Genomic DNA, 70,348 nt, shown 5'->3' on the forward strand with positions numbered 1-70,348 from the left:
CTGAGTTCCCCTCCACAGCTGCGCAGCGACACTTTTGAAACTTTTGTAAAAAATGTAATTTGTAAACCCTTCGGTCTTGAACTGGAAAGTCTTGAAACTCACCAAACGTTGGCTTGGACACATACTGTTCTAGTGTGGACTGCCATATGCACACGTGAAAGACAAGTAGCAAAACAGCTACTGAAGCACAGACTGCAAAGGATATCGTAAATGATGTGTACAGGTTACTTAATTTATTTTCTAAAATCTCTTCCCTTTTCCTATATGTTTTGCTGAGAACAGTTCATTTCGGAGCGCACAGATCCTGAACATCAAAGTACCAAGCCTATGTACTCTTCAACATGCTTGAAATGACACATTGGTCTATGAAAGTACTTGGCCAACCCCCCTACAGAACTACGGAGGGCAACTACCAGACAAAAGACAGAGTCAAAAGCATACAGACAGAGACTTTGTCGGGCCCTCACATTTCTAACAGAATTCTGCTCATGTCTACAGTTCATTTCAATAGGCCGAGATGCTTCTACTCAAGGTGGGATGTGGGAAATGTATTTTATGTGGAGGGAGGATTCTTCTTCTTACGGTTAAAGGTGTTTTGTAGGGTGAGTGAGTCATTGTGATTGTACTGTTGTCTGTCTGCATGGCATTAGCACCCAGAAAGGTCAGTGGGATTGTTGTGCAGTCATATCGGTGGTACTGGTAAGCACAAGCCAGGCAGTGGGATTCACTTTCATTCCTCTTCTCTTCATTATTATCATCACCGTCATCTTTCCTCACCCTGAACTATGTAAGAATTGGAAGGTGCAGAAACGCACACATCACTTGGCGAGAAGACAGACAAACATTAGCTCACTGTTGACATTTTTTTGCTAGCCCCTTGCCAATTGCCATATAGACATCTGCTCCGTTAGCTGTTAGCATCAACCAGCGCTAGCCCTTCAGAGCTGCCACTGAATTGGCTGACATTGGCCAATGGGAGGGCACGTCGACAGCAGGGTCATCGAGGTAATGGGGAGTGAATTCTGCTCCCTTAGCAGTGCTGGTCAGCGCCAGTCAGCCCTCTAACGGGACTCAATGGAGTGAGACTTCCCAACTCCTCTCCTCTCCACTCCTCTCCTCCTTTCTCCATGGAGTGAGACTTCCCAACTACTCTAGTTTGCCAGAAAGTATCAGCCTCCTGTCCTGCTACTCGCAAACTCCAGGGTCATGTTCAGTAGGGGGGAAATTAATGTGTGAAACAAGCTACCGCATGGACGTTTTAAAACCTTTTGCTACAGTGGTCCTGGATGAACACAACCCAGACCTCCAGGCCCATCTAGATTAACTGTGCACAAACACACGCAGGGAGGTTGAATGCATTGCACACGACATCTCAATGATTTGTATAAACTACTAGGAAGACACCAAAAGAGGAACCTGGTAATAATGTTCTGTGTATATCAAACCTTTACCACACTCTCCCTTGAGGCCTACTGTCTAATATCCATGTGTCTGATTGGTTCCAATAAACCAGCATGAAAGACCAAAAAATGCACAGACAACGGTGGTTGATCAGAATCAAAACCCGTTTTATTATAGGAAACACAGAAAGAAACAAGCAACAGGTTTTAGAGTAGTTGGGACTGTGATTGTTTCCTCTATTGGCAGCTCGCTGTGTTCAGACCTTTCAGTATTCTAGGGTGAAACCGTCAAGACAACAACTTAACTAAATGGGCTCATGTAAGTTTTCTCTGTAAATGCTAGCTACCAGTTGATTACTGAGATGTTGATTGTGATATAATCTTTATCTTTATTTTTATCGTACAACAAGATTCACTGTTGGCTTTTCCAAAGCAGAGTCAAAATGAAGCTTCATTCTGGCCTGCCGAGTGGCGCTGCAAGAGTTGTTACTACAGACCCGGGTTCGTTCCCAGGCTGTGCCACATCTGGCTGTGCCCGGGAGTCTCATAGGACAGTGCACAATTGGCTCAGCATCGCCCGGTTTAGGGGAGGGTTTGGTTTAGGGGAGGGTTTGGCCGGGGGAGCTTTACTTGGCTCATCGTGCTCTGACGGTCCAGATGCCTGCAGGCTGACCCTGGTCACCAGTTGAATGGTGTTTCCTCCGACACATTGTTGCGGATGTTAAGGAGCGCGGTTAGGCGGGTCATGTTTCGGAGGACACAAGACTCCACCTTTGCCTCCCGAGCCTGTTGGGAAGATGCAGCGATGAGATGATATCAAAATTGTAGAGAAAAAATAATGAAAAATAAATTTGAAAAATAATGAATCACCTCACATTCAGTCGGTATAATTCAGCACTACAATTTATGACATTTAAAAGTGACAGAAAGACAGGCATTTGGATTGTCTTACAGTTGTGGGTAGAAATACACTGCATCTTGATGTACTGTATGACAGGTGTTTGCTGTGCACTCGGTCCTCATCTTCAAGCCCCCTCCCATGTCAGCTGTCTGACCACCACATGAACTTTGGATGTCACGTCCCAAATTCGTCTCCCTGAAACATCATTATGCACACACCAGTGTTGATGTATTTCCTGTTTCCAGTTTCCTGTCAGAGACTCATCATGTTTCCTGTTTGTGATCAGACACATCAGTAAGTTAGTAAAAACATTCAAAGAACCACAGAAACAGAGAACATTTCACATTTACTTTGTGTCTGCAGTCGACACGTCATTTTTACTTGTCTTTGTGCATCAGAACTTGGTTATACAACAATGGCTTTCACTGCTTAGTGTGGGAGTAAATCACTGCTTAGTGTGGGAGTAAATCACTGCTTAGTGTGGGAGTAAATCACTGCTTTGTGTGGGAGTAAATCACTGCTTTGTGTGGGAGTAAATCACTGCTTTGTGTGGGAGTAAATCACTGCTTTGTGTGGGAGTAAATCACTGCTTTGTGTGGGAGTAAATGACTGCTTTGTGTGGGAGTAAATCACTGCTTTGTGTGGGAGTAAATCACTGCTTTGTGTGGGAGTAAATCATTGCTTTGTGTGGGAGTAAATCACTGCTTTGTGTGGGAGTAAATCACTGCTTTGTGTGGGAGTAAATCACTGCTTTGTGTGGGAGTAAATCACTGCTTTGTGTGGGAGTAAATCACTGCTTTGTGTGGGAGTAAATGAAAATGTATTGTACACCATCCTTAGTGAAACAGCACCTTTTTCTACCAGCGCCCCCTCCCATATTCCCAACTGTACTCCCTTTCTCACTCCTTTTCTTTGCTGTACAAAGTGTTTGCAAAATTATTATTTGTATGATGTTAGTATGACAATGTTCTTTATTATGGAAAAAGGAAAGATTTATTTTTGTTACTGGTTTGTTTCATAATTCTTTTTTAAATTGGTATTGTAATATCTCTATGCAAGAACTGTTGAGTGAATCATTTGTATTTAAGAATGTAATATGTGTAATAAATAGTAGAATCACACTGGCCAGTGGTCTCTCTTTTCTTGGCCAGTCCCTGTAAATACATTGGGGATTAATTTTTTCATAGAAGAAAGGTTGCACCCTATTGGAGTCATGTCTAACCGGGACATCAGGAGGGATCAGCCAATCGAGAAGAAGAAAATGTACTGTCACAGACGTCATAATGGCACAGATACAACGATGAATCTTCTCTCTATGCTCACACCTTGGCGGCCATTTTGGTTCCTCTTCCTAATCACGTTCTCTCACCTGCTTACAGTGACAGGTTCATTATTTGACCAATCAACCATCAATATGGGAGTAGGCCTACATGCACTCTCATCAGTTAATTTCATTTCACATTCAATGTGGAAACATTGCAGTCCATTGTCTTGTTGAGGCAATGGAAATTAATTTTGTTCTACTTTCAACCCAAGACCCATGATGGATGAATTACAACGGTTAGTAACCAAGGTGATGACATACCTGCCATTTCTTCTCCTTTTGACTGTGACTAAATGATAAAAGGGTACTCAAATAACTAAATGGTTAATTAGGGTGCAATTAACATGCCAGTTAATGAGCCTGTGCAGTGTATTAATTCTGCTTATGTCTGGCAGGGAGCTACTCTATAAGGTTTTCTCATTTAATGTCCTTAATTGAAATGGGCACCCTCATCAAGCAGCCTCCATGTATCTGTCAGACTTAATGTGCCTCTGTGTGTAATTCAGACAATCACCACACACACCCCTCGTACCTACTGCCCATTGTACCTACATGAGATCAATCTATCGGACAGGTTATGAAATTAGAAATGAGAGTCATTTTTCACCCACCGTCCCTTATATCCCATGAGTAGTTTTTAATATTGAGGGAAACCCCGATCACGTCATAAGATTCCTAGTGATGAAATGTTAATGACAATGAGTGTGTTTATGTTAATGACAATGAGTGTGTTTATGTTAATGACAATGAGTGTGTTTATGTTAATGACAATGAGTGTGTTTATGTTAATGACAATGAGTGTGTTTATGTTAATGACAATGAGTGTGTTTATGTTAATGACAATGAGTGTGTTTATGTTAATGACAATGAGTGTGTTCATGTTAATGACAATGAGTGTGTTCATGTTAATGACAATGAGTGTGTTCATGTTAATGACAATGAGTGTGTTCATGTTAATGACAATGAGTGTGTTTATGTTAATGACAATGAGTGTGTTTATGTTAATGACAATGAGTGTGTTCATGTTAATGACAATGAGTGTGTTTATGTTAATGACAATGAGTGTGTTTATGTTAATGACAATGAGTGTGTTTATGTTAATGACAATGAGTGTGTTTATGTTAATGACAATGAGTGTGTTAATGACAATGAGTGTGTTTATGTTAATGACAATGAGTGTGTTTATGTTAATGACAATGAGTGTGTTTATGTTAATGACAATGAGTGTGTTAATGACAATGAGTGTGTTAATGACAATGAGTGTGTTAATGACAATGAGTGTGTTTATGTTAATGACAATGAGTGTGTTTATGTTAATGACAATGAGTGTGTTTATGTTAATGACAATGAGTGTGTTCATGTTTAAAAAGAGTGGAAAAGATGCGTACAGTCGCTGGTGAAAGTCTACACACCCCTTTCACATTCTGCTGCCTTAAAATTACATCGAAAGAGGGATTCAAATGTACATTTTTCCTACAGATCTGCACAACCTACTCCACATTTCCAATGTGAAATAAACTTATAGAAAATGTTCCTAAATTAATACACATTAAAATAACATTTATATTTATTTAACTAGGAAAGTCAGTTATTAATAACAAATTGTTATTTAAAATGACGGCCTACCCCGGGCAAACCCTCTGAATAACGTCCCTGGTCTGGTGTTGTGGGTTAAAGGTGGGCATTACCTGATGTACAGCTCTGACATCAGACTGACTGCTCGCTTCGGACAATGTTATGCTACAGCCATCTTCTTTACAAGAACACCAAAGCATTAGGGACACAATGTAATGTTGCTACACAATTTTAGGGTCACTTAGAAATGTCCTTGTTTTCCATGAAAACATATATGAAATGAGTTGCAAAATGAATAGGAGATATAGTCAAGATGTTGACAATGTTATAAATAATGATTTTTTTATTGAAATAATACTTGTGTTTAGCTTTTGTCAAAGAATCCTCCATTTGCAGCAATTACAGCCTTGCAGACCTTTGGCATTCTAGTTGTCAATTTTGTTGAGGAAATCTGAAGAGATTTCACCCCATGCTTCCTGAAGCAGCTCCCACAAGTTGGATTGGCTTGATGGGCACTTCTTACGTACCATATAATCAAGCTGCTCCCACAACAGCTCAATAGGGTTGAGATCTGGTGACTGTGCTGGCCACTCCATTATAGAAAGAATACCAGCTGACTGCTTCTTCCCTAAATAGTTATTGCATAGTTTGGAGCTGTGCTTTGGGTTATTGTCCAGTTGTAGGAAGAAATTGATTCTAATTAAGTGCCATCCACAGGGTATGGCATGGCGTTGCAAAATGGAATGATGCCTTCCTTCTTCAAGATCCCTTTTACCCTGTACAAATCTCCCACTTTTACCACCATCCCAGACCATCCCATTGCCTCCACCATGCTTGACAGATGGTTCACTCCTCCAGCATCTTTTCATTTTTTTCTGCATCTCACGAATGCTCTTCTGTGTGATCTGAACACCTCAAAGTTAGATTTGTCTGTCCATAACACTTTTTTCCAGTCTTTCTCTGTCCAGTGTCTGTGTTCTTTCGCCCATCTTCATTTTTTAAATTTTCTTGGCCAGTCTGAGATATGTCTTTTTCAATGCAACTCTGCCTAGAAGGCCAGCATCCCTGAGTTGCCTCTTCACTGTTGACTTTGAAACTGGTGTTTTGTGGGTACTATTTAATGAAGCTGCCAGTTGAGGACTTGTGAAGCGTCTGTTCCTCAAACTAGACACTCTAATGTACTTGTCCTCTTGCTCAGTTGTGCACCGGGGCCTCCCACTCCTCTTTCTATTCTGGTTAGAGCCAATTTGCGCTGTTCTGTGAAGGGAGTTGTACACAGTGTTGTACGAGATCTTCAGTTTCTTGGCAATTTCTCGTGTGAATAGCCTTAATTTCTCAGAACAAGAATAGACTGATGTTTCAGAAGAATGTTCTTTGTTTCTGGACATTTTGAGCCTGTATTCGAAACAACAAATGCTGATGCTCCAGATACTCAACTAGTCTAAAGAAGGACAGTTTTATTGCTTCTTTAATCAATCAGGACAACAGTTTTCAGCTGTGCTAACATAATTGCAAAAGTTTTTTTTAATGATCAATTAGCCTTTTAAAATTATAAACTTGGATTAACTAACACAACGTGCCATTGGAACACAGGAGTGATGGTTGCTGATAATGGGCCTCTGTACGCCTATGTAGATATTCCATAGAAAAATCTGCCGTTTCCAGCTACAATACTCATTTACAACATGAACAATGTCTACACTGTATCTCTGATCAATTTGATGTTGTTTTAATGGACACAAAAAATGTGCTTTTCTTTCAAAAACATGGACATTTCTATGTGACCCCAAACTTTTGAACGGTAGTGTACGTATAGATAATGCATTTCTGCCAATTAGGAATACCCAGCTTCGAATTCAATAAGCTGAAGATGGAATCCACCTCCATCCGCCTCGATGCATTAGCTTGTTTCTCCAAGCTGCCAGACACCATTAGAGAACTGCAGAAGGACTGCAGGGTAAACTGGGGGTGAAAAACCCTTCTTTGGGGCTTCTGTGTTTGTTATTGAGGATCTGACTGTTCTGTGAGGCAGGGAGGGAATATGTATGTTGGTGGGAAAATGACATCGATGCATTCTCAACTGGAACAAACTGTTTTATCTCACGGGTTGTCTTGTCCAGCCCGGGGCAATGTTTGTTACGTCTTGGGATATCTCACACATCTACAGGGCCTAGTGAAAGTCTACACACCCCTTGCACCTTGTCTTCACATTTTTGGGGATTTTATATTTTTCCTACAGATCTACACAACCTACTCCAGATTTGATTTAGAAATGATTTATTCATTTATTTAGCCCCTTTTCTCCCCAATTTCGGGATATACAATTGGTAGTTAGTCTTGTCCCATCGCTGCAACTCCTGCACGGACTTGGGAGAGGCAAAGGTCGAAAGCCATGCGTCCTCCGAAACACGACCCAGCCGAACCGCACTGCTTCTTGACACACTGATCGCTTAACCCGGAAGCCAGCCGCACCAGTCACAGGAAACACCGTATAGCTGGCAACCGAAGTCAGAGTGCATGTCCCCGGCCGCCATGAGGAGTCGCTAGAGCACGCTGGAACAAGGACATCCCAGCCGGACAAACCCTCCCCTAACCTGGACGCTGGGCCAATTGTGCAGTGCAGACGGCTACGACACAGCCCGGGATCGAACCCGGATCGGTAGTGACACCTCTACCGCTGCGTCACTCGGGAGGCCCCACTCTTGATTACGTATGTCTTCACAGCCCAGAGTTACTTCTTGTTGAAAGTCTTTTAGGCAGCCGTTACAGCTGGGAAATCATTCTGAATAAGATTCTACCAAACTCTTATGGCAACATACATCCATTGTTTTTGTCAAAATTGCTCAAGCTCATTACATTTAGTTGGGAGTCATTGATGGAAGCAATATTCACATTTTGCTGTATTTTGCTGTATTTACAAATGGCTGTGATTGGTGTATTTACAAATGGCTGTGATTGGGAGAGCTGTACATCAGATAATGCCCACCTTTAACCCACAACACCAGACCAGGGACGTTATTCAGATTGGTCAATAGGCTACATGATAAATATTTCCTAGTTTGATCCAAGTGAAGAGTCGATTGAAGAAGTGTTTAATTGATGAAGTGTTTTTCACATGGACCCAGGTGTGTGTTCTTCCTTTTCACTTGTCTCTCTGCCAGGCTGTATAAAATGTGACAGGGAAAAAAAGCTAGCTCGCTAGTGTTTACCTCTCCCAGTCGTTCCTTACCTGCGGGCATGTTGGCTCGTGTGTGACTCATCCTCTGTCTAGACCAGACTATTCAACACACCAACACCCCAGGACTGTATTGGAAATGTTGACATCGATTCAAAACAGGCTGCCTAATCACAGTTCTCAGCCACTGAGAACAGGCAGCTTAAACATCTACGTGACAAATGAAACTATTCTCTACACTCTGCACTACTTTGCGTGAAAAGGATGCCGTTTGGGGTGCAGATATAGAAGTCTGCAATGTGCATTGTGGGAAATTGTGAATGATCAGAATGAGTAGTGTGACCGTGCTAGAGACAAGCTACAGAAAGAGTCAAATAATACACTACAAATCTACAAAGACATCCCAGCAACAACTGCCCTGATACAAACCCTATTGGCTGTGCAACAGAACAATCATTGAGTGGTGCCAGGTGTCTGCAGGATGTTGGCAGCGCCAGCGGTTTAGGGGACATTATTGTCACATCTGGCAGTGTTGATCAGCCTACCAAGTGGGAGGTGGAGTTGAGATTTCCCCTCCCTGTAGCTCCTTCCAGGTTACAGCTTCATTATGTCCTGACACTGGTGTCTGGTGTTCATTATGTCCTGACACTGGTGTCTGGTGTTCATTATGCTCTGACACTGGTGTCTGGTGTTCATTATGCTCTGACACTGGTGTCTGGTGTTCATTATGCTCTGACACTGGTGTCTGGTGTTCATTATGCTCCTGACACTGGTGTCTGGTGTTCATTATGCTCTGACACTGGTGTCTGGTGTTCATTATGTCCTGACACTGGTGTCTGGTGTTCATTATGTCCTGACACTGGTGTCTGGTGTTCATTATGTCCTGACACTGGTGTCTGGTGTTCATTATGCTCTGACACTGGTGTCTGGTGTTCATTATGTCCTGACACTGGTGTCTGGTGTTCATTATGTCCTGACACTGGTGTCTGGTGTTCATTATGTCCTGACACTGGTGTCTGGTGTTCATTATGTCCTGACACTGGTGTCTGGTGTTCATTATGTCCTGACACTGGTGTCTGGTGTTCATTATGTCCTGACACTGGTGTCTGGTGTTCATTATGCTCTGACACTGGTGTCTGGTGTTCATTATGTCCTGACACTGGTGTCTGGTGTTCATTATGTCCTGACACTGGTGTCTGGTGTTCATTATGTCCTGACACTGGTGTCTGGTGTTCATTATGTCCTGACACTGGTGTCTGGTGTTCATTATGCTCTGACACTGGTGTCAAGATGATTCGCTGGTGAACAGTACCATTAGGCCTGTAGGGAACAATAAAGATAGCATTATTGAAAAGGATGATGTGCATGAGCTGTCTAATAAATGTATTGCATTAAAAACATGCAACAAACGTACAAGAATAAACTTCTTGGCATTTGCATTGTATTGAGTATCGGTAGTCTATTCAGTGGTTGCTTTGCTAGAAGGGTGGATTTTGCCTGTCTGTGACCCCCGCTTAGGAAGTCTGTGAGACGGTCATCCTCCTCACCTCACAGCTTTGGATTTCATCACCGACTCCAACGGATTATTTTGTGCCCCGCTCGGGGCAACGGGAGCTCTTAGACATATCCAGTTATTGGGAATATGTCTGCGTGGCCCTCGGTAATTAAAGCCTAATCATCCCAGTGAATTCTGAGCGTGATCCTCATCAACGTTTGATTAGTCTCCACCTGGCTCTCTGACGCCCCTCGCCAGCCCTCCTCATTCTGCTGCTTTAAACGTGCAATATGTCACTTTCTGGGCGATCTGACTAAATTCACATAGAAATGTGAGTTCTAGATCTATCATTCTCATTGACAGTAAGCCTAATAAGCTATGGGTCTGTTCTATCTGCACTATTTCTATGCTTCCCTTTCATAAATTTTGTTTTGACTTTTGATTTTGTACACCAGGTTTAAACAGCTGAAAATACAATATTATTGGTTATTGAAAAGATATTTCACAGCGGTTTATCAATCGAATGTATTTATAAAGCCCTTTTTACAACAGCCGATGTCACAAAGTGCTGTACAGAAGCCCAGCCTAAAACCCCAAACAGCAAGCAATGCAGATGTAGAAGCACGGTGCCTAGGAAAAACTCCCTAGAAAGGCAGTAACCTAGGAAAAAACCTAGAGAGGAACCAGGCTCTGAAGGGTAGCCAGTCCTCTTCTGGCTGTGCCGGGTAGAGATTATAACAGTACATGGCCAAGATGTTCAAACGTTCATAGATGACCAGCAGGGTCAAATAATAATCACAGTGGTTGTAGAGGGTGCAACAGGTCAGCACCTAAGGAGTAAATGTCAGTTGGCTTTTCATAGCCGATCATTCAGACTTAGTGACAGCAGGTGCGGTAGAGAAAGAGCGTCAGAAACAGCAGGTCTGGGACAGGTAGCACAACCGGTGAACAGGTCAGGGTTCCATAGCCGCAGGCAGAACAGTTGAAACTGGAGCAGCAGCACAACCAGGTGGACTGGGGACAGCAAGGAGTCATCAGGCCAGGTAGTCCTGAGGCATGGTCCTAGGGCTCAGGTCCTCGGGAGGGAAGGGAGAGAGAATTAGAGGGAGCATACTTAAATTCACACAGGACACCGGATAAGACAGGAGAAATACTCCAGATATAACAGACTGACCCAAGCCCCCTGACACAAACTATTGGAGCATAGATACTGGAGGCTGAGACAGGAGGGCTAGGGAGATACTGGACGTGCAGTAGGAGATGGTAGCCTCCTGCATGTGCAGTAGGAGATGGTAGCCAGCTGGATGTGCAATAGGAGCTGGTAGCCACCTGGCTCTGCAGTAGGAGATGTTAGCGACCTGGCTCTGCAGTAGGAGATGGTAGCGACCTGGCTCTGCAGTAGGAGATGGTAGCGACCTGGCTCTGCAGTAGGAGATGGTAGCCACCTGGCTCTGCAGTAGGAGATGGTAGCCACCTGGCTCTGCAGTAGGAGATGGTAGCCACCTGGATGTGCAGTAGGAGATGGTAGCCTGGATGTGCAGTAGGAGATGGTAGACAACTGGCTCTGCAGTAGGAGATGGTAGCGACCTGGCTCTGCAGTAGGAGATGGTAGCCACCTGGATGTGCAGTAGGAGATTGGTAGCCAGCTGGATGTGCAGTAGGAGATGTTAGCCAGCTGGATGTGCAGTAGGAGATGGTATCCTGGATGTGCAGTAGGAGTTGGTATCCTGGATGTGCAGTAGGAGATGGTAGCCACCTGGATGTGCAGTAGGGGATGTATCCTGGATGTGCAGTAGGAGATGTTATCCTGGATGTGCAGTAGAATATGGTGGCCACCTGGCTCTGCAGTAGGAGGTGGTAGTCAGATTGATGTGCAGTAGGAGGTGGTAGCCAGATGGATGTGCAGTAGGAAGTGGTAGCCAGATGAATGTGCAGTAGGAGATGGTAGCCAGATGGATGTGCAGTAGGAGGTGGTAGCCAGATGGGTGTGCAGTAGGAAGTGGTAGCCAGATGAATGTGCAGTAGGAGATGGTAGCCAGATGGATGTGGAGTAGGAAGTGGTAGCCAGATGGGTGTGCGGTAGGAAGTGGTAGCCAGATGGGTGTGCAGTAGGAGACGGTAGCCAGATGGATGTGCAGTAGGTAGTAGCCAGATGGATGTTCAGTAGGAGAGGGTAGCCAGATGGATGTGCAGTAGGTAGTAGCCAGATGGATGTTCAGTAGGAGAGCTGGTGGGTTGGTGGATGAAGACAAGGCAGTGCTGCTGCACTGTGGGGCCGCCTGGCCTTCATGCATTATGTAGGACCCTGTCACCATCTCACCACCTCTCCCTCTGTCTCTCTGCAGTAAATATAGATCAGCGACTGTCTTTTTCTCCCACCACCTCTGTGTTGACTCTTTCCAAGGTGTAGCAGTCTATGGTTATTAGGCCTACCTCAAGAGCTAGGTGATTATGGTCATTTCTCCTCTGCATTCTTGTAGCGTTATTAGGTAAAGCACACGTTTATGTGTGTGAGTGTGTTCCAAATGCAGCAGATGTGGAAAATTTGACAACAATTTATGGGTTTAAGATTTCAAGCATCATCCAAACAATGAAGTTAAGTTATTTTTTAAGGTAAACGTTTCATTTCCTGTAGGCTCCTCTTTTTACAAAGAGTGGACTTTGTGCAATAGGCAAAGTCTATAACAGCACAGATTAGAAGAGCAGACTGGCTTCATGCTGAAGGATACAGTATTGCTGAGTGTTGGAGTGAAGGCTAGAGGGAGTTCACACACGAACACAAACACGCCCTCCTGGAGGAGTTGCACAGTGGGGGGCTCGTCGGAGAAACACTCCAGTCTTCCACTCACTGCCAGCTCAAGGTCAGTCACTGTTTGCTGAATGCATGTGGGGGTGTATAGACTAAATGGTTTGATCGATTATTATTTTTTTTTAAAGCTAATAAAGATGATTGTCATAAATTGGTTTGAAGTGTAAGTTTCCCTTAGGATTTGCAACAGCTGCCAAAGCCGAGGGTTAATTTCCTTTAAAACACAGCTAATTTTGTGTCTGCAATAAAGGGATGTTTTTTTATGGCTTGTGTAAGATGGAGAGGAATACTAGACAGATAAAGCAAATGAAATGGGCATCTTGAGCATTATAAAACTAACAGAAACTCAATAACCCCAACACAGCATTTCCCACAATACAAGATCAGGGTTTTCTCTGTTGGAATACCAAAACATGCCTCCTTTCTCCCTCAACGTGATCACCAATCAGAGATTAAATAAGTGAAAGTACCTAGCCAATAATCACAATAACACTATATTGGGTATTGCTTTAGTGGAGACCTTAATCAAAACCTATCCCTGTCTTTCAAAAGGGAACATGGAAGTATGTATTTCAACAGGGCCCAGATTGTAGAAGCTTCCTATTGCTGATTTGCAGCTTGAGTGTGGCAGCAGATCTATACAGCATGCTCACAGACAGTGTTCTACTGCCCCCACCTGGGACTCCCTAAAAACACGCCCCTTCGATACAGCTACGACCGGAAGTGACTTCTCGTAGCAGGTTAGGATGAAAAGTCTTAACCTTAACCTAATTCTCCTAACCTGCTGCGTACGTTCTCTTAATCTGCAATAGCATCCTCATAGATATCATCCTAACCAACCTGCCCTCCAAATACACCTCTGCTGTCTTCAACCAGGATCTCAACGATCATTGCCACATTGCCTGCGTCCGTAACGGGTCTTCGGTCAAACGACCACTCCTCATCACTGTCAAACGCTCCATAAAACACTTCAGCGAGCAGGCCTTTCGAATTGACCTGGCCCGGGTATCCTGGAAAGATATTGACCTCATTCCGTCGGTAGAGGATGCCTGGTTATTCTATAAAAGTGCTTTCCTCACCATCTTAAATAAGCATGCCCCATTCAAAAAATGTAGAACCAGGAACAGATATTGACCTGACTGCCCTCGACCAGCACAAAAACATCCTGTGGCGTACAGCATTAGCATAAAATAGCCACCGTGATATGCAATTTTTCAGGGAAGTTAGGAACCAATATACACAGGCAGTTAGGAAAGGAAAGGCTAGCTTTTTCAAACAGAAATTTGCATCCTGTAGCAAAAACTCCAAAAAGTTCTGGGACACTAAAGTCCTTGGAGAATAAAAGCACCTCCTCCCAGCTGCCCACTGCACTGAGGCTAGAAAATTCACGATAATTGAGAATTTCAATAACAATTTTTCTACAGCTGGCCATGCTTTCCACCTGGCTACCCCTACCCCGGTCAACAGCCCTGCACCCCCCACAGCACCTTGCCCAAGCCTCCCCATTTATCCTTCACCAAAATCCAGATAGCCAATGTTCATCTGGAACCTACAAATTCAGCCGGGCTACACAATCTGGACCCTTTCTTTCTAGAATTATCTGCCAAAATTGTTGCAAGCCCTATTACTAGCCTGTTCAACCTCTCTTTCGTATCGTCTGAGATACCCAAAGAGAGATCCCCTCTTCAAAGGGGGAGACACTCTAGACCCAAATTGCTACAGACCTATATCTATCATACCCTGCCTTTCTAAGGTCCTCGAAAGCCAAGTTAACAAACAGTTCACCAACCATTTCGAATCCCACCGTACCTTCTCCACTATGCAATCTGGTTTCCGAGCTGGTCATGGGTGCACCTCAGGTCCTAAACGATATCAGAACTGCCATCGATAAGAGATGCTGGTGATTCTCTGATCCACCTATACGCAGATGACACCATTCTGTATACCTCTGGCCCTTCTTTGGACACTGTGTTAACTAACCTCCACACAAGCTTCAATGCCATACAACTCTCCTTCCGTGGCCTCCAACTGCTCTTAAATGCAAGTAAAACTAAATGCATGCTCTTCAACCGATCGCTGCCTACACCTGCCCGCCCGTCCAGCATCAATACTCTGGATGGTTCTGACTTAAAATATGTGGACAACTACAATTACCTAGGTGTCTAATTAGACTGTAAACTCTCCTTCCAGACTCACATTAAGCATCTCCATTCCAAAATTGAATCGGCTTCCTATTTTGTAACAAAGCATCCTTCACTCATGCTGCCAAACACCCTCGTAAAACTGACTATCCCGCCGATCCTTGACTTCTGCGAAGTCATTTACAAAATAGCCTCCAACACCATACTCAGCAAATTGGATGCAGTCTGTCACAGTGCCATCCGTTTTGTCACCAAAGCCCAATATACTACCCACCACTGCGACCTGTTGGCTGGCCCTCACTTCATATCTGGCTCCAGGTCATCTATAAGTCTTTACCTATCAAAGCCCCACCTTATCTCAGCTCACTGGTCACCATAGCCGCACGCGCTCCAGCAGGTATATTTCACTGGTCACCTCCAAAGCCAATTCCTTGTTTGGTTGCCTTTCCTTCCCGTTCTCTGCTGCCACTGACTGGAATGAACTGCAAAAATCACTGAAGCTGGAGACTCATATCTCCCTCACTACCTTTAAGCACCAGCTGTCAGAGCAACTCACAGATCACTGCACCAGTACATAGCCCATCTGTAAATAGCCCATCCAACTACCTCATCCCCATACTGTTATTTATCTTGCTCCTTTGCATCACAGTATTTCTACTTGCACATTCATCTTCTGCACATCTATCACCCCAGCTTTTAATTGCTATATTGTAATTATTTCGCCACTATGGCCTATTTATTGCCTTACCTCCATTATCCTACCTCATTTGCACACACTGCATATAGACTTTTTCAAATATACAGTATTATTGACTGTATATTTGTTTACTCCATGTGTAACTCTGTTGTTGTTTGTGTCGCACTGCTTTGCTTTATCTTGGCCAGGTCGCAGTTGTAAATGAGAACTTGTTCTCAACTGGCCGACCTGGTTAAATAAAGGTGAAATACAAAAATATAAAGAAATAAAAAGAAGTGGATGTCATAAGGTGAATGCACCAATTTGTAAGACGCTCTGGATAAGAGCGTCTGCTAAATGACTTAAATGTAATGTAAATGTAAATGTAAGTTTTTAGGGAAATCTCGCACCCATCTGGGCTAAGAAGCTGGTTCTCCTTCCTTTGGAATCATATGGCAAAGCACAGTCTTTGGTTTCATTTAAAAATTTCCAACACCCTCACAAAAATATATCCCTCACAATGATACTAAAATATATCTAGCCCATGAGAAAATTGGTTAGGGAACATTTGGAATATACCTCTTGATTTATCACTTGTGACAATTATGTACAAAATAGTCTATTTAAGATTCTAGAATCAGTTCTACTGGCAATACAATACTGTTTTTAGCATACTGCTCATGCTTCCTAATATATAACAAATATGTTCTAGTTTCTGTTTTATAATACGTCTTTGATTGACAGCTGTTCATGTTCTCGACTGACACATGTTGCACATGCGCACTTTTATTTAGGCCTACATTTCGTACACTTCCGCCAATGTTCGTCATTATCGGTACTCTTCGTGTGGATTTCGTGATTTTCCGTTCGAATTCGAGCCCTGTCGATAGAACTGATTTTCGTCGTCTCCCTCGTTCTCCGTGTTGTTGTTCATCTCGGTGACGCGACAGAGGTGTAGCCTGACGCGGTCTCTTACGTGTCGGTCTGAATAAAAGTGGAGCTCGGAGGACCCGGGAGTGACGAAGCGAGTCTGTGTCGGGTAAGCATCCGATGCGGAGAGGGGGATAGAAGAAAGCCCTGGTGTGTTGGAGAAATCGCTCCAAATCTAACAAAGAGATCATGGCGGCGGTGTTGCAGAGCCACACGATGTTGAGTCAGTCTACAAAGCTAGCCAGCCAGCTATGTGAGAATGGTACTGGAAAAATGGGAGTGAGGCTTGAGTCCTCGAGTAAAGATTGCAACCACAGTAATTAATAGCATCAGCATGTTGGCTAACAGACCTAGTTTGGCCATCTAGCTACATAGCCAGCTGGCAATCACAAAAAAAAACCATGTAGGTTCGAATGCCTAACTTGCTAAGCTAACTAGCGGTATAGAATGATAGCCCAGCCCAATAATATTTGGCTTAGCTACAGACATTTCCCTCCCAAAGAACTAGCTAACGTTAGCTTGCAAGACAGTCCGTCTGCAAACACAGCGTGGTTGTCTTGGATAAGCACACTACATTAGCAAACTTAGATAAAGACATCACTTGAAGTGTCATAGTTAGCCAACGTTAAATGAACCATATGCAAATGAATTGATTTGAGTTAAAACTATTGATTTTTACCTCATGCGACACATTTGTATATTTACGTTAGCAGCTAGAGCTAGTTAGCCATGTTGTCGATATTAGCTAGCTACCACATATTTAATATAACGAGCAACAATATGAACATGGATACATTTCGTACCATTTGGTTGAAAAAATGTGTTGTTTCTTATCTATTAGTATAGCTAGGCAAGTGTCAGCTAGCTACTGTTTTCTTTGTAGCTAACAATGCTATATACTTTGCTAGCTAACTACTTGGAAAAGGGCGGCAATAACAGGGTATCGTGTTAGGAAATGATGTACTGCATATTATACTGTAAATTGAAAATACACTTAACTAGTGTTGTCATGAAATCATTACGTTCATGCAATGTTGGAACTTATTAGATAAACATTGAACAACACATTTTTACCTTAGGAACGTTACTTATGGTTTGGGATAGTATCTCCCATACTTTCAGATAGTCACACGTAATACTACATGTCTGGTGTAGCCTACATTTACATTTAAGTCATTTAGCAGACGCTCTTATCCAGAGCGACTTCCAATCACTTAAACAAACCTGGTCTGGTATGAATAGACAGAGGCACAAAAGCCACGACCTGAAACATCACAGTCAGTGCATAACATCACTTAATCAGTGCTCTCTGTTCCTGGGGAGCTACCATCCTGTAGGGTTTCACACCAACCTTCTTCCTGGAGAGCTACCATCCTGTAGGTTTTTAGCTCCAACTGTAATCCAATGCACCTGATTCTAATAGTTAGCTGGTTGATAAGCTGAATCAGGTTAGTTACAACTGGGGTTGGAGCGAAACCCTACAGCACATATGTCAGAGTCAAGGCCCGCGGGCCACATCCGGCCCGCGAGAAGGTTTTTTACGGCCCCTGGGATGATCTTGATTTATTATTAGAACCGGCCCGCAGACCGCAGCAAGCCGGCAGCCCGCAGATCTTTTACACGCACCAATACTACATTTCCCACAATGCAACGGTGACGCACCGAGCAGTAGGCTGCTTCATTTCAATATTTATTGGCACAGCATTGTCAGCATCACAGTAAAATTCACTTTCAGATACCCATCAAAAATGGCAAAACGGAAGGTGGACACTGAGAACCGGGGGTTTCAAACAAGGTGGGAGTCGGAGTATTTGTTCACGGAGGTAGCTGGAAAACCTGTGTGTCTTCTGTGTGGAGAAAGTGTGGCGGTACTGAAAGAGTATAATCTGAGACGACATTATGAAACGAAACACGCGGACAAAAACAAGAATATGGACATGGAACAAAGGCTACAAAAGGCAGAGGAATTAAAACGAGGCCTCAAATCTCGACAGGCTCTGTTCAAAAAAGCCAAATCACAAGGCCAGGCTGCTGTCAAGGCCAGTTTTATTTTGGCAGAAGAGATCGCTAAATCAGCCCGGCCATTTACGGAGGGGGATTTCACCAAAAACTGCATGATTAAAGTTTGTGACGAAGTTTGCCCAGAGAAAAGGCAACTCTTTTTAAATGTGAGTCTGAGCAGAAACACCATTGCCGAGAGAGTAGACCAGTTGTCCATCAATCTAAAAGAGCAGCTTGTGAAAAAGGGAAAAGATTTCATTGCATATTCCTTGGCTGTGGATGAGAGCACCGACATTTCTGACATTGCCCAGTTGTCAATTTTCATCCGCGGAGTGGACTCCAGCCTAAGCGTGACAGAGGAGTTTTTGGCTTTACGTCCTATGCATGGCACAACTACGGGGCATGATTTGTATGAAGAGGTGTCAAGATGTGTAAATGAGATGGAGCTGCCTTGGGAAAAACTCGTGGGTTTGACAACCGACGGAGCACCTGCGATGTGTGGACACAGGAGCGGACTGGTGGAGAAAATACGGGAAAAGATGCAAGAGGAAAACGCGACAGGTGAGCTGACAGCTTATCATTGTATCATACACCAGGAAGCGTTGTGCGGTAAAGCCTTGAAAATGGAGCATGTAATGAGCATCATCACGCGCACAGTTAACTTTATCAGAGCCAAAGGTTTGAATCACCGCCAGTTCAAGGCATTTCTGGCGGAGTTAGAAACGGAGCATGGTGATTTGCCTTATCACACAGAGGTGCGATGGCTAAGCCAGGGAAAGGTGCTTCAAAGATGTTTCGAGCTTCGTGAGGAGATTTGTCTGTTCTTGGACAGCAAAGGGAAAGACACAACACAACTCCGAGACGAAATGTTTCTGTGTGAAATGGCTTTTCTGTGTGACATTACGAGTCATCTGAATGCAATGAACTTGCAGCTGCAGGGTCGGGATCGTGTCATCTCTGATATGTACAGTACAGTGAAGGCATTTAAAACCAAACTGACTCTGTGGGAGACGCAGATGCGGAAAGAAAATTTGAGCCACTTTCCCAGCTGCCAGACCATGAAAGAGAAGCTCTCTACCAGTGCGTTCCCGAGCGCACAGTTGGCTGATAAAATAGGTATGCTTGCCGCTGACTTTCGACGCCGATTTGCTGACTTTGAAGCACAAAAAAGCAGGTTGGAACTGCTCGGTAACCCATTTGCTGTTGACGTGGAAAGCTCACCACCAAACCTCCAAATGGAGTTGATTGACCTCCAATGCAATGATGCACTGAGGGCAAAATATGCGGCAGTGGGTGCTGCGGAGTTCGCCCGTTTCCTCCCCGACACAATGCCCCAGCTGCGCATCCAGGCTGCTCAAACGTTGTCTATGTTTGGCAGCACATACCTGTGTGAACAACTGTTTTCTTTGATGAACTTGAACAAAACATCACACAGAAGTCGACTTACTGCTGAACACCTCCACTCAATTCTGAGGATTTCCTCAGCTCAGAGCCGTACCCCGAACATTGATGAACTTGTGGAAAAGATGGGACACCACCAAGTATCACCCTCAACCTCAAACAAGTGAACATTACTGTGCAATCACATATTTAGAGTTTTTACTCAGTTCAAGTTTAAAAGTTAAAGTTTAATATTTGTTTTCACTGCATGTTACTTCTCCTTAAACAAAGTGTTGTTTTTGATTAATAGATTTTTGCACTTTATTTTATTGTATTTCAATCCAATTATATTTTAAAAATATTTCAGTTGAGTGGATGATAGAAAATTGCTATTATTGTTTTTTTCTTTGAAGTAAATTTAGCCCACTTTTGCTAAAATAGAAAATATAGGCTACTGATGGTGCCTTGAATACCGGTTTCTTTCATTTAATGTTCATGTTATGGGGATTTTTATATAAAGGAAATTTGTCTTTTGTGTCTGTTGAAACTTAAAGATTACTGACAGAGCCATAAGAAAATATTGCTTTATTTATCTGATCATATTGGAATATATTTGTTAGGTTTTCAGTAGGTTCAATTAGGTTCACTAGACTATATGCGTCATTTAAAAAATTTTCAATGAACATTCGAACAGTCCGGCCCTCGGCTTGTAGCTAAATTTTTTATTTGGCCCTCCGTCCATTTGACTTTGACACCCCTGCCCTACAGGATGGTATCTCCAGGAACAGGATTGGCGTGAACCTACACAACTTTAACTCTCCAGAAACAGGGTTGGAGAGCCCTGAATTAAATCCACCCCATACCAATATTTAACATTTTGTGTAAAAACGCACATTCACAGGCTCTCCAGAGTTCTCCACCCGCCATTCCAGCCAACTAAATGACCATGGAAGCGGGAGCCGATACACAGCAGGGTGGTGACACAGCTGTTTCTGAGTCTGAGGCCCAGCAGATCACACTGGCCCAGGTACAGTACCCTCATCAACGTTGCCAGACACTTGAATCAAATGAAACTTTATTGATCCTCTGGTGGAAATTCTTGACGAGGCCCTACTTTTGGTGTACATGTATGAGTCTGTATGGTTGTGTTTACACTGGCAGCCCAATTCTGATGTTTTCCCCACCAATTTGTCTTGACCAATCACATATCTTTTTAGAGCTGATATGATTGGTCAAAAGAAAGCTCAGAATTGGGCTGCCTGTGTAAATGCAGCCTATGCGTGTAGGGAGCCTCCATATGTGGGCTGCATTCAGCAGGGCACAACATTGTAGAATGTTCATAAATATGTTGTGTAGAAGAGCAGAACTGTTCACTGACATGAAGAATAATCAATCACTTCTATTCATGGTCTTTGATTGTAACCATTATGTGGATTTTGGGCTCCCGAGTGGCACAGCGGTCTAAGGCATTGCATCTCAGTGCTAGAGGCGTCGCTACAGACCCAGATTCGATTCCAGGCTGTATCACAACCGGACATGATTGGGAATACCTTAGGACGGCACACAATTGGCCCAGCGTCGTCCGGGTTTGACCGGTGTAGGCCGTCATTGTAAATAAGAATTTGTTCTTAATGACTTGCCTAGTTAAATAAAGGTTAAAATGATGGACCAGTTTCCCAGAAGCATCTTAAGGCTAAGTCCATCGTTAGAGCCATAGGATCCTGTTGTGCTAAAATGGACTTGGCCTTAAGATGCTTTTGGGAAACCGGGCCCTGGAACGAGCATGTATAGCCCACACTCATAAGCTGTTTCTAAATCTGCTGCAGGTGTCTATGGCAGCAGGGCAGGTCTCCTCCAGCGGCCCCACAGTCACCCTGGTGCAGCTACCCAACGGTCAGACGGTTCAGGTCCACGGGGTCATCCAGGCCGCCCAGCCCTCGGTCATCCAGTCGCCTCAAGTACAGACTGTTCAGGTGAGCCCCATTCCTCCCTCCATTACAGTAGTCTATTGTGATATACATAGTAAGGTACATGCAATAGGCCTTGGTAGTAGGCAGCAACAGGTCTATATTTGACCTGTACTGTTGGGAGCATTAAGAATTTCACTGTAACCTTCAATTACATGTGTGACCCTGTGCATGTGACTAATGAACTGATCTAATCTATAACAGAGAATCTCTCAGATAGCAGCTATTTGAGGGTTGGTGTGGGTCACATACAGTAATATAACAGAACAATGGAACATTATTGGATGTTGTGTAGGTGTTACTGCATTTCCAATAAACTGCAGTGTCAATGTGCTTTGATGAAATTTCACTTGTTATATCCCTGTAAAATGAATTACTGGGATATATATATATATATATTAGTGTCTGACTCTCTATTTTCATAGCTTATTTGCTGTTCGTCAGCAACTACACAAAATCATTTTCTCTGGGTGTGTGCCAGCTATGCTTTTTATTAGACTGTGTTATAAAACCCATTTTACCAAGACAAGTATGATTCTTCATGTTCTGAATGGTTCAGTTGGGTCTTTCTCTAACATATCATTAACATATCTAAAAGGTTGGATTTCATAACCTAATACATCTGATAATAAGCAGCAGTGCAGGTGTCCTGTAATGACTTTTGAGAATTTAACGTTTTGTGGTCAAAGTTATTTCCGTGGGTCGCAAAAAAAATTAAATTAGCATGAGACAAGCTGAAATAAATGTTAAAGGCTTTGGTTAAAAAAAATATATACAAAAAATGGGTTATATGCTTATTGCTCTGACATTTCAGAGCTACGCTTGTTTTTGTGAGGTATCTTGGGGAAATGACAGGAATTTTGAATGAATATGAAAAGTGGATATCCATCTTACCTCTGTTTCCTGTCCTTTGAAAGATCAGTTCAACAGGAAAGTGATTTTCCAGATTTTTTTGCCTCTTTTTTTCTCTCTGACCTCGATTGATTTAATCACCTAATTCTGACCATCCTACAAGGGTCAAATCTTTCCAATGGATTATATTATTTTACCCATTGGTCAAAGAAGTGTTTATGTTTGGACGCCCTATAAACTGCAACTCTTGTGTTTTGACCCTGTCAGATTTCAACAGTTGCAGAGGATTCCCAGGACTCCCAGGAGTCGGTGGACAGTGTGACAGACTCTCAGAAGAGGAGGGAGATTCTGTCCAGACGTCCTTCCTACAGGTACCGCTCCTCCACAGGGCCACTGTCTCAGCCTCAGGGTGGCAGGAAAAAAATCCCAATCTGGCAACATGACTGTCATGTTGACTCAGTGTTGCCAAATTGGGATTCTTTAAAAAAAAATGCAGATTGGGTGCCATTTTGGATCTGATTGGCCTGTGAATGAAATCTGATGACACATTGTTGACTGAGAGTCCGAGACATTGATTGGGATTGTGTTTGTTTATCCCTCGCAGGAAGATCCTGAACGACCTGTCGTCTGACGTGTCTGCGGTCCCGCCGATCGAGGAGGAGAAATCGGAGGACGACTCGACCCCCGCCATCACCACCGTTGCCATGCCCACATCATGCCCCATCTATCAGACGGCCAGTGGCCAGTACAGTACGTAACCCCTACCTATTCAATCCTCAGTTTTATCACTCGGGGGGGGGGGTGTCCTGTAGGTACAAATCTAGGATCAGCTTCCCCTCCACCAATCCCCTCTACATGGGAAAATGCTTAACTGACCCAAGATCAGCATCTAGGGGCAACTTCACCCACCCGTACTCCAGTTTCATCATGGCCATATGTGAAGAGTGGCTGCTTGTTCTGGTTTGGACAAGCTTAGTTGGCTTTCTTACTTTATATTTGATGAGTAGTGTATGGTCAATGACTATAGTGGAAATAGGGTCATGTTCAGTAGGGGGAAATGTTTGAATGAAACGGGAAGGTTCTACCTGAACATGTCCAATAATGACAATGTTAATTTTCCGTTTTTTCTATGGTTTGCCTTGCTGAACATGACCGAGCAGACCGTAGTAATGTTCCTAACCTGACGATCATCCATTAACTCCTCCCCCCTCTTCAGTTGCCATCACCCAGGGCGGCGCCATCCAACTGGCCAATAACGGTACAGATGGCATGCAGGGGATGCAGACCCTCACCATGACCAACGCGGCGGGCGCCCAGCAGGGCACCACCATCCTGCAATATGCCCAGACCTCCGATGGACAGCAAATCCTGGTGCCCAGCAACCAGGTGGTAATGCAAGGTGAGAACCTCTTGGACCATGGGAGGCCCCAGCCTCAATCAAGTTTTAGTTCTTACTGGGTGCCCGTCAGTGGTTCTAAACAGAACTGTTTTCCTGCATATGCAGTCACACAACAACACAAACAACTCCTATATGCCCACAACTTCTTGACGTAAACACCAACACGTAATGCTACGATCCCTTCTGTTTTCCAGCTGCCTCTGGAGAAGTGCAGACCTACCAGATCCGTACGGCCAACACCAGCAGCATGACTTCTGGGATGGTGATGGCCTCCTCTCCCGCCTTGTCTGGCCAGGAAGGCCCAGAGGTTGTCGTCACCCGTAAGAGGGAGGTCAGACTGATGAAGAACAGGTAGGTGGAGTAGAGGGTATAGATACTGTTAACTAGGGTTGTGTTGATCACTAAAGAAAGCTGAGGTAATGTTAAGTGAAAAGATGATGATCGTGATCAAATTTGCTGAGGCGGACATACTGTACTGACTGTGTGTGTGTGTGTGTGTGTGTGTGTGTGTGTGTGTGTGTGTGTGTGTGTGTGTGTGTGTGTGTGTGTGTGTGTGTGTGTGTGTGTGTGTGTGTGTGTGTGTGTGTGTGTGTGTGTGTGTGTGTGTGTCAGGGAGGCGGCCCGGGAGTGTCGCCGGAAGAAGAAGGAGTACGTCAAGTGTCTGGAGAACCGTGTGGCCGTTCTGGAGAACCAAAACAAAACCCTCATCGAGGAACTGAAGTCACTTAAAGACTTGTACTGCCACAAATCAGAGTAGTGTCCCCCCTCCCCCATGTAAAGAGACTCACCACAGAGCCATGCATCTGGCACCACCCTCCCCCATGTACAGAGACTCACCACAGAGCCATGCATCTGGCACCACCCTCCCCCATTTATCATTTTCTTTTTAAAAAGCTCTACCAGTCTAGAAGACCTACAGAAAGAGGAAAAATAACAAGAACACAATTTCTCCACTTTTCCACAAGTATCCCTTTAAAAGGATGACATGAGTACACCTAAAAAGGATGACCTCATGAGTACCCCTAAAAAGGATGACATGAGTACCCCTAAAAAGGATGGCCTCATGAGTACCCCTAAAAAGGATGATGAGTACTTTCCATCATGAGTACCCCTAAAAGGATGAGGTGGAGCACACTGTTTCTCCACCAATAGAATGGAGCCCCTAGTGGAATCTTACAGTGGTAGGTATTGTGTCTATCCACGACACCACTGCTGCTAACTAACCAGTAGTCCCCAGTCTCAAGATGTCAGATGGCAGGAAAACACCAGCCGTGGAGGACTAGGACCCCTCTGCCCACCATGAACTACCCTATACAACTTGAGTTGGGGCCGTCACCTAGCAACACACGTTGAAAATGATTTTGGAAAAATGGTCATCTTTTTGAGTGCTACACTATTCAGTTTTTAGGCTGATGATTGCTTTAACTCTTCTGTTACTTACTAACACTTTATGTGGACTGTAGATCCCAACCACTGTCAGATGAAATGTATTATCTTTGAGCTTGAGTTGGGTTATCATGTATTGAATTTTTCTGCTTGCCAACTTTTGTTATTCAGCATTGCTAAGTCGGGTGTTTTGGGGTAGGAGATGGATTGTGGGTGGATTGTCTGCAACAACTAACAGGCATTAAAAGGTAATCTCAGCGATATGACGTAGATGCAGAATGTAAACAGCATAGTGGGTCAGTTACCACAACTAAGAGTGTTGAAGCGAGAGGCTCAACTTCTCCGCTGTTTTGGTGCCGTGGCTACCACTACAACGTTAAGTGATACTGGGTGATGGCAACGTGTTGCATCTCGCTCATCTCAATATCTCCGGTGCTGCTCGGGGGGAAAGTCATTTCGCCGAGTACCTTTTTAAAGAGTTGTGCTAGTGTAAACTGAGCTACCACACAGCTGACAGGAGGAGTTGTGAAATATGACTGAAGGGTAGACTATGGGTGTTGTATAGTGTGCTTTTAGGCATTCATGTAATGTATACGATGTCTGAGGCAGTGTGTGTGTTTGAGTCTCCTTGTTTGTTTCTCCATGGCCTGAACAGGCATAATCATATTGGAGGATATCCTAACTTCCACTTAACTTAATCATGCATTGACATCAATGGGATTGTAGAGTGAAAGTTAGGATTAGCCCCACAATCTCACTTTTTCATCTGTTGTGCCTCAAACACTTCTGATAGAACAAGGGAAGAAGCATTTTCTATCATGTAGTTAGTTAAAAGGGATAGTTTGCTTGGATCTGCAGTGATGACGTAGACCTCGATTTTGGGATCCATCGCTGACATTTAGACTGACAACTCATCAACAAACGTGGGATTACACCAGGGGTGCGTTCAGCAGCTCACAACAATGTGGAACAGATCAAAATGTTCAGCTAGAACAGACATGCCTTTCTGACATGTAAAATAAGGATTCATGTCAACTATATTTCTATCGGCAATGTTCCATAACGTTTGCTTACTGAACCCGGTCTTCTGTTTGATTGGATAACGGAATGCCATATTGTATTATTTTGTTTTTACGTAGCCATCTGTCATAAATAACATATGCATCTTATTTTTAAAACACTTGCCATTTCTGTTCATATTTTGTAAACGTTGTATTTCTTAATGTCAGCATTCACTTGTATGAAAAAAGCAAAACAATTATATTACAGATTCTACTATTTGTTTTTGGCAGCTGTTAATAAATGTGTTTCTGGTATTATTTTTCAGATGTCTTAATTTGTTTTCAAATCAATTTTTATCAAAAAGGGATGAATGAAATTAAGACGATTACAATCACCCACAGTAGCTGGGTTGTAGCTCCATATTTTCTCCCTACTGGACACAACCCTGCATGAAACAAAACCATCCTCCATGAACAATCTCACTGACTGCCCATTCATGAGTAGTAAGCTCCCTGAACCATCAATGATTGACAGCACATTGATCCATCCACTGTGATTCACATCCCCCATCAGTCACTGGTTCCTACAGATCTCTCCTTGCTGGAAGCTTCACAGCCTTGTAGATGTGAATGTCTCTTTCCTTGTCATAGTGCACCTCGTGTACTGTGAAGCGCTGCTTCAGCATGCTCAGGAAGTTAGTGTCTCGCTCGTAGCGGATCTTGCAGGCCAGTAGCACTACACTAATCTCTGAGCTGAGGTGCTCCATCGTTTGCAGTAATGATGGAAATGTGTCTTCCAGGTAAACAATGTCTGCTCCCAGCACTATGTCAAAGCCTCCTTTGGGATAGCGCTCCAATCCCTGGCCCCAGGTCAGTTCTGAGACCTCCACTGCTCCTAGCTGATCCGGGGGAATGTTCTCTTTCACATTGGCTGCAAGGAAGCCCAAGGCAGGCTCACGGTCTGTGATGGTCACTTTTTTGGCACCTTTGGACAGAAGGCTTGCATGGTTAGCACATGTAAAAATGTGACTAACAATTAGTAGTTCTAACAGTTGAGCCTGATCCACACTATAGGGCCAACCCAAACAGTTCTGGCTCTGATGGTTTATTTACACATTGTCCTTTCCAGAATGGTTTCAGCTCAACTATATAGTAGTCAGGCCAGCCCACATCAGCTCAACTGTATTGTAGCCAGGCCAGCCCACATCAGCTCAACTATATAGTAGTCAGGCCAGCCCACATCAGCTCAACTATATAGTAGTCAGACCAGCCCACATCAGCTCAACTATATAGTAGTCAGGCCAGCCCACATCAGCTCAACTATATAGTAGTCAGGCCAGCCCACATCAGCTCAACTATATAGTAGTCAGGCCAGCCCACATCAGCTCAACTATATAGTAGTCAGGCCAGCCCACATCAGCTCAACTATATAGTAGTCAGGCCAGCCCACATCAGCTCAACTATATAGTAGTCAGGCCAGCCCACATCAGCTCAACTATATAGTAGTCAGGCCAGCCCACATCAGCTCAACTATATAGTAGTCAGGCCAGCCCACATCAGCTCAACTATATAGTAGTCAGGCCAGCCCACATCAGCTCAACTATATAGTAGTCAGACCAGCCCACATCAGCTCAACTATATAGTAGTCAGGCCAGCCCACATCAGCTCAACTATATAGTAATCAGGCCAGCCCACATCAGCTCAACTATATAGTAATTCAGGCCAACCACCTTCAGCTTGGTTTGGCCCTGTAGTGCAAGTCTCCTACCAGTTTCCCCTGTGAGTTCTTACCTAGAAGAGCTGCCACGATGCCCACCAGTCCCGTGCCTGCCCCCAGCTCGATGGCAACCTTCCCTGTCAGCTCGACCTGCCCCAGCTCCAGGTACATACACATCACTACCGCCTGACAGAGAAAGGAAAACAGATGTAAGGAGAGAACAGTATCGGTAAATTGTGGCAGAATCAATTGTACCATAGTTGGCTACATCGTTGTTACACTCAAGAAGACGACCCGTAATTCAACAGATGATTGAATAGTTAATATTGGAATTAAAAAGGAAAAAAAAAATGCTGCAAAGTATGTACAGTCGTACACCAAAGATGGTCACTCACTGCATCCCAGACGACAGCGGCTACTCCGAGTTTATTCCAGTCCTGGGTTAGTCTGACATTGTGGTCAGCAAAATGGAACTCTGCAGACGAATTATGTAGTTTTGAGAGCACGGGCAAATAATTCCCATCATATGGTACAAGCGCCATAGTCAAAAGAAGACCATGGAAATGTAATATAATATGTAACTTTTAGTAAGCTTGAAATTCATACCTCGCTGAACGATTTCTTATGAGGAAGTGGAAAAATCTATATTCTCGCGATAATAAAATCGTAGAGCTGACACTTGTCAAATGACAATGTTCACCAATCTCTGTCAAATAACAATTATTAATCTTGGTAAACAGCCAATGGTAATTGACGTGCGTCAAAATGGGCCGTTCTTGAGGGCGTTCCTTCCTAGTTGGCTTTGGCTGGAGTGGGAATCAGCTGTTAGCAGGCTAGCTAGTCGTCTCAAATCTGAGCATTATACATTTCTGTGTACGGTGAACGACCATACCTAGAACATTTGCTGAGACGAAGGAATTCGGCATATTCTCTGACTGCAATGCATCGCAAGAATAGCTAGATCAAGTGGACCGGCATAAATAGCCAGTTAGCTGACGCCTAGATTAGCGTTAGCCGGGTCTAGGGCTAGCTATCAAACTACGTCTGGTTTATGAATACCAGATTAATGTTTTTTAACGTATCAGCTGTCTAGAAGCTTCAGCTAGGCTTTTTAAAACCGAGTAAAACGTGTTGCCATTAACGATTAAACCGGTGTCCTAGCGTTGCCAGCCTTTGGATTATAGTTTAGTGGTCAAGCCTGTATCTGGCCGACGTATCAATGCGCTACTCGCCATGCCTTTGCGCACACGCCCTGAAAAAGATAGGGATTCAACTGTTCAGTTTGAATTGTGTGTTGTAGATATGAACCCCGATATGTGGCTGCTACTCATGTATTTAAAATTGAATGTGTCATTTTGAGACCAGACATCACTGACAGTGGTTCTGTCTGATGTTATAGACGAGTGGACGGTTCTTTCAGATATCTGGGGTGTAGTCAGTAGTAGGACTTTAGTAAATTGTTCAATCATGGGGGCTACAGTGTCATGCTGCATGTCCCCCGGCGGGAGTCCAAAGCTTGCAAGGAGAGCAGTCGAGCTCGACGACTACCCAATAACCACCACTGGCGACGACGTAAGCGAGGACACGGGCACCTATCTGCAGCACATCAGCGATAGAGAGGTCCCGGATGGTAGGTGTACTTTTCGGATAAGCTGGAGTGGAGGGGTGTACGTCATGGTCACGCCTCTCTGAACAGCCAAGACATGCATGAAAGGGGAATGGAAGATGTTGCTTGCTGTTAACCCACAATGCATACATCACAATGCATACATCACAATGCATACATCACAATGCATACATCACAATGCATACATCACGATGCATACATCACGATGCATACATCACACATCAGTTTATGACCTGTTGCACTATTGATTGTTCAGTCATATTGGTTCAGCTATTCCAAGATGTCCTGCAGAGTATCTAGCGTTGTTTTTGCTTCAGCTATAGCCTGCAGAGTATCTAGCATTGTTTTTGCTTCAGCTATAGCCTGCAGAGTATCTAGCGTTGTTTTTGCTTCAGCTATAGCCTGCAGAGTATCTAACGTTGTTTGTGCTTCAGCTATAGCCTGCAGAGTATCTAGCGTTGTTTTTGCTTCAGCTATAGCCTGCAGAGTATCTAGCGTTGTTTTTGCTTCAGCTATAGCCTGCAGAGTATCTAGCGTTGTTTTTGCTTCAGCTATAGCCTGCAGAGTATCTAGCGTTGTTTTTGCTTCAGCTATAGCCTGCAGAGTATCTAGCGTTGTTTTTGCTTCAGCTATAGCCTGCAGAGTATCTAGTTCTAGTTTTTTTGCTTCAGCTATAGCCTGCAGAGTATCTAGCGTTGTTTTTGCTTCATCTAGCGTTGTTTTTGCTTCAGCTATAGCCTGCAGAGTATCTAGCGTTGTTTTTGCTTCAGCTATAGCCTGCAGAGTATCTAGCGTTGTTTTTGCTTCAGCTATAGCCTGCAGAGTATCTAGCGTTGTTTTTGCTTCAGCTATAGCCTGCAGAGTATCTAGCGTTGTTTTTGCTTCAGCTATAGCCTGCAGAGTATCTAGCGTTGTTTTTGCTTCAGCTATAGCCTGCAGAGTATCTAGCGTTGTTTTTGCTTCAGCTATAGCCTGCAGAGTATCTAGCGTTGTTTTTGCTTCAGCTATAGCCTGCAGAGTATCTAGCGTTGTTTTTGCTTCAGCTATAGCCTGCAGAGTATCTAGCGTTGTTTTTGCTTCAGCTATAGCCTGCAGAGTATCTAGCGTTGTTTTTGCTTCAGCTATAGCCTGCAGAGTATCTAGCGTTGTTTTTGCTTCAGCTATAGCCTGCAGAGTATCTAGCGTTGTTTTTGCTTCAGCTATAGCCTGCAGAGTATCTAGCGTTGTTTTTGCTTCAGCTATAGCCTGCAGAGTATCTAGCGTTGTTTTTGCTTCAGCTATAGCCTGCAGAGTATCTAGCGTTGTTTTTGCTTCAGCTATAGCCTGCAGAGTATCTAGCGTTGTTTTTGCTTCAGCTATAGCCTGCAGAGTATCTAGTGTTGTTTTTGCTTCAGCTATAGCCAGGTAGTTTAGTGGTTAGAGCGTTGGGCCAGTAACCAAATGGTTGCTGGATCGAATCCCCGAGTTGACAAGGTAAAAATCTCTCATATGGCAGCCCCCCACCATTTCACTCAGAGGGGCTGAGTGAAATGCGGAAGACACATTTCAGTTGAATACATACAGTTGGACAACTGACTAGGTATCCCCCTTTCCCAGAGTATAGTGAGTGTCATGTCAAGTCACAAGGTGCACCCCCAGAGGTAATGATCTGTAATCAGTCAGTATTATACTGTATCTCACTCTGTTTTCAGATACACATGGTGCATATAGTTGGGATACGTGTGCATTTCTTGTGGTGTTGGTGATAAAATAGGTGAGTATTTCTTGTTTCTTTCAGAATTGGCGCAGGAGTCCAACCCATCTGATAATGCCAGAGCCAGCACTATCTTCCTCAACAAGTCTCAGACTGATGGTAAGTGTGTAGCAGTATTGTTAGATGGGTAAATAAAATCATTTTTGTTCTGGCGCCAGGCAGAAAGGTATCAAAAATGCTGAAAGGCAAATAATAGGATAGATGGTTCTGCTACCAGAAACTCACATCAGCAGAAGAGACTAGACTGAAGACTGTTGGTCAGATGGCAAGTAGAAAGGATCAGACACCATGTAAAACACATCCAACCAATAATACCACCTACAATAATAATGGCAGAGCAATTTAAAAGGCAACTTCATAGAAACAATTGACACAGAAAGAGAATTTGCAATATTCAGTATTACCTCTCAGTGAGGGGGGGGGGTTGTTGTTCTACTCTTCTCGGCCAAATGTCAATAGTTCCGCACCAAATCAATACAGTTCGAACAACAACCTCCCTTTAACTACAATGTCAACCCAAACATGTCAGGCAGGTCAGTAGTAGTCCAGCGCCACTGAACATCAAAGGGACTGTGGAGTGGTGCAAGAGGAGTGCTGCAGTGTAGAGCACAGAGAGGAGGGGATCTTAGCTGTTGCACAGATTGTCTGTCGGATACACCTGATGGTTGGTTTGTTTGTCAAAGCTTCGCAACAATGTTGCTATCACTCCATTTGATCAATGACAGGAGCGCTCCCAAAATATACACCCCCCCCCCACCTAGAGAGCTCACACCGGCGTTCCACCCCCACCTAGAGAGCTCACACCGCGTCCACCCCCACCTAGAGAGCTCACACCGGCGTTCCACCCCCCACCTAGAGAGCTCCACCCCCACCTAGAGAGCTCACACCGGCGTTTCCACCCCCACCTAGAGAGCTCACACCGGCGTTCCACCCCCACCTAGAGAGCTCACACCGGCGTTCCACCCCCACCTAGAGAGCTCACACCCCCACCCCCCACCTAGAGAGCTCACACCGGCGTTCCACCCCCACCTAGAGAGCTCCACACCGGCCCCACCCCCACCTAGAGAGCTCACACCGGCGTTCCACCCCCCACCTAGAGAGCTCACACCGGCGTTCCACCCCCCACCTAGAGAGCTCACACCGGCGTTCCACCCCCCACCTAGAGAGCTCACACCGGCGTTCCACCCCCACCTAGAGAGCTCACACCGGCGTTCCACCCCCACCTAGAGAGCTCACACCGGCGTTCCACCCCCCACCTAGAGAGCTCACACCGGCGTTCCACCCCCACCTAGAGAGCTCACACCGGCGTTCCACCCCCCACCTAGAGAGCTCACACCGGCGTTCCACTTCAACACTTTACAAAGTACGCTGAAAAATAAACAAGAGTTCTGCAGAGTTGCACACAGTGTAAAACTGCCGCGCCAACCGAGAGCTCTCCACAGAGCGCCAGAAGAGCCATCTTTATCTCCCCCTTCCTGACTGCTGATGTGCTCTTAAAGTGGCAGTGCACAGTGAAGGCTCCGTGCAGCATGTCAACACATGGGGATCTTCTACTTCTCATGGCTGCATCCTCTGGTTATCATGGAACGGCGCAGGTAGAAATGTCATGAATAGAGTTGACATGATTTCTTATTCTACATGTCAGAGGGGCACGCTTGTTCTACGTAATATATTTCTTTATCTGAACGTCCCACAACGTTGTGCCATGATCTGGTCTGGACAACAGGAGAGTCTAATGGTCACAGTCAGATAGTTATTCAACACGTTCAGGGAACTACCTGACCTAAGATTTGTCTGACTGTTTTTCCCCTCCAGTGCGGGAGAAAAGGAGAAGTAACTACTTAAGTAATCATCACGTGAGTAAATCCATCTGTCCAGTCGAGCGTTACCATGGCTACCCGTGGACATCCACTGATCCTAATGCAGAGATGTCAGGAAGTGATGCTATGTTTTTCCCTGTTCCATGAACTAACAACTACTCCCTTTTCCTAGACGTCTCCTGGGTCATCTAAAAAGTACAGCTCCTGCTCCACAATATTCCTTGACGATAGCACGGTCAGCCTGCCCAACCTGAAGAGTACGGTCAAATGGTGAGACCTCCTTACCTCCACACACACGACAGAGCAGAAAAGAGGCGGTCATTGTAAGGACTCACCGTCTTGTCTCTCTCTGTTCCAGTGTCACGTTGGCGATATACTATCACATAAAAAACAGGTAGGTTCTATCGGTCATTCATTTCATGAGGAAAACGGCGAGGAAAATGATATAGAGACGTGGTGAGGTAAATGGAGGAGTTTTCTGTTGATGATTTGTCATGACATGGTATCATGGTAATGAAGGTGTGGTGATTTGTGTGACATGGTAATGAAGGTGTGGTGACAGTATGGGAGTGGTTTTCAGTCTTTTTTTTCCCCTCAGGGATTCAAACCGTTCTCTGGACATTTTCGATGAGAAGATCCATCCATTAACGGTGAGTAGGTGGAAGAAGATAGTGTGTGTGTGTGTGTGTGTACACCAAACCTCCTGTCAGACTGACTGGCCAGACCTCCTCTTCCTCAGAGAGAGAAGGTTCCAGAAGACTACTACAGCGTGGACCCTGAACACAAGCTCATCTACCGCTTTGTCCGCACGCTCTTCAGCTCGGCCCAGCTGACTGCTGAGTGTGCCATCGTCACCCTGGTACGTATGCCATCGTCACCCTGGTACGTGTGCCATCGTCACCCTGGTACGTGTGCCATCGTCACCCTGGTACGTGTGCCATCGTCACCCTGTGTGCCATCGTCACCCTGGTACGTCACCCTGTGCCATCGTCACCCTGGTATCGTCACCCTGGTGTGTGCCATCGTCACCCTGGTACGTGTGCCATCGTCACCCTGGTACGTGTGCCATCGTCACCCTGGTACGTGTGCCATCGTCACCCTGGTACGTGTGCCATCGTCACCCTGGTACGTGTGCCATCGTCACCCTGGTACGTGTGCCATCGTCACCCTGGTACGTGTGCCATCGTCACCCTGGTACGTGTGCCATCGTCACCCTGGTACGTGTGCCATCGTCACCCTGGTACGTGTGCCATCGTCACCCTGGTACGTGTGCCATCGTCACCCTGGTACGTGTGCCATCGTCACCCTGGTACGTGTGCCATCGTCACCCTGGTACGTGTGCCATCGTCACCCTGGTACGTGTGCCATCGTCACCCTGGTACGTGTGCCATCGTCACCCTGGTACGTGTGCCATCGTCACCCTGGTACGTGTGCCATCGTCACCCTGGTACGTGTGCCATCGTCACCCTGGTACGTGTGCCATCGTCACCCTGGTACGTGTGCCATCGTCACCCTGGTACGTGTGCCATCGTCACCCTGGTACGTGTGCCATCGTCACCCTGGTACGTGTGCCATCGTCACCCTGGTACCCCACCAGTCTGTTGCCCCATCACAGGGAGTTTCACTTTGGGCATGTTTAGTAGTTAAATGTTGTGGCGTGTTGAGACGTGAGTAAAAGAGACGCTTGTTCTGCATAATAATCTATTGTCTCCTGCTGAACACCTGGCCCTGGTAACGGTGTTACTGTGTCCAGCAGTGTCCCGCTGAACACCTGGCCCTGGTAACGGTGTTACTGTGTCCAGCAGTGTCCCGCTGAACACCTGGCCCTGGTAACGGTGTTACTGTGTCCTGCAGTGTCCTGCTGAACACCTGGTCCTGGCCCTGGTAACAGTGTTACTGTGTCCAGCAGTGTCCTGCTGAACACCTGGTCCTGGCCCTGGTAACGGTGTTACTGTGTCCAGCAGTGTCCTGCTGAACACCTGGTCCTGGTAACGGTGTTACTGTGTCCAGCAGTGTCCTGCTGACACCTGGCCCTGGTAACAGTGTTACTGTGTCCAGCAGTGTCCTGCTGAACACCTGGTCCTGGCCCTGGTAACGGTGTTACTGTGTCCAGCAGTGTCCTGCTGAACACCTGGTCCTGGTAACGGTGTTACTGTGTCCAGCAGTGTCCTGCTGAACACCTGGCCCTGGTAACGGTGTTACTGTGTCCAGCAGTGTCCTGCTGAACACCTGGTCCTGGTAACGGTGTTACTGTGTCCAGCAGTGTCCTGCTGAACACCTGGCCCTGGTAACGGTGTTACTGTGTCCTGCTGAACACCTGGCCCTGGTAACTGTGTTACTGTGTCCAGCAGTGTCCTGCTGAACACCTGGCCTTGGTAACGGTGTTACTGTGTCCAGCAGTGTCCTGCTGAACACCTGGCCCTGGTAACGGTGTTACTGTGTCCCGCTGAACACCTGGCCCTGGTAACGGTGTTACTGTGTCCAGCAGTGTCCTGCTGAACACCTGGCCCTGGTAACGGTGTTACTGTGTCCAGCAGTGTCCTGCTGAACACCTGGCCCTGGTAACGGTGTTACTGTGTCCAGCAGTGTCCCGCTGAACACCTGGCCCTGGTAACGGTGTTACTGTGTCCAGCAGTGTCCTGCTGAACACCTGGCCCTGGTAACGGTGTTACTGTGTCCAGCAGTGTCCCGCTGAACACCTGGCCCTGGTAACGGTGTTACTGTCCCGTGAACACCTGGCCCTGGTAACGGTGTTACTGTGTCCCGCTGAACACCTGGCCCTGGTAACGGTGTTACTGTGTCCAGCGGTGTCCCGCTGAACACCTGGCCCTGGTAACGGTGTTACTGTGTCCAGCGGTGTCCCGCTGAACACCTGGCCCTGGTAACGGTGTTACTGTGTCCAGCGGTGTCCCGCTGAACACCTGGCCCTGGTAACGGTGTTACTGTGTCCAGCAGTGTCCCGCTGAACACCTGGCCCTGGTAACGGTGTTACTGTGTCCAGCAGTGTCCCGCTGAACACCTGGCCCTGGTAACGGTGTTACTGTGTCCAGCAGTGTCCCGCTGAACACCTGGCCCTGGTAACGGTGTTACTGTGTCCAGCAGTGTCCCGCTGAACACCTGGCCCTGGTAACGGTGTTACTGTGTCCAGCAGTGTCCCGCTGAACACCTGGCCCTGGTAACGGTGTTACTGTGTCCAGCAGTGTCCCGCTGAACACCTGGCCCTGGTAACGGTGTTACTGTGTCCAGCGGTGTCCCGCTGAACACCTGGCCCTGGTAACGGTGTTACTGTGTCCGGTGTCCCGCTGAACACCTGGCCCTGGTAACGGTGTTACTGTGTCCAGCGGTGTCCCGCTGAACACCTGGCCCTGGTAACGGTGTTACTGTGTCCATTCTTCCCCAAGGTGTACCTGGAGCGTCTGCTGACCTACGCTGAGATGGACATCTGTCCCTGCAACTGGAAGCGGATCGTACTGGGAGCCATCCTGCTGGCGTCCAAGGTGTGGGACGACCAGGCCGTGTGGAACGTAGACTACTGCCAGATCCTCAAGGACATCACCGTGGAAGACATGTCAGTGCCCCTCTGTCCTGTCCACTCACCTATCCCCCTGACTGCTCACCTTCACAAGTCACCCCAACCTTTAGAATTTATTGTTTTGGCTCAGAGTGAACTGTGAATAAAAATATATACATCTCAATATTATGAGGCGCATTGTTAAATTGGAACGTTGCCATGTGGGTCAAAACTCATCTTATGTAAATCAATAAAATTAGATTTAGATTTTGCCTTGCTGGCCAGGTACATCTCAAAAGTCTAATCTCCCCGAGAACTCACTTCCCTCTGACGTTTTGAAAAGGAGGCAGGGAGAGTATGGAGGATAAGACTGCTGAGATTTACTCTCTCTCTCTCTCTACCTGTACCCCTCTCTCTCTACCTGTACCCCTCTCTCTCTACCTGTACCCCTCTCTCTCTACCTGTACCTCTCTCTCTCTCTACCTGTACCTCTCTCTCTCTACCTGTACCCCTCTCTCTCTACCTGTACCTCTCTCTCTCTACCTGTACCCCTCTCTCTCTGTACCTCCCTGTACCCCTCTCTCTACCTGTACCTCTCTCTCTCTACCTGTACCTCTCTCTCTCTACCTGTACCTCTCTCTCTCTACCTGTACCTCTCTCTCTCTCTACCTGTACCCCTCTCTCTCTCTACCTGTACCCCTCTCTCTCTCTACCTGTACCCCTCTCTCTCTCTACCTGTACCCCTCTCTCTCTCTACCTGTACCCCTCTCTCTCTACCTGTACCCCTCTCTCTCTCTACCTGTACCCTCTCTCTCTCTACCTGTACCTCTCTCTCTCTCTCTACCCCTCTCTCTCTCTCTACCTCTACCCCTCTCTCTCTCTACCTCTACCCCTCTCTCTCTCTACCTCTACCCCTCTCTCTCTCTACCTGTCACAGGAATGAGATGGAGAGGCACTTCCTGGAGCTGCTTCAGTTCAACATCAACGTGCCGGCCAGCGTCTACGCAAAGTACTACTTTGACCTGCGCTCCCTGGCCGACGACAACAACCTCAACTTCCCCCTGGAGCCACTTGACAACCAGCGAGCCACTAAACTGGAGGTGAGGAGAGCTTCTAGGACAGCAGGAATGTAAACACTGCTACTTGGCAAGAGGAGAGTTTAATGGTTGTCCTGGTTGACTTGGTCCTGTTCAGAAACAACCCCAGCCCCTACTCCCCTACTATCATGTAGTTACTAACTGTTGTTGTGTTCCCAGGCTATCTCTGGGCTGTAATAAGTGTTGTGTTCCCAGGCTATCTCTGGGCTGTAATAAGTGTTGTGTTCCCAGGCTATCTCTGGGCTGTAATAAGTGTTGTTGCGTTCCCAGGCTATCTCCAGACTGTGTGAGGACAGATACAAGGATCTGGGCAAGGTGACCATAAGGAGGTCCCTCAGCGCAGACAATCTGGTGGGTGTCCGAACCACCCACGCCGTGCTGTCCTAAAGCTGGACCTGCTACACACACAGGACAGGCTGAGGATGCACCGAAGGTCTTCCTAAACTAGACCCTCACTGGCACCATGGACACACACACACCCCCACCCCCAGATCCACCACTGATACTTACTCATACACTCCAGATCTGCAAGAAGGGTTGGAGTGACTGACACCACACACTGACCATGGTGACGAAGCATCTAACTACCCTGTGGTGTAGTTTGGCACACGGACAGACAGATGGTGACGTAGGATGGTTTTCTTTGCTTACTGTGTAGGCCCTTTAGCTGGGAAATGTATCGGTTTTTAATTGAACATATTTTCAGTTGCTGTTTATTTCAAATAAACCGTAATAAACTATCAAATCTGTGTATGGTGTCCATTTCTAGATAAGATGCGTGATGTTATGGTGTCAGTCCTGGGTTTACTTTAGCCTGTCTGGAGTGTCACCTGGGTGGGGTTGGCAGTCCTGGGTTTACTTTAGCCTGTCTGGAGTGTCAGCTGGGTGGGGTTGGCAGTCCTGGGTTTACTTTAGCCTGTCTGGAGTGCCAGCTGGGTGGGGTTGGCAGTCCTGGGTTTACTTTAGCCTGTCTGGAGTGCCAGCTGGGTGGGGTTGGCAGTCCTGGGTTTACTTTAGCCGGTCTGTAGTGCCAGCTGGGTGGGGTTGGCAGTTCTGGGTTTACTTTAGCCTGTCTGGAGTGTCAGCTGGGTGGGGTTGGCAGTCCTGGGTTTACTTTAGCCTGTCTGGAGTGTACCTGGGTGGGGTTGGCAGTCCTGGGTTTACTTTAGCCTGTCTGGAGTGTCAGCTGGGTGGGGTTGGCAGTCCTGGGTTTACTTTAGCCTGTCTGGAGTGCCAGCTGGGTGGGGTTGGCAGTTCTGGGTTTACTTTAGCCTGTCTGGAGTGTCAGCTGGGTGGGGTTGGCAGTTCTGGGTTTACTTTAGCCTGTCTGGAGTGTCAGCTGGGTGGGGTTGGCAGTTCTGGGTTTACTTTAGCCTGTCTGGAGTGTCACCTGGGTGGGGTTGGCAGTTCTGGGTTTACTTTAGCCTGTCTGGAGTGCCAGCTGGGTGGGGTTGGTAGTTCTGGGTTTACTTTAGCCTGTCTGGAGTGCCAGCTGGGTGGGGTTGGTAGTTCTGGGTTTACTTTAGCCTGTCTGGAGTGTCACCTGGGTGGGGTTGGCAGTTCTACAGCTGTTCTATTGGTTTCATGTGTCAGGTTCAGCTCAATCAAGCCCTGTATTTGAAATGACTTCAAATAAATTGGGCTGATTTATATTTTCCCATTGGTTTTTCATAGATCTGACAGGTTTGTCTGGAGAAGCGTAGGCTCCATAAGTGGTCTGATGGTTTCTAGAATCAGACCAACCCACAACAGAACATACTCCAGATTCACACGTTTATTCTCTACCTGGGTTACAGGCTACATAGTTTAACATGCCAGAATTAGACAAGGCAATTAAAAAGAAAAAAAGAGAATTGCATGTACACTGATCCATTCAGTTAATTTAGTAGGTATTTAAGACAAAGGCCATTGGATAGATGGGATGCTATAGGTAGATTATGGTTAACACATTTGCAGAGAAAAAACAAGATTGTCATTTCACAATATGTGCTGCTGTAATTACTAGAACCCACCACATGGAGGCAGAAGAGGCTACAACGGTGGGCTCTAAAGTGGGAAGTCGCACCTTTTTAAAGAGGCACTTCAGTCTCAATCGGTGGTCCAGGTAAGTAATCACAGCACAAGTGGTGGTGGTGGGGGGCTGTAATTGCTCCTCAAGCAAGGGTGAGAACGATGAAATGGATTCCAATCAGACCAACTCAGTTCACACTTGTCCTCATTTCCACCCTTTGTATACTTGGGATCTCAATTGAACAGGGAAAGTAAAACATTGAGTGGTGACCTGTCAATTCATCTGGACTTTTAAAAAACTGACTTCATATTAAAATCTGCACATAATCATAAATGGGTAGTGAAATTCCTTCATCCTAACAAGGTGTTACTGTGTCCATAAATTTAAAGAGTGAAATGTCCTTTTAGGAAGGCCACTTTAAATAAAATGACAAATAGCAATTCTCCATCTTTATTACGTATAGAAGAATACCATGCCACTTATCTCCAGGTTAATGACTGATTGGATTCCTAACCATTACGTTTCAGGTTATGAACATACTAGCAAAACATGTCATTTAAAAATTCTAGAGACTTATTGTTCCAACTTCAGGGGAAATCTCCTGCAATGAGTCTAGGATGAGAACTAGGAAATATAATAGAAAATACTCCTATATTGCCACAATTTGTTTAAACATGTCCTTATGTGAAGACAATAGTTTACATCATTTACAATATGTTCAATAAGTTAAATTAACATCCATCTAGTTTCTGTCACTCTGTGGAGCACCATGAGTCTGACAAGCATCCATCCAGTCACTCTCTGGAGCACCATGAGTCTGACAAGCATCCATCCAGTCACTCTCTGGAGCACCATGAGTCTGACAAGCATCCATCCAGTCACTCTCTGGAGCACCATGAGTCTGACAAGCATCCATCCAAGTCCATCCAGTCACTCTCTGGAGCACCATGAGTCTGACAAGCATCCATCCAGTCACTCTCTGGAGCACCATCCAGTCACTCTCTGTGGAGCACCATGAGTCTGACAAGCATCCATCCAGTCACTCTCTGGAGCACCATGAGTCTGACAAGCATCCATCCAGTCACTCTCTGGAGCACCATGAGTCTGACAAGCATCCATCCAGTCACTCTCTGTGGAGCACCATGAGTCTGACAAGCATCCATCCAGTCACTCTCTGTGGAGCACCATGAGTCTGACAAGCATCCAGCCAGTCTGGTCACACAGATGGGTGCGACAGGGACTTGTGCTCAGACTGCGAGGGGAGCAGCCCGGTGCGTGTCGTGAGGGATGTGCTGGCCTCGCTGTATACTGACGCGCTGGACGGTTTGTGGCCCCAGCAGGGACATGAACAACAGCACCTCCCCAGGAACCTCCTCCACGACTCCAGAGTCTTCCCCGACCACACCCACACCCCCGAGGTGATCCCCACCACCAGGCTCATAAAGTACTTCAGCATGAAGATGGCGTGGTCTGGCCCTAGGCTTAGCCTCTCTCTCTCAGCCTGGCAGGAGCAGGAAAGACCCCTGTCCCACTGGGGCCTGAGGTGCTGCTCGTACACCAGACAGGCCACCACCACCGCGGCAGGGACCGTATAGAGGACGGTGAAGAGGCCCAGCCTTAACATCAGCTTCTCCAGCTTGTCCGTCTTGGTCCCCCCCTGCTTGATGACGCTGCGGATGCGGAACAACGACACAAACCCTGCTAGGAGGAAGAGGGAGCCTGTGAAGAGGTAGACCACCAGGGGAGCAAGCACGAAGCCCCGCAGGCTCTCCACACTCTGGTTGCCCACGTAGCATATCCCTGCCACAGGGTCTCCGTCAGCAGCGCTCAGGGCCAGCACGGCGATGGTCTTGACGCTGGGCACCAGCCAGGCGGCCAGGTGGAAGTACTGCGAGTACCCGGCGATGGCCTCGTTGCCCCACTTCATACCAGCCGCCAGGAACCAGGTGAGCGAGAGCACCACCCACCAGATTGCGCCGGCCATGCCAAAGAAGTAGACCAGCAGGAACACCAAGGTGCACAGGCCGGCAGGGCCCGAAGCATCGTACAGCACATGCCCGCCGTCCTCGGAGCACGCCACACGCTCGTGGCCCGCCACCAGCCGCACCATGTATCCCAGGGAGATGAAGAGGTAGCAGGCAGCCAGGTAGACGATAGGCAGCTCGGGGTAGGAGAAGCGGTCACGGTCAATCAGGAACGTGACCACCGTAGTTAAGGTCGAGACGAAGCAGAGGACCGACCACAGGCCGATCCAGAGGGAGGTGAAGGCGTGTTCGTCCGGGGTGAAGTAGGGCTGACGGCAGGGCTGGGCGCAGTTCTCCATGGGGCCTGTGTGGACGCCGCGGCCGTACAGTGAGCGGGCCTCATGCTTGACGGACACCAGGGGGTGGCGACAGTGGCAGCCGCGTTGTTCACAGTCCTGGTGGTGGTGACTGTGGTGGGGTTTGGGCAGGAGATGCGGCCTGCGGCGGGCTGGGTTGCGGTAGGGGGCCTTGGGGGTAGGCTTCGGGGGGAAGGCCGGGCCTGGGGACAGAGTAGTGGCGTCACTGCTGTTCCGGTCCATACAGAGGCGGTCAGCATCACCCAGCTCTGGCAGCCCCTCGCAGCTCATCCTCTCGGGCCATTCAAACCCATACTGGCTCATCAGGGGGGAGCAGCCGCGCTTGGCCCGCTCGCACACGGAGCGGCACGGGGGAAGAGGCTTGCGATAGTCCGGGATGCAGATAGGGGTGTACATGCTGCAGAGGAAGAAGAGCAGGTCAGGGGAACAGTGGATGCGCACCAGCGGCCAGAACTGGTGAACCTCCAGCCCCACCTCGTCCTGAGTGTCGTGGTTAAACTGGTTGGGCGTGTAGGTCAGGTTGTAGCCGATGCCTTTGCACATGGGGACCGTGATGGGTTCACACACGATGGCCTTGGAGGCAGCGCGCACCGGTAGTGCGCGCATCAGCAGGAGCAGGCGCAGAACGCTGATGTAAAGAGGGCAGATGTGCGTCATGGTCGCCATGGAAGCTCCTCCAACGCTGTGGATTCCCACAAAAAAAAGATACTTGGGGTTATTGGACAGGAAATGCGCTCTGAACGTTTGAAACATTGTATTACTGTTTCTATGTTCTATCAATAATAATCCAATGCACTTTGGGTGTGAGTCTTATTCACTCACACGTAAAGGCTAAGAAATACAGTGATGAAACAAGTTGATCAAATGTATAACTCACCAAGTCGATCACACGGGAAAATGTAAGCTAGCTCATCAATATGCAATGCCAATCAAAGAGAGAAGCGCCATCTGATAAATATTGCCACCACTAAATTCACTCCCAGTGTACCTTTAGGAAACGCGCCTCCGGTGCAATTAAATAAAGTCCATTTCGACTCGATAATGTAGACGGAATTTTCAGGCAGCAACGCCTAATCCTTGCGCCACACTTTTTCTTTCAACAATATTTAGTGAAACAGCCTCCTATTCTCAGAAAAAAATCTACACTCCACGACTGTCTTCCCTCGTGCGTCTTCTTGCTCCGGCTCCTAACCATACCGAATAACAACACCTTGGCCGCTTACTCTGGACAGCCACGCCTACAGGGCTGCGTCCTCTCCAATAGGAATCTGCTTACACCCTGAACGACTCAATCAGTACATTCTTTACCCATAACCTACTTATCACATAAGGTAATATCATTCCTTATTTTTATAGGCCTACAATTATAGGCCTACGTAACATCACCAGTAAAGTTAGACAATGTTTAAAGTAGTGTTGTGACCAACTCAATCCATTCATTCCTTTTACCATAACCTTAACAGACAACTGAATACATTCTATATGACCTCACACCTACAATGTTTTATCAAAAGTAGTGTTTGATTGGTGTTTGATTACTAGTTAAGTCAATTTCAATTGACCCCCCCCTGCCCTCAGAACAGCCTCAGTTATTCAGGGCCTGGACTCTACAAGGTGTCTAAAGTGTTCCACAGGGATGCTGGCCCATGTGGACTCTACAAGGTGTCTAAAGTGTTCCACAGGGATGCTGGCCCATGTTGACTCTACAAGGTGTCTAAAGTGTTCCACAGGGATGCTGGCCCGTGTTGACTCTACAAGGTGTCTAAAGTGTTCCACAGGGATGCTGGCCCGTGTTGACTCTACAAGGTGTCTAAAGTGTTCCACAGGGATGCTGGCCCGTGTTGACTCTACAAGGTGTCTAAAGTGTTCCACAGGGATGCTGGCCCGTGTTGACTCTACAAGGTGTCTAAAGTGTTCCACAGGGATGCTGGCCCGTGTTGACTCTACAAGGTGTCTAAAGTGTTCCACAGGGATGCTGGCCCATGTTGACTCTACAAGGTGTCTAAAGTGTTCCACAGGGATGCTGGCCCATGTTGACTCTACAAGGTGTCTAAAGTGTTCCACAGGGATGCTGGCCCATGTTGACTCTACAAGGTGTCTAAAGTGTTCCACAGGGATGCTGGCCCATGTTGACTCTACAAGGTGTCTAAAGTGTTCCACAGGGATGCTGGCCCATGTTGACTCTACAAGGTGTCTAAAGTGTTCCACAGGGATGCTGGCCCATGTTGACTCTACAATGTGTCTAAAGTGTTCCACAGGGATGCTGGCCCATGTTGACTCTACAAGGTGTCTAAAGTGTTCCACAGGGATGCTGGCCCATGTTGACTCTACAATGTGTCTAAAGTGTTCCACAGGGATGCTGGCCCATGTTGACTCTACAAGGTGTCTAAAGTGTTCCACAGGGATGCTGGCCCATGTTGACTCTACAAGGTGTCTAAAGTGTTCCACAGGGATGCTGGCCCATGTTGACTCTACAAGGTGTCTAAAGTGTTCCACAGGGATGCTGGCCCATGTTGACTCTACAAGGTGTCTAAAGTGTTCCAAGGGATGCTGGCCCATGTTGACTCCAAAGTGTTCCAGGGATGCTGGCCCATGTTGACTCTACAAGGTGTCTAAAGTGTTCCACAGGGATGCTGGCCCATGTTGACTCTACAAGGTGTCTAAAGTGTTCCACAGGGATGCTGGCCCATGTTGACTCTACAAGGTGTCTAAAGTGTTCCACAGGGATGCTGGCCCATGTTGACTTTAAAGGTGTCTAAAGTGTTCCACAGGGATGCTTAAATGTAATGTAAATGTGTTCCACAGGGATGCTGGCCCATGTTGACTCTACAAGGTGTCTAAAGTGTTCCACAGGGATGCTGGCCCATGTTGACTCCAATGCTTCCCACAGTTGACTGGAAGTCCTTTGGCACATAGGAAATTGGTGAGCGTGAAAAATCCAGCAGCGTTGCAGTTCTTGACACAAACCTGGCACCTACTACCATACCCTGTTCAAAGGCACTTAAATGTTTTGTATACTCAGTGTATGTGGACTGCAGTGTGCCAGTTCAACTCTGCACATAATCAGACATATATCTTTATCCTAAACGACAGACAGAATATCAAACAGGTAGGTCTACTTGAACACTTGTCCTGTGTGGGCTATGCTCCTATAATTAATCTGTGTGTTTGTCCTGTGTGGGCTATGCTCCTATAATTCATCTGTGTGTTTGTCCTGTGTGGGCTATGCTCCTATAATTCATCTGTGTGTTTGTCCTGTGTGGGCTATGCTCCTATAATTAATCTGTGTGTTTGTCCTGTATGAGCTATGCTTCTATAATTAATCTGTGTGTTTGTCCTGTGTGGGCTATGCTCCTATAATTAATCTGTGTGTTTGTCCTGTGTGGGCTATGCTCCTATAATTAATCTGTGTGTTTGTCCTGTGTGGGCTATGCTATAATTAATCTGTGTGTTTGTCTGAGCTATGCTTCTATAATTAATCTGTGTGTTTGTCCTGTTTGGGACATGTTCCTTTAATTAATCTGTGTGTTTGTCCTGTGTGGGCTATGCTCCTATAATTAATCTGTGTGTTTGTCCTGTGTGGGCTATGCTCCTATAATTAATCTGTGTGTTTGTCCTGTGTGGGCTATGCTCCTATAATTAATCTGTGTGTTTGTCCTGTGTGGGCTATGCTCCTATAATTAATCTGTGTGTTTGTCCTGTGTGGGCTATGCTCCTATAATTCATCTGTGTGTTTGTCCTGTTTGGGACATGTTCCTTTAATTAATCTGTGTGTTTGTCCTGTGTGGGCTATGCTCCTATAATTAATCTGTGTGTTTGTCCTGTGTGGGCTATGCTCCTATAATTCATCTGTGTGTTTGTCCTGTGTGGGCTATGCTCCTATAATTCATCTGTGTGTTTGTCCTGTGTGGGCTATGCTCCTATAATTAATCTGTGTGTTTGTCCTGTGTGGGCTATGCTCCTATAATTAATCTGTGTGTTTGTCCTGTGTGGGCTATGCTCCTATAATTAATCTGTGTGTTTGTCCTGTGTGGGCTATGCTCCTATAATTAATCTGTGTGTTTGTCCTGTGTGGGCTATGCTCCTATAATTAATCTGTGTGTTTGTCCTGTGTGGGCTATACTCCTATAATTAATCTGTGTGTTTGTCCTGTTTGGGATATACTCCTATAATAATCTGTGTGTTTGTCCTGTTTGGGATATACTCCTATAATAATCTGCGTGTTTGTGGGAGGAATGGTTGATGCCTCTATAGGTGCTTGGATCTGTCCTGGGATGGTTCTCCCTTCCATAGATTTGGTCTCATTGCATAGTTACCTAGATTGCCAAACTAAACATACGGGTGTTCTGAGGTTATTCTGATCAGAACTGAAGATAAAGTCCTCTACAAACAAGATGACAAATCAATTGTAAATTAAAAACTGTTGGTTACATGTCCTATGTCAGTTTGAGTCACACTGTGTTGAGTTGAGAGTTACTGTTGGGAGCAGAAGACTGGAGCCCAGTGAGGGATGAATAGAATCTACTCTGTTACGTGCATGTGAAGGTAGGTGTGTTGACATGCTTGTAAGTGTGTTTATGTGCACTAGAGGAAAGGAGTGAATGGAACGGAGTTAAACACATGAAACATCTGGAAAACCCCACGTTTGACTCCGTTCCATCAATTCCTTTCCAGACATTACAATGAGCCAGTCCTCCTATTCACTAGCTCCTCCCACCAGCCTCCTCTGGTATACACGTATGTGTGTCTGTCTGTGAAAGGACGACCCTACGGGCTGCGCTGGTTCGTCGCTGTCTCTCTGTGTCTCCTGCTGCCCTCATTGTCCAAGGCTCTTTTGTTTTCTGTTTCTGATGGCATCTCTCAGGCCTCTTGTCGTTAGGAGACTAGATGAGCGCCTGATTGCTCTGCGGGCCACTGGACAATCACAAAGAGGGCTTTGCAGCTCGCTACAGTTGAGCCATTGTGGACATGGCCCCTGGACTAATTGGCATTGACAATTAAGCATGTTGGAATACAAGGTCCGTTTTCTCAGCAGAGGAAGGAGGGAAAATAGGCTGAGTCAGATAGTTCAGTACATGCAGTACAGTATACACACAAGCAGACACAAAACACACACACAGGCAAAACACACACACACACACACACACACACACACACACACACACACACACACACACACACACACACACACACACACACACACACACACACACAAAACACACACACACAAAACACACACACAACACAGACAACACACACACAGAAAACACACAGAAAACACACACACACACAGACAGACACACAGACAGACAGACAGACAGACACACACACAGACAGCCAGATGCAGACAGACAGACAGACAGACAGACAGACAGACAGACAGACAGACAGACAGACAGACAGACAGACACAGACAGACAGACAGACAGACAGACAGACAGACAGACAGACAGACAGACAGACAGACAGACAGACAGACAGACAGACACACAGACAGACAGACAGACAGACAGACAGACAGACAGACAGACAGACAGACAGACAGACAGACAGACAGACAGACAGACAGACAGACAGACAGACAGACAGACAGACAGACAGACAGACAGACAGACAGACAGACAGACAGACAGACAGACAGAGGACCAGCTAACTGACAGACAGAGGACCAGCTAACTGACAGACAGAGGCAAAACACACACACATATCATACAGGACAGTATGCACACACACAAACAGACACACACACACACACACAGAGGCATTGTGGAAAACTGAAAAAGACCAAACCAATGAATCGTTCACTGAGGGGAAAATCAGAGCACACACATATCATACAGGACAGTATAAACACACACACACACACTTGCATTGTTGAAAAATCTATGTACTGTTCACTGAGGTGAAATCCCACAACAGGCCACAGTGAAGACTGGAGTGCTGTGAGCAGTAGTAAAACCAGTAGTTATCTCAACCTGCAGTAAGACAGGCCTGTATGATCAAAGTGTGGTAGCTGTCTGACATCATGACGTGACAGCTCTCGATGATTGAGGGACAGTCTCAGTGTTCACAGGGAACGGAACTACAGTAAACATGAGTATGGATTCAGTTGAAACATTCACACACAGCCATCCATTGTGTTCAAGTCTGCTTGGAACATGGTGATATCATTTAGCAAAGAGGTTCAAAGGTGGAACTTGAGATCTAACAAGGGAGCAACAATGTCCTCATGCCATTCTGACTGATTTATGGGTACTGTACAGTGTTTAGCCCATGGTGGCGACCCAAATGATTCCCTATATAGTGCACTGGTTTTGACCAGGGCCCGTAGGGCCCAATAGGGCTCTGGTCAAAAGTAGTTCACTGTGAAGTGAGTAGGGTGCTATTTGGGATGCAGGCAAGTCTACTCTGCAGCCAATGCCAGTGTTGGTGTGATTAGTGGACTATTTATTTATGTATCTAGGGTGTGTCTGACACAAGTACTGTATGCTATTACTCATTGAACAAATCCACATCCTGGACATCAGCTGATAGGATACAATAGAATAGGACTTTGTTAGTCTTCTACTTCTTGTCTCAGCGGCAGGAGACAGTACCTTAGAAAGCCCCAGGGCTCAGTGGCAGGAGACAGTACCTCAGAAAGCCCCAGGAGACAGTACAGCCCCAGGAGACAGTACCTCAGAAAGCCCCAGGAGACAGTACCTCAGAAAGCCCCAGGAGACAGTACCTCAGAAAGCCCCAGGGCACAGTGGCAGGATACAGTACCTCAGAAAGCCCCAGGAGACAGTACCTCAGAAAGCCCCAGGAGACAGTACCTCAGAAAGCCCCAGGAGACAGTACCTCAGAAAGCACCAAGGCTCAGTGGCAGGGGACAGTACCTCAGAAAGCCCCAGGAGACAGTACCTCAGAAAGCCCCAGGGCTCAGTGGCAGGAGACAGTACCTCAGAAAGCCCCAGGGCTCAGCGGCACGAGACGGTACCTCAGAAAGCCCCAGGAGACAGTACCTCAGAAAGCCCCAGGGCACAGTGGCAGGAGACAGTACCTCAGAAAGCCCCAGGAGACAGTACCTCAGAAAGCTCCAGGGCTCAGTGGCAGGAGACAGTACCTCAGAAAGCCCCAGGGCTCAGTGGCAGGAGACAGTACCTCAGAAAGCCCCAGGAGACGGTACCTCAGAAAGCCCCAGGGCTCAGTGGCAGGAGACAGTACCTCAGAAACCCCAGGAGACAGTACCTCAGAAAGCCCCAGGAGACAGTACCTCAGAAAGCCCCAGGGCTCAGTGGCAGGAGACAGTACCTCAGAAAGCCCCAGGGCTCAGCGGCATGAGACGGTACCTCAGAAAGCCCCAGGAGACGGTACACTCAGAAAGCCTCAGGAGACAGTACCTCAGAAAGCCCCAGGAGACGGTACCTCAGAAAGCCCCAGGGCACAGATGCAGGAGATGGTACCTCAGAAAGCCCCAGGACACAGCGGCAGGAGACGGTACCTCAGAAAGCCCCAGGAGACGGTACCTCAGAAAGCCCCAGGGCTCAGCCTCAGGGGCTCAGATGAGACGGTACCTCAGAAAGCCCCAGGAGACGGTACCTCAGAAAGCCCCAGGGCTCAGCAGCAGGAGACGGTACCTCAGAAAGCCCCAGGAGATGGTACCTCAGAAAGCCCCAGGGCTCAGCAGCAGGAGAACATTATGGTACCTGAAGCATTTTGACATTTTACCTACAACCTACTTATTGCCCCCAGGAGACAGTACCTCAGAAAGCCCCAGTCCGGGACTCTCTGAAAAGGTCCTAGCAGTCCCTTCCCATGGAGCATACTGTGTAAGATGCAGCTCTCTCTCTCTCTCCCTCTCTCTTTCTCTCACACGCACGCACGCACGCACACACACACACACACACACACACACACACACACACACACACACACACACACACACACACACACACACACACACACACACACACACACACACACACACACACACACACACACACACACACACACACACACAGGCCCTGGGCACTGAGCCCTCAGTAGTCCAATCTTTCTAAACCAGATGCCCTGGGGACTGGGCCCTCAGTAGTCCAGTCTTTCTAAACCAGAGGCTCTGGGGACTGGGCCCTCAGTAGTCCAGTCTTTCTGAACCAGAGGCCATGGGGACTGAGCCCTCAGTAGTCCAGTCTTTCTGAACCAGGGGCCCTGGGGACTGGGCCCTCAGTAGTCCAGTCTTTCTAAACCAGAGGCCCTGGGGACTGGGCCCTCAGTAGTCCAGTCTTTCTAAACCAGAGGCCCTGGGAACTGAGCCCTCAGTAGTCCAGTCTTTCTGAACCAGGGGCCCTGGGGACTGGGCCCTCAGTAGTCCAGTCTTTCTAAACCAGAGGCCCTGGGGACTGGGCCCTCAGTAGTCCAGTCTTTCTGAACCAGAGGCCCTGGGGACTGAGCCCTCAGTAGTCCAGTGTTTCTAAACCAGAGGCCCTGGGGACTGGGCCCTCAGTAGTCCAGTCTTTCTAAACCAGAGGCCCTGGGGACTGGGCCCTCAGTAGTCCAGTCTTTCTGAACCAGAGGCCCTGGGGACTGGGCCCTCAGTAGTCCAGTCTTTCTAAACCAGAGGCCCTGGGGACTGGGCCCTCAGTAGTCCAGTCTTTCTGAACCAGAGGCCCTGGGGACTGAGCCCTCAGTAGTCCAGTCTTTCTAAACCAGAGGCCCTGGGGACTGGGCCCTCAGTAGTCCAGTGTTTCTGAACCAGAGGCCCTGGGGACTGGGCCTTCAGTAGTCCAGTGTTTCTAAACCAGAGGCCCTGGGGACTGGGCCCTCAGTAGTCCAGTGTTTCTGAACCAGAGGCCCTGGGGACTGGGCCCTCAGTAGTCCAGTCTTTCTAAACCAGAGTCCCTGGTGACTGGGCCCTCAGTAGTCCAGTGTTTCTGTGGGAAGAGCAGCAGTGTGTACACGCCTAACTGACTGCCACAATACCAGGGTCACTGAAATACTGAAATAAAAGTACCTAATGAAGTTTCTCGAAGATGACGCTTTGATGCAACTGCACTCTAACTGAACAACAGGAGGAACAGTTTGGCAGGGAGAGGGAGGGGGAGGGGAAAGATGGGGGGGGGGGACTTCCCAGAGTAAAAAGAGAAGAGAGGGCAAGCTTTGATGTTGGAGAGATGCTGTAGTGTAAACATTTGATTTAAACATCCCCCGTATCCCATAACAACTCGCTCCCTCCCATCCTCCCCCCTCCTCCTTCCATACATTACCTTCAGTACCACTTCCTCCCCCTCCTCCTTCCATACATTACCTTCAGTACCACTTCCTCCCCCTCCTCCTTCCATACATTACCTTCAGTACCACTTCCTCCATCTTCCCCCTCCTCCTTCCATGCATTACCTTCAGTGCCACTTCCTCCATCCTCCCCCTCCTCCTTCCATTACATTACCTTCAGTACCACTTCCTCCATCCTCCCCCTCCTCCTTCCATACATTACCTTCAGTACCACTTCCTCCATCCTTCCCCCTCCTCCTTCCATACATTACCTTCATTACCACTTCCTCATCATCCCCCTCCTCCTTCCATACATTACCTTCAGTGCCACACCCTCCATCCTTCCCCCTCCTCCTTCCATACATTACCTTCAGTACCACTTCCTCCATCCTCCCCCTCCTCCTTCCATACATTACCTTCAGTACCACTTCCTCCATCCTCCCCCTCCTCCTTCCATACATTACCTTCAGTACCACTTCCTCCATCCTCCCCCTCCTCCTCCATTCCTCCATCCTTCCATACATTACCTTCAGTACCACTTCCTCCATCTTCCCCCTCCTCCTTCCATACATTACCTTCAGTACCACTTCCTCCATCTTCCTTCAGTACCACTTCCTCCTTTCCATACATTACCTTCAGTACCACTTCCTCCATCCTCCCCCTCCTCCTTCCATACATTACCTTCAGTACCACTTCCTCCCCCCCCCCTCCTCCTTCTATACATTACCTTCAGTACCACTTCCTCCATCCTCCCCCTCCTCCTTCCATACATTACCTTCCTACCACTTCCTCCTCCTCCTTCCATACATTACCTTCAGTACCACTTCCTCCTCCTTCTATACATTACCTTCAGTACCACTTCCCCCCCCTCCTTTCCATACATTACCTTCAGTACCACTTCCTCCCCCCTCCTCCTTCCATACATTACCTTCAGTACCACTTCCTCCCCCCTCCTCCTTCCATACATTACCTTCAGTACCACTTCCTCCCCCTCCTCCTTCCATACATTACCTTCAGTACCACTTCCTCCCCCTCCCTTCTATACATTACCTTCAGTACCACTTCCTCCCCCCCTCCTCCTTCTATACATTACCTTCAGTACCACTTCCTCCCCCCCTCCTCCTTCTATACATTACCTTCAGTACCACCTCCTCCATTCCCCTCCAATCCAACCTTAGTCTAAGCATTGTTAGTTGGAGAGCCAGACCCCTTCAAGTGGTTTCTCCTTTCTTCTCTCTCCTCTTTAATCGAGCCTCCATGAATAAGAAGCCTTTGAATTCATCTTTGATGAGGCCTTAAAACCCGGCATCCTGTTATGTCTGTAAAAGGTTCCACATCACATGTATGTTTGTATGTGTACAGGGACAGCCATTAGACGCCAAGGCATCAGGCACATTAAACCATAGTGTTGTACAAATGGTTTGATCAGCTGCATAGATTCACCACTGAAATGTTTGCTTTTGATAACATCTGAAAAGGCTTATATTTCTTTGAACATGAACATACATGCACACTCATATGAACAGATACACACACACATACAAAACGCTGTGTTTTTGGTGTTGCAAATGTGTGTTTCTAAAAATCAGTTTCCCAAAGCTTCAGCTTGAGTAGAGAACAGCAACAACCCCTACAGCCTCTCTCCCCTCAGTAAGGGGACTCACCTGGCCTGCCTGATGCTGGGATCAGAGGAGGACAGGAGGAGGAGGACAGGGGGAGAGAAGAAGGAGGAGGAGGAGGAGGACAGGGGGAGGAGGATGAGTACAGGGGGACGAGGAGGGGAGGAGGAGGAGGACAGGGGGAGAGAAGGACAGGGGAGGAGGTGAGGAGGAAGAGGAGGGAGGAGGGAGGAGGAGGATAACAGGGAGAGGAGGAGGGGAGGAGGACAGGGGGGAGGAGGAGGGGGGAGGACAGGGGGAGGAGGACAGGGGGAGGAGGAGGAGTACAGGGGGACGGGGAGGGGAGGAGGACAGGGGGAGGAGGACAGGGGGAGGAGGAGGAGAGGGGGACGAGGAGGGGAGGAGGAGGAGGACAGGGGGAGAGAAGAAGGACAGGGGAGGAGGTGAGGAGGAAGAGGAGTAGGAGGAGAAGGAGGAGGAGGATAACAGGGAGGGAGGAGGAGGAGGAGGAGGAGGAGGAGGAGGAGGAGGAGGAGGGAGGAGGGGACAGGGGGGGGAGGAGGGGGGAGGGGGAGGAGGAGGAGGAGGACAGGGGGACGAGGAGGGGAGGAGGACAGGGGGAGGAGAGGAGGAGGACAGGGAGAGGAGGAGGACAGGGGGAGGAGAGGAGGAGGACAGGGGAAGGCCCTCTTTGTTTTGTTGTTGTTGTACTAATTTGACATTTTACAGATTCCTGTGTCATCAAGTTCCTCAAGTGTGGTAATTAAGAGCAGCAGGTCACTCCTGAATGAGGCCTAAATACAAACATGGTCACTGCCAATCAGCTGCAGGCAGGGGGTGGAGGGGCTGTGTGGGGGCTGTGGTAGACACACAGGACTCTCCCTCTCTCTTTCCCTGGGGAATTGTTATGGGAGAGAGAGAGGTTTTAATTTCAGTTCATGGAACATGGGACCAACACGTTAAATGTTCCGTTAATATTTTAGTTCAGTATAAAAAAGAAAATACGAAATACATACACTACACACTACACACTACACACTACACACTACACACTACACACTACACACTACACACTACACACTACACACTACACACTACAAATATAGGCCGCCGTAGACAGACCTGGCTCTCAAGAGAAGACAGGCTATGTGCTCACTGCCCACAAAATGAGATGGAAACTGAGCTGCACTTCCTAACCTCCTGTCCAATGTATGACCATATTAGAGAGACATATTTCCCTCAGATTACACAGATCTACAAAGAATTCAAAAACAAATCTAATTTTGATAAACTCCCATATCTACTGGGTGAAATACCACAGTGTGACATCACAGCAGCAAGATTTGTGACCTGTTGCCACAAGAAGAGGTCAACCAGTGAAGAACAAACACCATTGTAAATACAACCCATATTTATGCTTATTTATTTTATCTTGTGTTCTTTAACCATTTGTACATCATTACAACACTGTATATATACATAATATGACATTTGTAATGTTTTTGTTGTTTTGAAACTTCTGTATGTGTAATCTTTACTGTTAATTTGTATTGTTTATTTCACTTTTGTATATTATCTACCTCACTTGCTTTGGCAATGTTAACACATGTTTCCCAGGCCAATAAAGCCCTTGAATTGAATTGAGAGAGAGGCATTTTTCAACCGTGATAGTTTTTTTCTGTGGGCTCACTGACCACCAGGAGAAACATAAGCCCCCCTGGTTTCTGCTTGAGAAGACAAACACACAACTAAACAGTAGCAATACAAGACTCATCTCCCCCTCCCCTGCCACTCTCATTGTCTTTGTGTGTTTAAGAATAGCTGTCTCTAATGAGGGGCTAATAGGTGGGATTCAGCCCCAATTCAGTTCCTCTCCGGGGGTATTGTTGGTATTGTAACGGCTGTCTGGGCTCCAGCTGTAGAGCCTGCAGGGGACATACGTGTGAATGGGGATGACATGCAAATCTGTCAATGACAATCAATAGGTTGAGAGGGGTGTTGGTAGGGTGGGTAGTGGACACTGAGGTTGAGAGGGGTGTTGGTAGGGTGGGTAGTGGACACTGAGGTTGAGAGGGGTGTTGGTAGGGTGGGTAGTGGACACTGAGGTTGAGAGGGGTGTTGGTAGGGTGGGTAGTGGACACTGAGGTTGAGAGGGGTGTTGGTAGGGTGGGTAGTGGACACTGAGGTTGAGAGGGGTGTTGGTAGGGTGGGTAGTGTACACTGAGGTTGAGAGGGGTATTGGTAGGGTGGGTAGTGGACACTGAGGTTGAGAGGGGTATTGGTAGGGTGGGTAGTGGACACTGAGGTTGAGAGGGGTGTTGGTAGGGTGGGTAGTGTACACTGAGGTTGAGAGGGGTGTTGGTAGGGTGGGGGGTAGTGTACACTGAGGTTGAGAGGGGTATTGGTAGGGTGGGTAGTGTACACTGAGGTTGAGAGGGGGGTGCTGGTAGGGTGGGTAGTGGACACTGAGGTTGAGAGTGGTGTTGGTAGGGTGGGTAGTGTACACTGGTGTTGGTGGGGTGGGTAGTGTACACTGAGGTTGAGAGGGGTGTTGGTAGGGTGGGTAGTGGACACTGAGGTTGAGAGGGGTGTTGGTAGGGTGGGTAGTGTACACTGAGGTTGAAGGGGGTGTTGGTAGGGTGGGTAGTGGACACTGAGGTTGAGAGGGGTGTTGGTGGGGTGGGTAGTGTACACTGAGGTTGAGAGGGGTGTTGGTGGGGTGGGTAGTGGACACTGAGGTTGAGAGGGGTGTTGGTGGGGTGGGTAGTGGACACTGAGGTTGGTTGGGGTGTTGTGGGGTGGGTAGTGGACACTGAAGTTGAGAGGGGTGTTGGTAGGGTGGGTAGTGGACACCGAGGTTGAGAGGGGTGTTGGTGGGATGGGTAGTGTACACTGAAGTTGAGAGGGGTGTTGGTAGTGTGGGTAGTGTACACTGAGGTTGAGAGGGGTGTTGGTAGGGTGGGTAGTGGACACTGAGGTTGAGAGGGGTGTTGGTGGGGTGGGTAGTGTACACTGAGGTTGAGAGGGGTGTTGGTGGGGTGGGTAGTGTACACTAAGGTTGAGAGGGGTGTTGGTGGGGTGGGTAGTGGACACTGAGGTTGGTAGGGGTGTTGTGGGGTGGGTAGTGGACACTGAAGTTGAGAGGGGTGTTGGTAGGGTGGGTAGTGGACACTGAGGTTGAGAGGGGTGTTGGTAGGGTGGGTAGTGGACACTGAGGTTGAGAGGGGTGTTGGTAGGGTGGGTAGTGTACACTGAGGTTGAGAGGGGTATTGGTAGGGTGGGTAGTGGACACTGAGGTTGAGAGGGGTGTTGGTAGGTTGGGTAGTGGACACTGAGATTGAGAGGGGTGTTGGTAGTGTGGGTAGTGGACACTGAGGTTGAGAGGGGTGTTGGTATGGTGGGTAGTGGACACTGAGGTTGAGAGGGGTGTTGGTAGGGTGGGTAGTGGACACTGAGGTTGAGAGGGGTGTTGGTATGGTGGGTAGTGGACACTGAGGTTGAGAGCGGTGTTGGTGGGGTGGGTAGTGGACACTGAGGTTGAGAGCGGTGTTGGTAGGGTGGGTAGTGGACACTGAGGTTGAGAGGGGTGTTGGTAGGGTGGGTAGTGGACACTGAGGTTGAGAGGGGTGTTGGTATGGTGGGTAGTGGACACTGAGGTTGAGAGGGGTGTTGGTAGGGTGGGTAGTGGACACTGAGTTTGAGAGGGGTGTTGGTAGGGTGGGTAGTGGACACTGAGGTTGAGAGGGGTGTTGGTGGGGTGGGTAGTGGACACTGTCTCTCTCTCTCTGCTCCCCCTAGTCTTTCATTCTGCCCACCTCCACTGTCTACATTAGTGTTGTTTGTAGGCTGGCTAGTCTTTCATCTGTCCAGTGTTTTTATGTTCTGTGCTCTTCAGCACAAAGGCTCCTCTACCTCACCTCTGGGTTGGTTTTGATGAGTACACCAATTGTAAAGGGGTCTCCATAGAAACAGGTGCAGGAACCTCCTCTGTTCCTAACTGAAGATGCACACACACACACGCACGCATGCACACACTAACACACACACACTCATGCATGAGTTACAAGACAATGCAAGCTGACCACACACACACACACACACGAGTAACAGACAATACAAGCCAACCACACACACACATGAGTAACAGACAATACAAGACAACCACACACACACATGAGTAACAGACAATACAATTCAAGACAATACAAGACAACCACACACACACATGAGTAACAGACAATACAAGACAACCACACACACACACACATGAGTAACAGACAATACAAGACAACCACACACACACATGAGTAACAGACAATACAAGACAACCACACACACACACGAGTAACAGACAATACAAGACAACCACACACACATGAGTAACAGACAATACAAGCCAACCACACACACACATGAGTAACAGACAATACAATCCAACTACACACACATGAGTAACAGACAAGGATTTGTAAGGATGTGCTGGGTGTTTATTGTATCAGATTTATTGTAACACATTTGTTAATGTGGTAAAAGAGTATAAGGTATCTAGTAGTAAGTCAATTAACACACAGAAATATTTAAGAGGGCCAGTTTGCAGTTACGTTGTACTTTGCATAACTAAATACTGTAATAGTTACATATACACACATATTGTCACATATTGTCTCATGTAAGTCCTTTCTCCTGCTTTTTAAATCGCCTAGTTTCCGCTGTCAATGCCCTGTGATGGCTATGGATCTGACTATGAACAAACAGCTCCACCGTGTGGTAGTAAGGTGGACACACAGCACACGGGTCAATAATCCACCACTCCAACTGCTCCCAGAGGCGGTCCTGTAGTCAGCTGCTACTCTTGTTCCAACCCAGTAATAATTAGTCATATTCAACTAATCAACTTTAAACACTTGTTTAGTTTAATCATATCTGTTAGTGCAGTTCACTTTTTTTTAATGAAGAAAGACTAACTAGTGTTTGTTCAATTCTATGTCTATCAGGTTTTATACCGTTCGTTTCATCAAACTGTGAATCACTGAGTCACTTTCTCAATGAATCTTCCCTCGCTTTTTTGTGTCCTCTCTCCTCGCACCCTTATCGCATCGGAGAAAATCTGAACGGGGAGAGGCCCTCCTCGGATACGCTCGAGCAGGAGGGGGAGGGAGCTGGAATGCGAGGAATTGAGGTACAATGAGTTGAGTCTGACTGTTATTTGACTATGCTGCCCATTTACAGTTTTATTCTGCCGCTAGTTGAATCATTAATTTATAGTTTTCTTCGACAGCTCGTTGAATCATCCATGTATAGTTTATCTTCACCACTAGATGGCAGGCTAACCCTTCTCCTTATTACCCATCAGTTGTCGACACCTCCAGTAGCAGACAGTCAGACAGACACAGTCTTAGATTTATTTTATAACAAATTATCTACAAAATATATAGTTTAAACATGCTACTATTCAATAGCATGATCTGATATAAGTAAAGTGTAACAAATATAGTACACTGCAACAAAAATAAGGGCTCTTTGCAGTTCTATATAGAACCTTTTTGAGAGCCATACATGACGCAGGGTATTGAACCCTTCCGCTTTATACAAGCTTTTGGCACAACTCATTATATCAGGAAATACACGGCACATAGACTCGATCTTGGCTCTATGTAGATGTAAATAGAGCCAGTGTTTGATAAAGCGCCATCGAGATCGACGGTCTTTCAAACAACAGTCACTAGAGGGCGCTCCACTCCATCTAAAAAATAATAAGATGACGAAATGCAGACACCACAAGCTATGAACGTTCAGTTGTCTAGAAATTATTTATGCTCATGGAAAAACAATCGGATAGGATTCATAGCCTTTCATTGTATATGATTGTATATTAATTTACTGTAATTTTCTTTTGAAAGATAAGAGAGACGACTTAATGCGAAAATGTAAATGAAACTTTCTCCAAAGTCACATATGTTTTGATGGAGAACTGCATTACCCATTGGTCTTATCCTCATACCTGCCGGTGTGTCTGAAGAGAGAGAAATAGGACATGATATAAGAGGAGAGAGAGAGAGAGAGAGAGAGAGAGAGAGAGAGAGAGAGAGAGAGAGAGAGAGAGAGAGAGAGAGAGAGAGAGAGAGAGAGAGAGAGAGAGAGAGAGAGAGAGAGAGAGAGAGAGAGAGAGAGAGAGAGAGAGAGAGAGAGAGAGAGAGAGAGAGAGAGAGAGAGAGAGAGAGAGAGAGAGAGAGAGAGAGAGAGAGAGAGAGAGAGAGAGAGAGAGAGAGAGAGAGAGAGAGAGAGAGAGAGAGAGAGAGAGAGAGAGAGAGAGAGAGAGAGAGAGAGAGAGAGAGAGAGAGAGAGAGAGAGAGAGAGAGAGAGAGAGAAAGGCAGAGAGAGAGAGAGAGAGAGAGAGAGAGAGAGAGAGAGAGAGAGAGAGAGAGAGAGAGAGAGAGAGAAAGAGAGAGAGAGAGAGAGAGAGAGAGAGAGAGAGAGAGAGAGAGAGAGAGAGAGAGAGAGAGAGAGAGAGAGAGAGAGAGAGAAAGAGAGAGAGAGAGAGAGAGAGAGAGAGAGAGAGAGAGAGAGAGAGAGAGAGAGAGAGAGAGAGAGAGAGAGAGAGAGAGAGAGAGAGAGAGAGAGAGAGAGAGAGAGAGAGAGAGAGAGAGAGAGAGAGAGAGAGAGAGAGAGAGAGAGAGAGAGAGAGAGAGAGAGAGAGAGAGAGAGAGAGAGAGAGAGAGAGAGAGAGAACGAGAGAGAAAGAGAGAAAGTGTACATGATATAAGAGGAGAGAGAGAGAGAGAGAGAGAGAGAGAGAGAGAGAGAGAGAGAGAGAGAGAGAGAGAGAGAGAGAGAGAGAGAGAGAGAGAGAGAGAGAGAGAGAGAGAGAGAGACGAGAGAGAGAGAGAGAGAGAGAGAGAAGAGAGAGAGAGAGAGAGAGAGAGAGAGAGAGAGAGAGAGAGAGAGAGAGAGAGAGAGAGAGAGAGAGAGAGAGAGAGAGAGAGAGAGAGAGAGAGAGAGAAGAGAGAGAGAGAGAGAGAGAGAGAGAGAGAGAGAGAGAGAGAGAGAGAGAGAGAGAGAGAAGCCTACCTAGGCTAGGTATGTAACATTGAGGAGCTGAGCGCAGCAGCACTTATGCAGCGAGGCGCACGTTGCAGCCGTTAACATTCCTCGTGTGTTCCAGTTCACAAATGTAGTCAAACACTGCCTACCATTCATCATCTGGCAACCACCCACAACAATCGGATATTACTTTCCTTCTTCTCTTTGTTTGTGACCATTTGAGTGGTCAATCCCGCGGTCTAAAAGTGGAGCCCCGAGGATCTCGGATCGGCGCGCTCCTACAGGGGCTCGGGGGCGCGCCCGGGGCATCCAGATTTTTGCCAGGTTTCGTCGCAGCGGAGACCGATGCCTCGAATCGCCGAGACCGGAGAGGGTCTCAACGGTCTAGAACGCCAGCGACGAGGGGTCGTCTGGCGCCACAGAACACCTTCCTAGACACAATTGCAAACCGTTTTGATGGGACCCGTAAGTAGCCACTCCACTGGCGCCTTTCTGCCAGGTGACGCGCATACCCACAAAACGCTATGCGCGTCAAGTCTAGGACTGGGCTCTCATAGTTACATGAGTTACATGAGTTCTCATAGTTATATGAGTAAAATAGTTAGACGTTTTCCGATGTTCCTTTGACATGACTGTAGTTTTACAGGGTCATGCATTACATCCCAGGAGGCAAGCTCCTCTTAATCCTCATATAAATGTCTTACCAAAACTAATCAGATACATGACTAGCTGAACTAGGGGTGAATTGAAGATAGATTACCTGGGATGTGCATATAGGCTAAATGAACTCCAACACACATTAAGACAGATGCAGTCTTGCAGGCAGCCCTGTCTTGCAGTCAGAGGACCAAATCGCCCTCTAGTGGCCTCATGGGTGGAATATCATTTATATTATTCTTCATTTTTATAATTAATCAATAAATGTTAGTTTTTTTAAACACCTAAAATAAAGTGTTTTTATGTTAAACGGTTAGTTATATTTCAGTGTTGTGTGATGTATATAAAGTGTAATATTGGGATGCAAACTCAAAATGTAAGACATTTCAACTCTATATCTGACATGATACAGGTGTCTTATTTTGTTAAACCCATAACCATGTGTGTGAGGTGGATACTGTTGTTAAACCCATAACCATGTGTGTGAGGTGGATACTGTTGTTAAACCCATAACCATGTGTGTGAGGTGGATACTGTTGTTAAACCCATAACCATGTGTGTTGAAACCCATAACCATGTGTGAGGTACTGTTGTTAAACCCATAACCATGTGTGTGAGGTAGATACTGTTGTTAAGCCCATAACCATGTGTGTGAGGTAGATACTGTTGTTAAACCCATAACCATGTGTGTGGGTAAACCCATAAACCCATAACCATGTGTGAGGGGGATACTGTTGTTAAACCCATAACCATGTGTGTGAGGTGGATACTGTTGTTAAACCCATAACCATGTGTGTGAGGTAGATACTGTTGTTAAACCCATAACCATGTGTGTGAGGTAGATACTGTTGTTAAACCCATAACCATGTGTGTGAGGTGATACTGTTGTTAAACCCATAACCATGTGTGTGAGGTAGATACTGTTGTTAAACCCATAACCATGTGTGTGAGGTAGATACTGTTGTTAAACCCATAACCATGTGTGTGAGGTAGATACTGTTGTTAAACCCATAACCATGTGTGTGAGGTGGATACTGTTGTTAAACCCATAACCATGTGTGTGAGGTGGATACTGTTGTTAAACCCATAACCATGTGTGTGAGGTGGATACTGTTGTTAAACCCATAACCATGTGTGTGAGGTGGATACTGTTGTTAAACCCATAACCATGTGTGTGAGGTGGATACTGTTGTTAAACCCATAACCATGTGTGTGAGGTGGATACTGTTGTTAAACCCATAACCATGTGTGTGAGGTGGATACTGTTGTTAAACCCATAACCATGTGTGTGAGGTAGATACTGTTGTTAAACCCATAACCATGTGTGTGAGGTAGATACTGTTGTTAAACCCATAACCATGTGTGTGAGGTGGATACTGTTGTTAAACCCATAACCATGTGTGTGAGGTGGATACTGTTGTTAAACCCATAACCATGTGTGTGAGGTAGATACTGTTGTTAAACCCATAACCATGTGTGTGAGGTAGATACTGTTGTTACAAAGTAGATTAGTTTAAGACGACCAAGAAACAGTCTGTGTGACCCTGGTTTAGTCCACTGCAGTAAATTAATTAGCAAAGTCGCGTGTACTGGATTTCACCATGGCTTTCAAACTCCATAATATTACAGGGTCTGTGTGTGTGTGTGTGTGTGTGTGTGTGTGTGTGTGTGTGTGTGTGTGTGTGTGTGTGTGTGTGTGTGTGTGTGTGTGTGTGTGTGTGTGTGTGTGTGTGTGTGTGTGTGTGTGTGTGTGTGTGTGTACCCCTCCCTTGCAGTCTCTTATATGACGGCATGGTAACATCACCATCAACTCCATATTGCAGCCAAACACTGAGATTGAGAGATTGATTTCCCATAACTCCATTGTGTCAATGTGTGGCCTTTGGTCTATGGGTGATTAGTGTGTGACAGGTGAGGGGTGGTGTAGGTAGGTAGGTGTTGACATAATATGACAGTCTCAGGACGGTTACAAAGCCCAGTGTAATGGCAGCACTGAGACAGTCTCAGGACGGTTTCAAAGCCCAGTGTAATGGCAGCACTGAGACAGTCTCAGGACGGTTACAAAGCCCAGTGTAATGGCAGCACTGAGACAGTCTCAGGACGGTTACAAAGCCCAGTGTAATGGCAGCACTGAGACAGTCTCAGGTGTAATGGCAGCACTGAGACAGTTCAGGACAAAAAGCCCAGTGTAATGGCAGCACTGAGACAGTCTGAGACAGTCTCAGGACGGTTACAAAGCCCAGTGTAATGGCAGCACTGAGACAGTCTCAGGACGGTTACAAAGCCCAGTGTAATGGCAGCACTGAGACAGTCTCAGGACGGTTACAAAGCCCAGTGTAATGGCAGCACTGAGACAGTCTCAGGACGGTTACAAAGCCCAGTGTAATGGCAGCACTGAGACAGTCTCAGGACGGTTACAAAGCCCAGTGTAATGGCAGCACTGAGACAGTCTCAGGACGGTTACAAAGCCCAGTGTAATGGCAGCACTGAGACAGTCTCAGGACGGTTACAAAGCCCAGTGTAATGGCAGCACTGAGACAGTCTCAGGACGGTTACAAAGCCCAGTGTAATGGCAGCACTGAGACAGTCTCAGGACAAAGGAGACAGTTACAAAGCCCAGTGTAATGGCAGCACTGAGACAGTCTCAGGGCGGTTACAAAGCCCAGTGTAATGGCAGCACTGAGACAGTCTCAGGACGGTTACAAAGCCCAGTGTAATGGCAGCACTGAGACAGTCTCAGGACGGTTACAAAGCCCAGTGTAATGGCAGCACTGAGACAGTCTCAGGACGGTTTCAAAGCCCAGTGTAATGGCAGCACTGAGACAGTCTCAGGACGGTTACAAAGCCCAGTGTAATGGCAGCACTGAGACAGTCTCAGGACGGTTACAAAGCCCAGTGTAATGGCAGCACTGAGACAGTCTCAGGACGGTTACAAAGCCCAGTGTAATGGCAGCACTGAGACAGTCTCAGGACGGTTAAAGCAAAGCCCAGTGTAATGGCAGCACTGAGACAGTCTCAGGACGGTTTTACAAAGCCCAGTGTAATGGCAGCACTGAGACAGTCTCAGGACGGTTACAAAGCCCAGTGTAATGGCAGCACTGAGACAGTCTCAGGACGGTTACAAAGCCCAGTGTAATGGCAGCACTGAGACAGTCTCAGGGCGGTTACAAAGCCCAGTGTAATGGCAGCACTGAGACAGTCTCAGGACGGTTACAAAGCCCAGTGTAATGGCAGCACTGAGACAGTCTCAGGACGGTTAAAGCCCAAAGCCACTGAGTCTCAGTTACAAAGCCCAGTGTAATGGCAGCACTGAGACAGTCTCAGGACGGTTACAAAGCCCAGTGTAATGGGCAGCACTGAGACAGTCTCAGGACGGTTTCAAAGCCCAGTGTAATGGCAGCACTGAGACAGTCTCAGGACGGTTTCAAAGCCCAGTGTAATGGCAGCCTGAGACAGTCTCAGTAATGGCAGCACTGAGACAGTCTCAGGACGGTTACAAAGCCCAGTGTAATGGCAGCACTGAGACAGTCTCAGGACGGTTACAAAGCCCAGTGTAATGGCAGCACTGAGACAGTCTCAGGACGGTTTCAAAGCCCAGTGTAATGGCAGCACTGAGACAGTCTCAGGACAGTTTCTAAGCCCAGTGTAATGGCAGCACTGAGACAGTCTCAGGACGGTTACAAAGCCCAGTGTAATGGCAGCACTGAGACAGCTTTCCACAACACTGCACATGCTGGGGAAGGGTTGACGTTGTACTTGCTGTTCCTCACATGTGCAGCCGGGAGGCTGAGTTTGTGTTTGTGTTTGTCTCAGAGAGCTAAAACAGAATAAGAGAGAGAGACAGAGAGACTCAGAGACTTGTCAGTTTGGTGCTAGGACAACAATCTGTCCCTCAACATCTGTACGACCAAGGAGCTGATCGTAGACTACAAGAGAAAGAGGGGAGCGGGTCGAGAGCTTCAAGTTCCTTGGCGTCTACATCACTAAGGACGTAACATGGTCCACTCACACCCACACAGTCGTGAAGAGGGCACAGCTCCTCTTCCCCCTCAGGAGGATGAAAACATTTGACATGGGCCCTCGGATCCTCAAAAAAAGTTATACAGCTGCACCACCGAGAGCATCTTGATTGGCTGCATCACCGCTTGGTATGGCAAGTGCACCGCAAAGCACTACAGAGGTTGATGTGGACAGCCCAGTACATCACTGGGGCTGAGCTCCCTGCCATCCAGGACCTCTATATTTTCTTTATGTCATCTCCCTCTCTCGCTCTCGTGCTTCCAACTGCTGGATGATGCAGCATTGTAATATCAAGCATAATAATCTCTTCCATTGACTTCAAATCAGGAGCCACGTGCCTCAGTGTACCAGGGCTTCTGAATGGCTGTCTATAAGCACAGCACAGCCTCTTCCTCTCCTCTCTTCCTGTGATACCTTACTGTTGGTGGCTCCTGGATTGACAGATCTCTAGTTCTTGGTGTTCAAGTCCAAGGCAAATGAGATGGATACTACAGAAATAATCTGTGATAATCCATTCATGTGCAGAGATAGGAATGGATTATAGCAGATTATCTTGTAGCGTCCTGTCCATCTCATTGAGTATGGACATTACTAGGATCACATGTTGTCATGGTTACTAAGGTGGGGTAGTCATTGAGTATGGATGAGATCAGATGGGAACCACAGCTGTGCAGCAACTTTAGATATTACTAGGATCACCTCTTTTCATTGTAGCTGAGGTGGGGTAGTCATTGTTTTTATCCCCATCAGAGATTAAAAGCATTACATTTTTGGCCATTTCTTTCCCTCCCTCCCTCCCTCCCTCCCTCCCTCCCTCCCTCCCTCCCTCCCTCCCTCCCTCCCTCCCTCCCTCCCTCCCTCCCTCCCTCCCTCCCTCCCCTCCCTCCCTCCCTCCCTCCCTATATTATACACATTCTTCACAGTGAGTACCCCAGTCCTACATATCCTATTTATGTAAAGGACTCAACATCTCCTGCAGAGTGAATTGTTCTCCTGTAGAGCCCCTAAAGCCTACTAATCAAACAACTCAATTACCCATAGAAATATTCAAGAGGGCGTATCTCTGTTATTATATTATATTAAGCGCCAGGCAGCGCCACTCAAATCCCCCTACCACCCTTGACTCCAACAGGAACTGCATTTATATGGAATTGATGTCTTGACTTCATTCATGCATGAATTAACACAATTCTGTTTGTTGCCTTTGGCCCCTGATGCCCTTAATTTAAGCCAAGCTATGTGACTTGTTAGGTTTGCTCTTTCGTTCCCATACTCAGTCAGAGCCCTGGCTTGGAGCAAAAACACAGCCTCATCGCCCTTACCATCACAAAGACTCACAATGTCTTGCAAGTAATCCAGAGAAAAATATGATTAAACTTTTATACAAAGTTCAAAGGAGGGTCTCTTTGATGTTCTTTATCCCAAATAGCATTTGAAACTCTTCCTGTCTGTCTGTCTGTCTCTCTCTCTCTCTCTCTCTCTCTCTCTCTCTCTCTCTCTCTCTCTCTCTCTCTCTCTCTCTCTCTCTCTCTCTCTCTCTCTCTCTCTCTCTCTCTCTCTCAGACAGTAACTTTGTCCTGGGTAACGCCCAGGTGCAGTCGCTCTACCCCATCGTCTACTGCTCGGACGGCTTCTGCGAGCTGACCGGCTTCGCCCGCGGTGAGCTGATGCAAAAGAGCTGCAGGTGTCACTTCCTGTACGGCTCGGACACCAGCGAGAGCCTAACCACTCAGATCCAAAAGGCTCTGGACGAGCGGCAGGAATTTAAGACTGAGTGCATCCTGTACAAGAAGGGGGGTAAGGAAGGGAACCATCTTGGTTCTAGTTGACAGAGATTAGTCAGTGGTCTGGTAAGACTTTCTCCACAGGTCCCTCAAGGGGTTTCGATGGCTCTTTCTCAAATGCATCTATTCCCCTTCATCAAAGTCATTAGTCTAGTTTTCACTTGCTCAGTTGTTTCAGATACTTGCAGATGGAGGAGAGGACAGATGATCAAGGCCATTGAGACAGAGCCTATATGTTTTACTCCTCTCTGACCTATGGTTGTCTGTGTGTCTGTCTGTATCTCAGGAGAGCAGTTCTGGTGTCTGCTGGACATAGTGCCCATCAAGAATGAGAAGGGAGAGGTGGTGCTGTTCCTGGTGTCCCACAAGGACATCACAGCGACCAGGAAGGACCAGCAGGACCAGGGGGACCATGGACAAGACTCAGACACTGGTGAGGGAGGGAGGGAGGTTCAGATGAAGGGAAAATGGGAGAGAGGGGTTGGAGGGAGAGGGATTGACAGTTACCTGATGAACAATGAATACGCTAATTACAGTACATCAAAAGGATCTTGTCTCCCTCCACCCCCACCCCTCGGCCTTGTGTCTCCCTCCACCCCCACCCCTCGGCCTGCCGGTCCCCAGACGAGGAGACAGGTCTGGAGGTGCACCAGATCACCCGGCCCCCAGGCTTTGACCACAACCGCCGGCGTAGTCGGGCCGTACTCTACCAGTTGTCTGGCCACTTGCAGAAACAGGACAAGAGCAAGCTCAAGATCAACAGCGTGAGTACACTGTAACACATGGATGGACAGATACAGAAAACATCTTTACAGTTAGCTACTGGAATTATATAGAGCTGTAAAGAGCGATGCATTATGGGGGGTCTGTTAGAGCGCTGCGTCGCACGACACGTCCCCATATCACCCAGTTAGCAACATGTTTGCCAAATACATCTCACATCATCCTATCACTCTTATGTTCTCCAATACAGCCCATATCTCATCCTATCAACCCTCTTATATTATCCAATACAGCCCATATCTCATCCTATCAACACTATATTCTCAACCTCCAATACAGCCCATATCTCAACCTATCAACACTCTTATATTATCCAATACAGCCCATATCTCAACCTATCATCACTCTTATATTGTCCAATACAGCCCATATCTCATCCTATCAACACTCTTATATTGTCCAATACAGCCCATATCTCATCCTATCAACACTCTTATATTATCCAATACAGCCCATATCTCAACCTATCAACACTCTTATATTGTCCAATACAGCCCATATCTCATCCTATCAACACTCTTATGTTCTCCAATACTGCCCATATCTCAACCTATCATCACTCTTATATTGTCCAATACAGCCCATATCTCATCCTATCAACACTCTTATGTTCTCCAATACAACCCACATCTCATCCTATCAACACTCTTATATTCTCCAATACAGCCCATATCTCAACCTATCAACACTCTTATGTTCTCCAATACTGCCCATATCTCAACCTATCATCACTCTTATATTGTCCAATACGGCCCATATCTCACCCTATGATCACTCTTATATTGTCCAATACGGCCCATATCTCAACCTATCATCACTCTTATATTGTCCAATACGGCCCATATCTCACCCTATCATCACTCTTATATTGTCCAATACTGCCCATATCTCACCCTATCATCACTCTTATATTGTCCAATACAGCCCATATCTCACCCTATCATCACTCTTATATTGTCCAATACTGCCCATATCTCAACCTATCAACACTCTTATATTATCCAATACAGCTCATATCTCACCCTATCATAACTCTTATATTTCCCAATACAGCTCATATAAGCACCTATAAACATCAAACCACCACTCCTATGGGTAATCACTTCCTCAACATTTCAATGGTGAAGGTGCATAAAGATGTAGGAATTCAGACAATGACGTCATTGTTTCTTAAACTACGGTGTCCCATATGGTTCAATGTGCCAGTAATTCAGCACAATTGACCTTTTTGTATTTTCTCCAAACTGCCATCGTCTTGGAGCAAGAATTTTTATTTTATTTTTAAATTTCACCTTTATTTAACCAGGTAGGCTAGTTAAGAACAAGTTCTCATTTGCAACTGTGACCTGGCCAAGATAAAGCAAAGCAGTGTGAACAGACAACACAGAGTTACACATGGAATAAACAAAACACAGTCACAGTCAATAATACAGTAGAACAAAAGAAAACAAAAAAGTCTATATACAGTGAGTGCAAATGAGGTAAGATAAGGGAGTTAAGGCAATAAATAGGCCATGGTGGAGAAGTAATTACAATATAGCAATTAAACACTGGTATGGTAGATGTGCCGAAGATGAATGTGCAAGTAGAGATACTGGGGTGCAAAGGAGAAAGATAAATAAATACATACAGTATGGGGATGAGGTAGTTGGATGGGCTATTTACAGATGGGCTATGCACAGGTGCAGTGATCTGTGAGCTGTTCTGACAGCTGGTGCTTAAAGCTAGTGAGGGAGATATGAGTCTCCAGCTTCAGTGATTTTTGCAGTTGGTTCCAGTCATTGGCAGCAGAGAACTGGAAGGAAAGGCAGCCAAAGGAGGAATAGGCTTTGGGGGTGACCAGTGAGATACCTGCTGGAACGCGTGCTATGAGTGGGTGCTGCTATGGTGACCAGTGAGTTGAGATAAGTCGGGACTTTACCTAGCAGAGACTTGTAGATAACCTGTAGCCAGTGGGTTTGGCGACGAGTATGAAGTGAGGGCCAACCAACGAGAGTGTACAGGTCGCAGTGATGGGTAGTATATGGGGCTTTGGTGACAAAATGGATGGCACTGTGATAGACTGCATCCAATTTGTTGAGTATTGGAGGCTATTTTGTAAATGACATCGCTGAAGTCGAGGATCGGTAGGATGGTCAGTTTTACGAGGGCATGTTCAGCAGCATGAGTGAAGGATGCTTTGTTTACGATATAGGAAGCCAATTCTAGACTTAATTTTGGATTGGAGATGCTTGATGTTAGTCTGGAAGGAGAGTTTACAGTCTAAACAGACACCTAGATATTTGTAGTTGTCCACGTATTCTAAGTCAGAGCCGTCCAGAGTAGTAATGCTGGACGGGCGGGCAGATACGAGCAGTGATCGATTGAATAGCATGCATTTAGTTTTTACTTGCATTTAAGAGCAGTTGGAGGCCACGGAAGCAGAGTTGTATGGCATTGAAGCTTGTCTGGAGGTTAGTTAACACAGTGTCCAAAGAGGGGCCAGAAGTATACAGAATAGTGTCGTCTGCGTAGAGGTGGATCAGAGCATCACCAGCAGCAAGAGCGACATCATTGATGTATACAGAGAAGAGAGTCGGCCTGAGAATTGAACCCTGTGGCACCCCTGTAGAGACTGCCAGAGGTCCGGACATCAGGCCCTCCGATTTGACACACTGAACTCAATCAGAGAAGTAGTTGGTAACCCAGGCGAGGCAATCATTTGAGAAACCAAGGCTGTCGAGTCTGCCAATAAGAATGTGGTGATTGACAGAGTCGAAAGCCTTGGCCAGGTCGATGAATACGGCTGCACAGTAAGGTCTCTTATCAATGGCGGTTATGATGTCGTTTAGGACCTTGAGCGTGGCTGATGTGCACCCATGACCAGCTCTGAAACCTAGAAGGTACGGTGGGATTCTAAATGGTCT

General features: G+C 46.8%; 6 protein-coding genes across 9 annotated transcripts in view; 4 read left to right on the forward strand and 2 right to left on the reverse strand.

Annotated features, from left to right (window-relative positions):
• The window catches only part of LOC124008765 (Krueppel-like factor 7), a 59,911-nt gene extending 56,489 nt beyond the window's left edge, over window positions 1–3,422 (forward strand). Inside the window, exon 5 of the mRNA XM_046320298.1 lies at window positions 283–3,422. The gene's annotated coding sequence lies outside the window, so the exon portion shown is untranslated. The remainder of the gene's footprint in view (window positions 1–282) is intronic.
• A 12,956-nt stretch (window positions 3,423–16,378) lies between these two features.
• Window positions 16,379–26,727, forward strand: LOC124008592 (cyclic AMP-responsive element-binding protein 1-like). Of its 3 annotated transcripts, none has more exons than XM_046319988.1 (8): window positions 16,379–16,535; window positions 20,709–20,834; window positions 21,634–21,780; window positions 22,894–22,997; window positions 23,231–23,376; window positions 23,843–24,025; window positions 24,220–24,376; window positions 24,638–26,727. In XM_046319988.1, exons 2-8 carry the CDS (start codon window positions 20,748–20,750, stop codon window positions 24,780–24,782), a joined length of 969 nt encoding a protein of 322 aa, XP_046175944.1. In that variant the 5' UTR covers window positions 16,379–16,535; window positions 20,709–20,747; the 3' UTR covers window positions 24,783–26,727. The 3 variants fall into 3 exon arrangements, with proteins under 3 accessions (XP_046175944.1, XP_046175945.1, XP_046175946.1); XM_046319989.1 differs by lacking the exon at window positions 16,379–16,535 and adding an exon at window positions 16,543–16,688; XM_046319990.1 differs by lacking the exon at window positions 16,379–16,535 and adding an exon at window positions 16,543–16,679.
• Window positions 24,596–28,784, reverse strand: mettl21a (methyltransferase 21A, HSPA lysine). Its single transcript, XM_046319991.1, has 3 exons — window positions 28,525–28,784; window positions 28,204–28,315; window positions 24,596–27,397 (listed from the first exon to the last, which is right to left on the reverse strand). Exons 1-3 carry the CDS (start codon window positions 28,669–28,671, stop codon window positions 26,997–26,999), a joined length of 660 nt encoding a protein of 219 aa, XP_046175947.1. The 5' UTR covers window positions 28,672–28,784; the 3' UTR covers window positions 24,596–26,996.
• Window positions 28,785–28,907: 123 nt separating this feature from the next.
• Window positions 28,908–38,682, forward strand: LOC124008591 (cyclin-Y-like protein 1). Its single transcript, XM_046319986.1, has 10 exons — window positions 28,908–29,759; window positions 31,534–31,608; window positions 33,325–33,365; window positions 33,502–33,599; window positions 33,688–33,723; window positions 33,928–33,979; window positions 34,069–34,188; window positions 36,731–36,897; window positions 37,778–37,940; window positions 38,208–38,682. The coding sequence occupies exons 1-10, from the start codon at window positions 29,597–29,599 to the stop codon at window positions 38,322–38,324; spliced, it is 1,032 nt and encodes a 343-aa protein (XP_046175942.1). The 5' UTR covers window positions 28,908–29,596; the 3' UTR covers window positions 38,325–38,682.
• A 2,255-nt stretch (window positions 38,683–40,937) lies between these two features.
• LOC124008424 (frizzled-5-like) lies at window positions 40,938–43,670 on the reverse strand. Of its 2 annotated transcripts, none has more exons than XM_046319691.1 (2): window positions 43,278–43,670; window positions 40,938–42,971 (listed from the first exon to the last, which is right to left on the reverse strand). In XM_046319691.1, the coding sequence occupies exon 2, from the start codon at window positions 42,953–42,955 to the stop codon at window positions 41,165–41,167; it is 1,791 nt and encodes a 596-aa protein (XP_046175647.1). In that variant the 5' UTR covers window positions 42,956–42,971; window positions 43,278–43,670; the 3' UTR covers window positions 40,938–41,164. The 2 variants fall into 2 exon arrangements, with proteins under 2 accessions (XP_046175647.1, XP_046175646.1); XM_046319690.1 differs by having other exon boundaries at window positions 43,167–43,666.
• Window positions 43,671–60,332: 16,662 nt separating this feature from the next.
• Window positions 60,333–70,348, forward strand: part of LOC124008932 (potassium voltage-gated channel subfamily H member 3-like) — a 37,415-nt gene continuing 27,399 nt past the window's right edge. Inside the window, exons 1-4 of the mRNA XM_046320529.1 lie at window positions 60,333–60,663; window positions 66,439–66,672; window positions 66,946–67,092; window positions 67,284–67,423. Of these exons, the coding sequence (XP_046176485.1) occupies window positions 66,543–66,672; window positions 66,946–67,092; window positions 67,284–67,423 (417 nt within the window). The 5' untranslated portion in view covers window positions 60,333–60,663; window positions 66,439–66,542. The remainder of the gene's footprint in view (window positions 60,664–66,438; window positions 66,673–66,945; window positions 67,093–67,283; window positions 67,424–70,348) is intronic.

Source organism: Oncorhynchus gorbuscha, linkage group LG21 (genome assembly GCF_021184085.1).
Source record: "Oncorhynchus gorbuscha isolate QuinsamMale2020 ecotype Even-year linkage group LG21, OgorEven_v1.0, whole genome shotgun sequence".
Taxonomy (NCBI): Eukaryota; Metazoa; Chordata; class Actinopteri; order Salmoniformes; family Salmonidae; genus Oncorhynchus; species Oncorhynchus gorbuscha.

Coding starts and splice junctions, on each gene's coding strand:
- LOC124008591 (XM_046319986.1), top strand. CDS start 29,597: ATGGGGGCTACAGTGTCATGCTGCATGTCCCCCGGCGGGAGTCCAAAG. Junction 31,609..33,324: donor CAACAAGTCTCAGACTGATG/GTAAGTGTGTAG, acceptor TTTCCCCTCCAG/TGCGGGAGAAAAGGAGAAGT. Junction 34,189..36,730: donor AGTGTGCCATCGTCACCCTG/GTACGTATGCCA, acceptor TTCTTCCCCAAG/GTGTACCTGGAGCGTCTGCT.
- LOC124008424 (XM_046319691.1), bottom strand. CDS start 42,955: ATGGCGACCATGACGCACATCTGCCCTCTTTACATCAGCGTTCTGCGC.
- mettl21a (XM_046319991.1), bottom strand. CDS start 28,671: ATGGCGCTTGTACCATATGATGGGAATTATTTGCCCGTGCTCTCAAAA. Junction 28,316..28,524: donor CCGCTGTCGTCTGGGATGCA/GTGAGTGACCAT, acceptor TTTCTCTGTCAG/GCGGTAGTGATGTGTATGTA. Junction 27,398..28,203: donor CATCGTGGCAGCTCTTCTAG/GTAAGAACTCAC, acceptor TTCTGTCCAAAG/GTGCCAAAAAAGTGACCATC.
- LOC124008592 (XM_046319988.1), top strand. CDS start 20,748: ATGACCATGGAAGCGGGAGCCGATACACAGCAGGGTGGTGACACAGCT. Junction 23,377..23,842: donor GACGGCCAGTGGCCAGTACA/GTACGTAACCCC, acceptor CCCCCTCTTCAG/TTGCCATCACCCAGGGCGGC. Junction 24,026..24,219: donor CAACCAGGTGGTAATGCAAG/GTGAGAACCTCT, acceptor TCTGTTTTCCAG/CTGCCTCTGGAGAAGTGCAG.